Here is a 60,948-nt window from a genome sequence, read left to right as displayed (position 1 = left end):
TGGAAATCTGGTTGAATTTTTAGATGAGTACAGATACAGAGGTAAAGAAAATAAATGTACAAAACTGATTATTTCTCCATTTGAAAACTAGTTTTCCTGCTGTTCTAGACAGATGGAGAGGAAAAAGATGGTACTTAATGAGGTGGGACATATTGTACTTCTTGACAGCACTGCTGAGCCAGAATACCATTTTTTAACATGAAAACCAGTGCAGTAGATAATATGCCTTTCAAACACAGTTTTAAAGTGAAAACCAATACACAAATCAACTCATCTCACCTAATTTTCTCATAGCAATGATAGACTAGTTTGGTTTTATTGCCTACATTTGTATTTATTACTGCTCCCTCTTCATCCCACTTCCCACCCCTCTCTTTTTTTCTCAAAAGAGAAAATAAACAGATGTTAGCAGAGTAACCCTTAAGATAAAAATACGTAAGAAACCATGCATAATCTCCCATGAATTCCTGCTAAAGGAATATGGTCATGCACTGTAAGCCTCATACTGACCTCTGGTCAGTGTGGGACATTGTTTTATACTACCAGAATAGAAATGCTGTTCTAACTAAATCAAAAAGATTACAAAGTTTATAAACTTAGAAAGTTGAGAAATTCTCTGCTGGCAAGGTTAAATTATCCTTTGTTCTGAAACTAAACATTGAAGCCATCTGGGAAGAAAAAACCCCAAAGTGTCAATTATCTAAAATGAGCTTGTGCTTTACATATAGCTTATTAATAAATACATAATCAGACCACATCAATTCTACTGAGCAAATCCAGCCTGCAGGAAGCTTATTTTAGGCATGTGATTTGGGAAGCATGCAGAAGAGAAGGCTCATCCAGAGCTGGAGCAGTCATTTGGAAGAATGCTGTTAACTCGAATGGATGTCAGAGGACTCTGATGGCTGACAGTTGGATACCTTTGGCTGTCAGCATCGTAGTCAACCAAAGCTGTGGTTTTCTACACTGAACTCCCCGCTACCTAGAAGTCCAAGTTACCTTGACTATCAGTGTTCATCATCAGGTTGGAGCATTTACTATCCGAGGTCTATAATCCTTCCACTCTCAAAAATCCCAATGGCTGTAAGACTCTTTCCAATTAAGACCAAATCATACAACCCCTGCAGCAGTACTCAAAAATGTAGTTTTTGAAATTTCACAAATCCAACTCAGATTCTTCAAATGTAATTTTGGAGTCATTCTAATTTAATTGTTGCCTTTTGCCTCAGAGGTTTTTTTGTGCCTATGTGCTTGAATTGAGCATTTTCAAGCCAAAACCTAAAAGCATTTTGCTGTAAGTAACAGTAGATGTTAATGTAAAAGCTAATGGAGATTGTGCTTACCACTGAATAAGGCACAAAGGAAAATAACAGCCCCAAAGAATTTACCATCTAAGGGCTCATTAAATTCAGTGGGACTACTTCCAAGATTAAATGAACACTTCTGGGCTAAGTACTTGTGAGATCAGTTTCATTTTGCAGGCATAAGATACAAAATTGCCCCTTGAGACTGGGAGAATAATTCTGCGTAACAGGAGGCATGTACTCACTCTTACTATAATCTATAGCAAAACTTTAATGATTGTAGGAGAGCCCTCTGAATTGCTTTTACAATACACTCACTCATATACACTTCTATATACGTACATAAAAGTTTTATCTTTATATATATATATATGTGACTTCCAGTTACATTAATATTAAAATCTTTCTATATTCATACATGTATTAAAATCCAATCTATCACTGCTGAATAGCATATAATACGAGCATATATAAGCTTACAAAGCAAGACGGTTAGAAGACAGGAAGCCTTTCATAAAGGCTGCAGCTTCATTCTCATAAGACATTAGAGGTCCCAATTCCAATTTGAGAATCTCATAATCTTATTGAGTATATGAAGTAACTCCTCTGCCTAGAGGAATTCTATCTCCAACTACGGTCAATTGAAAGTTTTCCTGAGCTTCCAAGAAAAATCAGCCCAGGCCTTGCTGCATCCAAACAGAAACAATTCAGACAAGACTATGGTGTCCCTGCCGATGCAGGGGGTTGGGTCTGGTAGTTATATATTTTAAAGCACCAGATAATTCAGATTCACCAATAAAAGGAGAAAAACAAAAAAACCCACACTCAACTAAACCTATTTCTTATGTGGATTATATCAGATGTAGCAAAATTCCCTCTTTCCAACCTATGGTACAATTTTAAACAATCAGATTTTATGAAAGTGAGGAAGTAGATACTGACCACTGCTTTGGAATTAGCCAGGTTAACATTCTCGCAAGGTATCAGGAATTAAACCTAGAAATTAGAAGGGATTATGATCTGCAAGAAACCCCCTACATCTCACCATGCTGTTCAAACTAGTTTCTAGTATTAATATTGAGCTCCTACCAGGTTGTTTTTTTCGTTTGTTTTAACACTAAATTCGGATTTATGCAAACATTCCTGAAACAGGATGAACTTATTATATCTTTTTAAGTAGGAGACTGAAAACTGCCTACACGCCTACAAAATCATCATTGCTCTATCAGTTAAAATTACACCCCATATTGCTCTGATTTAATCAAAAGCCAATCTTCTCAAGTTATTAAAAAAGCCTAGCTTCTTAACATTAGCTAATACCAACATTAAACAAACAAACAAAAAAAGTAATAGCTGATCCAAGAATTAAGGAAAGTGTGAAAAGGAAAAATTATCTTAATTTAATTGGAGTAGACTCCTTTCTCCAATAAATAAAAAGAAAATATTGGCAATTTTCAACAAGCATTGGCAGAGCACACATTAAGAAAATCATGTACGATTTCATCATGGTAAAAGTAAGATAGCATCAATATTTCAGATTTTGTAACATCTGTTTACAGTCAAGACTTTTTTTCTGAAGTACTATAAATTGGCAATTGTTTATCTACAGTAAGGGACTCAATTACTGCTACCCCAGATTATGTAATAAGCATATTCAGTAACTGAGATAATTAAGCAATAAACATATACTTTGAGCTACAGCAAAGCCTTGCCAGCATTAATTCTGCCAAATCAGAAGACATGCACACACTGCAATGTCATTTATTTGCACTTCATTTCTCAGTACTTTGTCCTTCACTGTTCACTTCTGTAATGCTAATGTACTATTGCTTTGGAAATAATTAAAATTATAGTCTGACCGCATGCAGCTTGAAGAAATGAGTGCACGACCTTCAACACTACACAGAAACACATACATGCCTGATGACAAGGTTATGCAGCATTAGAGAAACCGCTACATGCAAACTTACACACATTATAAATGTCAATACTCTAACCAAAATTTTGAAAGACAGATTTTCATTGCACAAAGATGTGTACACTACAAGCTTACATTACAGAAACATAAGTTTTAAAAAGTGTCCCTCAGAATCTCAATTTAACCACCAACATTTGTCTCCAGCCTTTAAATACGTCAGGAATATTCTTTATTTCCATTAATTTTTCATGCTTTTTTTTGTAGGCCCAACACCTAAGCTGCTAATGGTTGCCTTTGAAGGCCTAAACCTCCTTAAGTTTACTAAATCCATGGGAGAGCAAAAATGCTTCACACCATCAAACTTGCATTATCTAACATCTCTTAGAACTTGCTAATTAGGAGAGACAGAACGTCACTGCAGATTAATGCACCTTCTTTCACTTTGAGCACCTGAGCTGAACCTAATCTGCACAAAAGTGACTAAAAATCAATCTAATCTGACAGTGGTGAAATTATTAGGTATAATTATATGCATTCTCAGATCCTTAGCTGGAGAAGACAGATTCCTTAGAACCTTTCAAGAGGGGAATTTAAATTATATTTGTAGGGGTTTTTAAAATCAAGATCATGCAGAAAACATTTGTTTTCAATCATAAAAGGTGATAAGACAGTATCTTTTGCTCATATCAGCCCTTAATATTTGCTACAGGAAACAACAAACCCCCATGCCAGAACTGTGTTGGAGGAAGGAAGGAATTGGGGGAAGGGAAAAAATCCTTGAAAAGTACTCAGCAGCACCATTTTTCATTACCTGAAAACATGCATTACATTTTTTAATGAAGGGCTCCTCTCTGTTAAAGGGGCAGAGAACTTAGCTTGCTCAGACAATGAAATAATTAGCAAAATTCCTTTTTTGCAAGGGGACATATATATAAATATATATATATATATATACACACACCCCTAATGCAAGCAAGTAAACTCGGCCCTTTTGCCAAACTCAGAGCAACGGACATGACCAGGAGAGCATAACCCTGACTTGAAGCTACTTTTTCCTCTCACTCAAGTTTGCTGAGCCATATTCAACTACAAATTAGGAAATAAAAAAGGCACTACAACTGGCTGACTCACCTATTTTTTGTTAATAATCTCAGCAATAACACAACACTAATCAATGCTGGAAAAATATAGTTTGTTTAAATACTAATCATGCCTATTGAAAAGATTCAAATGGGTTGCAAATTTTGTACTGTACAACATGACATACTCAACAGCACACAGTTAATGTTCTTCATCAAAATCTTTCTTCAAGTGGTAAAATGCATCCATTTATAATTCCAGTATTTCAAAAATGAAGACACAGATGAAATCATTGTATTCTGAGCATTAAAAAACACAGCAATTCTATGCATCAGAACTAGGAATGTAATACTGTATTTGTATTTGGTGAGAATAGTTTCTCATGTAAAAGAGAATCACATTGTTTGCTACTACTGTTGTATTTTTACGCCCACAAGCACATGGGCAGTGGAAATCCAGTTGATACAATCTATCTGTATTTGCAGAAGGTTTACAAAACCTAAGTACCTACCAAAAAAACAATTAAAGTTCTTGCACAGATAGAGAACTTGTCAAAAAATAGAATATAATTGCCTAAAAGAGTTAGGGAAGTAGACTCCTGTCCTGGGACTCCGTGCTGCTCATTGTATTTATAACCAGCTAGAAAAAGGGTGTAGCAAGGTGGCAAAAGCTGCTGATGCTAGTTCATTATTTAGCATAGTGAAAGTGAGGGCTCATAATGAAGAACTACATACAGACCTTACGTGACTTACTAAACAGGCAATAAACCACCACAGGAAATTCAATATAGATAAATACAAAAAGGTACACAAGAGAATAAAGCTGTCCAAATTTCAGATATACAATGAGTCAACCAGTATCACTCAGAAAGAGAGACCTTCAGGTTAGGACAGACAGATTATGGAAACATAAGCTTGGTGCGCAACCATAGTCAAGGAAAGAAAATAACTTACTCAAAAAGGAAATTAGAATAAAACAGAGAACATCCCTTTGCTACCTATAGAGTGCCTGCATCTTAAACACTGCATGCGGTTTGTTCCCTCCATCTGAAAGGATGTAGAGCTGAAAATGTTCCAAACAGGGCAACAAGGAGAATCCAGGCATCACCTTCCATATAAAAAGTAGCTAAGTAAGCTAGAACTCTTGAGTCTGGAAACAGAAATGTTTAACACTGAATAAAGGAAAGGTCTATAAAGTTTTTAGTGGCAAAGGAGAGGATGGATCTCTAATGTCTCTCCAAAAAACAAGTGCCAAAAAGGACCAAATGTGGCTAGAAGGGAGTCAGGTTCAAAGCAAGGAGGAGGTGGGTCTTCACACACATGACTCAGCTGCAAAACTTCTGGTTGTGGGACACCATGAACACTAACAGCTCAGACTTGTTCCAGAGGCATTGGATGAATTTACAGAACTGGAATCTACCAAGAGCTACTAAATACACAGAAACCATCTACAGAAAAGTATCGTCTTGCGTAGTTGCCCTGTTTGTACAGTCTTCCCCACACATCTGCTTTCAGCTCCCGCTGAGGATGATGTACTGGGTTGAACACTCTGACCCCGTACCACTAGCCTCACATTCTCACTTCTCTGTGTGAAAGCACATCCCTTTTACAAATAACGATGGAATAGACAGTCACAGAAAACTGAACTGGAAAAATCCTTGAGAGGTCATCTAATCTACACTTCTGTCTCTTGGTAGAATCAACTGTGCACAATCTTTTGTGGCAGATGTCTAACCTGTTTTTCAAAACCTTCAAAAGCAAGCTCTTCAAGTGTGAAGCTGGCCTTCTCTGAAAAAAGCTCTTTGTAATACAATCTGAATCTTCCTTGCTGCAAAGTTAATACCTTTATTTCTTCATTGTTACAGATACGGAGAGAGATGGTCCCTCCCGCCTTGCAGTGGCCTTTCATATCCTTGGTCTTATCTACCAAAACCCAGAAAGAAAACACAAGCCCTCAAAAATTGCAGTAAAACTAATCATTGAAAGAAAAAAAACCCCAAACCACCAATGCCCCCCCCCCCCTTTCCCCAATACCAAAATTCCTCTACATAGTACCCATTTGAGTGCATCACAGAAAGTAACAAAACAGATCCTTCCAGTAGGGCCATTACTAGTACAAAAAATAATAGATGTATGTGTGGAATATGGTTAAAGAATGGCCTACACTGCTCAGTGAAATGAGTTCATCTAACAGGCACAGAGAACTGTTCTTCCTTTTCCAAAGAAATCTCCTCCAGCCCCCTTCTCCTCCATATGCCACACATGTAACCCAAATTCTCTATCACTCTTCACAGATTACAATTCCTAGACCTCAGAGCATCCTCTTACTCTCTTTAAGAAAGATAGGAAAGATTTGGAGACAGTCCAGAAGTGTAATGCCCAAAGCTAGACATAGCATTCAAATTGAGCTTAACCAAAGCTTTGACAAGTGAAAGGATTACAGCATGTGCCTTGCAGGCTTCCTGCATGTGTGACGTGTGTGTTTCAAGGCACTGTGATACCGCTGATTCATATCCAGCTCATAATTCACCCAGGCTTTGCAATGCCTTCTGCTGCAAACTCATTTTTACCCCAGCCCATGATTTATGTAGTTCCAATTATTTTCAATTTTTTCTGTCTTGTAGAACACTTTTTACTCAAAAAGAGACGATGTTTTTTAGGAACATCACAGAAATTACACTGTTGCTAAGCAGTATCAATTTGCTTCTCTTGGTCACCTCACATGGACTCTAGGGATTTCCCAGGATCAACAGATGAGACTTCAAAATCACTAGCTATAGAAATAAAGTATGAATTTGTGCTTGTCTGTGCTGGTTTATTTATACATACATTTTCAAAAAAAACCCAAACAACAAAACCAAAACCGGAAAAAACTTTTCTCTAAATTCTAATCTTATGCTCCTACCATCTCCTCTTGGCTTGGTATCATGTGCAAATTTAGTCAGGTTTTTTTCTTGTCTGTCCCATCATCTGGTTTGCACAGTAGCAACTCAGCAGAGCAGAGACCTTGGCTAAGACACTGAGTGCGATTGCAGTCCGAGTGGTGCAGCACCCACCACAGTGGTTTATCTAGCATCTGAATTCCTAGTTTGTATTTGAAGAAAAGAAAAAAAAAAAAAAGGGGGAAAAAAAAAAAGAAATGAGGCTAACAAATAACCACCAAAGTCAAGATGTTATCAAGCAGACATTACATATTGGTTTCACTTTGCATCTTCATCTTTTGGGCTTTTTTTTGCATCAAGAAAACAATAGTGAGCAAAGCAGATAACATTCACAAATGGCCCACTAACACTTAGAGATACTTTTGGCAACGTTAACTTACTCAAATTTATAACCAAATTGTAATAAAAATACCACAGCCTTAATCTACAGGCAAACACAAAATCACTATAAAACTGAAAGTGCTGTAGTACTAGAAGACTTGTTCTAACAAGCAGTGATGCATGAGCTAATCCCTATGAGCAATTTATTCAGTGACTCCAACCCCTGTTCTGTTAATGAATTCAATGGGACATTTTTATTTCTGTGAATTTATTCTTTATTTAATTATAAATAAATTAATTATATGACCATGCTCAGTCTCCAGATTGCTTGCAAACTATCTGCCATCCCACCAAGATCTTATGTTCATAAATCAGATTACTTACTCAGCTAATCCACATTTTTTTCAGTCTACAAACCTACAGCATTTTCAAGGTGGTTACTGCATTAAAGATTATGCAAATGAGCATCATGACATTTTTATCTTTCTCAGCTGAGCATTTCATAAATCAAGAACTTGTTCACATGAATAACTGCAGAAAACATTAATCAGAATCTGAATGCAAACTAAATAGCGAAATTAACCCATTTTCACTTTCAAAAAGATGAAATCTAATATGATAAATTAATTCATAAATCTTTTGAGATGGTGGGTAAATATGTTAAATATTGCATAATAAATAATTATCCAGGATATACAGAATACAGGGTTCCATTAACTGCACAATGGCAAATTTCTTTCTTTATTCTGTTTGCGTACACTGTGGAAGTTTAAAATCAAAGTCAAATACTACATGTCAGTGTTTTTTCCAGTGTAGAACTCTATTTTACCATAGTGAAATCTGTATTTAATATAACTTTTGGGGTTAGATTTCCCTTGCCTACACAATATTTTGGTCAAACTTGCCAGACACAGCATTGCATACAATTTTTGGTCAGAAGGTAACAACACTGATAAATGGTAAATGTGCTGCCAACATAACTTTTCTGAGTTAGTAGCAAACAATCCAAATGAAGTAAGACTAAACTGCAAACAGAAAACCACTTTGACTCTTCTCTTACAGCTCATTCTGAGGTGTCAAATTCATCACATTTTAAAGTAAACTTCAAGAAGGCGAGGCTACTAGAAAATAGGCACAAAAGGCATTTCTAAAGACCCTGCTTCTCTTTTCGCATTACTAAGAATACAGAAATGGCTTTTTCAAAATTTCTAACAGGAAGATTGCATTGAAAGTTACATACTTGATGTGTGCAGTAAAAAGGCCTTTAATATTACAAAAGTAGTCTCCTTAATCCAAAGTTCAAATTCCTATTTTAAAGGCATTCAACATTATATTTAAACAAAGCTAGTGCAGTGCCTGCAGCTGCAAATTGCAGGGAACAAATGCAAATCACAAGAGTTCACACTGCAGGCTCTGAAAAGTCATCAAAGCCTCCAAGTACTTGTAAAGAATAATGTACAGAATGCCACCAGACCTCACAAGCTACCCTGCAGGAACCCATTGCTTTTTACCTGATAGAGCGGTGAAGCTAAGAACTTCAATCCCTTCTTTTTCCAGAGTCTCTATAAAAATGCAAATGACACCCAGTAGACACATACACAACTAAAAGAAAAGGTGTTTGTTTTATTTTTAAAGATTTTAAAGCTTAGAAATTACAGCACAAATTGCATCTGTGCAATGCTGCTAAAAATGCATAAATTAACAGAAAAGTCATCTGATACTGTTGCCAGGAAATTGTAATGGTACAAATTACTATGTAACCAACGCTAGGAGACATTTCTCAACTGCCACAACTTCCTACATTGAGCTCAACCTACCATCTAGTGAAAAGTTATCCCCACTTTCTAGATACAGAAAAAGAAAAAAAAAGAGAGAAAAAAAAAGCAGAAAGAGGTTATTTAAGCATGTAAAACCTTAATTTTAATTCAGTGGTATACAGAGGGATTATATATATTCTCTTGCACCATTTTAATTAAATTTATTTATTTAATTAATTATAATTTAAATACCTAATAATCTTACAAACTGCAATATGGCCAACGAGTGAAGCCACATACAATTTCATTTTTAACCTGCCCATTTTTCTGGTAGTATAGAAGTATGAAGAGTAGGAATGCTGAAAACTAAACAGCCAGGTGGGATGTAAATTTGGTACTCAGGGAGATTTAATTTCAAAGTTTGGAACAGAATAAATTCAGTTGCAAAGACCAGCCTTTTCCTTTTGATGGAGCAGAAGAGTACCAAAGCATTTGATCCAAAAGCATTCAAGGTATTTGCTCCCACACATCCTGAATGTGGCAGTCTGAGAGTGTCCCACTGCTACCAGCCGCTCTGCTGGGCTGGTTCACCAGTACCCCTACAAAATGAGCTGGCACAACTCTCTACTCACTAGGAAGCTGCTCCCAGGGCTGGGCCCAGCAAGGAGCAGCTCTGACACAGCTTATGCTCTCCCAACCATTTCTTGCCTACAGATCTTCTCTGTCAGCTGTCCCTGCATCTCCAAATACACATTACTAAGGTTCATAATGGTGGGCCATCCTCCTCCATTTCAGGTCAGTCCTTGCTGTCCCGGCAGCAGATGTCATGCCTCCCAGCCTACAACAGAGCCACCTGCACAACAGAGCTCTCCCATGACTGCTGTGGCTCATGGCTACAGCATGCACAGGGGCAAAGCATGGCTGCCAGGGGCCTCACTCTCTCTACTCTGCTTTATTCTAAGTAATGCTAAAGATACTTCTGCTGGTTTTCAAAACATTTTCTTCTCTCATCACTTTCTTCCTCCACTAAGATAAAAAAAAAAATTAACCTTAAATTATCCTAATCATGAGGCCCCCACCACCCTTCATAAGCCTCAACAACTTCACACTGGAATAATTCCCTCTGCATTATGAGAAAACTATCATTAGTAGTCAATTTTTATCCAGACAAAGGGGGAAAAAAGAACCCCAAATAACAAAACCAAAATGCTGCCTCACAAACCTACAATAAGAGGCTGAGATCTTCCCTAATTCAGCAGACTGCTGTATTTTTCCTCACATATTATTGAAAAAAGTAGAAGGGGCCTCTCCAGTTCACTGAGACTATTACTAACAGGCAGGTGGGTAACTGCTCACATCACAAAGTATGCAGGTCTGTTGCTGAGCTGTATTTAATTGTCTTGTTAGCAAGGCAGCATATAAAAAAAAAAAAATAGACCTTGCAGTACTAGTGAGGGAAATGGTGTTCAGCTTGAGCCAGGTTCAGAATGAAGAGCAGGAAAAGCCAGGTCACACCAAGCCAGACTAGCAATTGCCATTTGCACTTCTTCAGGCAAGCCCTCATCCATCTCACAAAGCAACTGCCCACTGGAGTGTGTAACAGGAACCTAGCAAGACATATATTGCACTTACTCACCAGAACGCCATCTCTTAATTTTCAGCAGGGCTGGGTGTGGACAACCACTCAAGAAGCGGGGAAAAGGCAGCCTTGCAACTCCATAGCCCTTCCTACATCCCTCATTCTACTACTCATCTCCTGCAGACACTCTCACCATTTACACTGCCATTATTGCTATTTTCCAATGAGTTGTAGGCCTTCTGGGATTGTAAAGCATTTGGTACCATGTAAAATTGCATTGTACTTAGTATTGCTGCAATACACACGGGCCTTGTAATTTTGTTTTTAGTAAACTGATGGATAAAAATGGGTACAGATAAGAGAATGCCTGGCTAAGTGCTATTTAAAAACTTTCACTGATGCAGCACTTTAATTCTCTGCATGATTCACATGCAACATCTACTTTGCAGCAGCCTTGAAGATGCTCCTCTCAGTAAAAATATCCCTATGATAAGGTATGCTTTCTTTTTTAATTGGGCATGCCTGGGAGCTGAGCACACAGCATGTGCATGGGAAAGAGATGGCATGTAGCTCTGGGAATGAAAAAAAGGCTGAGTAAGACAAGAACAATGCTTTGAACGCACAGAAAAGCAGATCTGGCTTTGTCAGGAGACATGACTCCCCTGCAATTCCCAGTGCCCTTGCCAATTACAAACTCAGATCACCATCTTGAGCATGTGATGGGAGGCTGTCATCTGAAGTGAGAAGAAACATACTGCATAGCACACATCAGCCTAAAACAATCACTAAGGGTAAATACAATCGCATGTACCAAGCCAGCTTGGCAATGCTGCTGCCAGCCTGTGTGCTCAGACAGAAAGACAGTGACTACAGTTGGGAAGGAGATGGAACTTGGATGTTTGTATAAGGTCTAAGGTCTTGGTTACAACCCTGGCAAGCAAATTTTGTCTTGCTTTAGTGCTATATACACAGGTGCCTGGAACATAGCCTGGAAGTCCAGGCTTTTGTCTTCAACTTTTTTTCAGGCCACCTTCAAAGCTTTTGTTTTACACAGCACTGCCGGGCACCCCTACTGTGACCAAGCTAAGTCCTCATTACAGCACCGTCTATAAACGTGACCTAATTTTTATGCCTGAGTATCAACTTCTTGGACCTCTGTCTTTCCACAAGGCATGCGCTGGGGCAGGATCTCATACAGCTGCAGCTAGAAACCCAGTAGTCAGGCACTGCATAGAAGCAGCTGAAACAGGTATAGTAGTAAGTTGACCGTATGTTGAATGCAGGTCTATACAAGCATAAAAATGCTAAAACAAGTTTTATTAGTTATCAAGCGGCTAGAGAACTGCCTGCACCCCATATTACCACCAACCAGTTCTCTGGGCTAGGGTATGAAACAGCACAGACAGCAAGAGGCCTGTGAAAACGCTTTGGAGCACAGTCTGAATCATCACTGTTTCAGTATGTTGCTCTGGTGCAAAATAACTCCAGATTCCAACAAGAGGAAAAATTGCTGGACCAGGTCATGTCAAAACAGAATGGAACCAAACAAATCTGTAACAGTATGAATTACCCAGCAATACATTCACTATCAGCTATCTGTAGTCATATTTTGAGATCTTTAGTGACAACTGTCGTTACTTGAAACTTGCATTTAAAAAGATCACAGCTGAAGTGTGGACAGTCACATAGAACACTCACCAGTAGGCTTCTCAAAGGTCATGGTCTTAGAACTGAAAGGAGCAATTAAAACCAGCTGTGTGCTCTCTCAAGGCAACTGGGAAAAGCTGGCACACTGGAGACTCAGAGAGCTTTCTTGCAGTCTGTAAGTGTTCGACATAAACTTCACCTCACTTCGGGCAGGCTTAAGACAGCCATTGCCTGCAAACATGGCACCATACCCCAGCGCTCACGCTGTGGCGGGCGAGGCGAGGTCCCCCCATCTCCCACACTGTATGTCGACTGAATGTCGAGTCTTACAGGTTTTTATTTCACACTTCCCAAATGACTGTGCACTGCACGACCCCAAGGCCTCCGTGACATACGGGACTCGGCGAGCGCTGCCCGCCCGCTGCCGCCAAGGGCTGGCACACCCGAGGCTCGCCGCGTTTCGTCACCTCCCACACACGGGGCCCGGCCGGGGCCGCGCTCCGCCGCCGCCAGCCCTCCGCCGGGGCCCGAGCTGCGGTGAGGGGGCGGGCGGCTTCCTGCGAAGTCCGCCCCAGCTGCCAGAGCACCGCGCCCGCAGCCCCAGGTGCAAACCCCTCACCGGCGGAAGCCAAACCCCCGCGCCCGCCGCCCCCCCGACCACCCTCCGCAGGCCCGGCGCGGGGGAGGGGCAGGCCCGCCGCCGCTACTGCGCATGCCCGCCCGCCCGCCGCGCCGCCAGCCAGGGCCCGGGCCCGCGCCCCGCTGCGCCTGCGTCGCGCTGCCCGGCGCCCGGCGGGGGGAGGGGCCGCGCTCCCGCCCGGTTCCGCTCCGGCGGCGCGCTCGGCCCGGGCGCGGAGGGACGGGGAGGGGGCAGCAATGGCGAGTCTGATCCCCGCGGCGGCCTCTTCTCCCGCCGGCGCCCCGCCCCGCAGCAAGAAGCGGCCGGCGAGCCCAGGCACCGGCAGCGGCCCTGCCAAGAAAAAGAAAGCGACGGCGCCGGGTGGCTCGCAGGTAACGGGAGCGGGGCGGCAGGGCGCGGGCGCGGCGGCGACATCCCTCCCCTCCCCTCCCCTCCCCTCCCCTCCCCTCCCCTCCCCTCCCCTCCCCTCCCCTCCCCTCCGCGCATGCGGGCGGGAGCGCGCGGGGCCGCGTGGCCATCCCCGCCCCCCGGGCGGCGCGTGGTCCCGGCGGGCTCCGCCCTCTGTCGCCGTGTGCCCGCTGCTGCCACCCGGCCGCCTCCTCCGCGCCAGCTCCGGGTTGGGGCTGGCCGCCGGTGCCTGCCGCGGGGCCGGGGCGCCCTGGCGGCCCTCGGGCTGGCGGTTTGTTCCCGGGCGTTCGCAGGCCGCGCTCCGCGCCTCTCCCTTCATTCCCCCCGCGGCGAGGGGGTGATGGGCCCCTCCGTGTGCGCAGCCGGTCGCATGCCTTCCTCAGCCGGGGGTGCGGCCAAGCAGCAAGGCGTAACCCCGAGGTGCAGTTAAAGCTCTGTTTGAAATACTGGTCGGTGTGCTGTGTGTGCCAGCGCTCTCGGACCAAACCCATTTGCAGCTGTTAGGTTTTTTTCCCTTTGCCTTCAGTAGCTTGCTTTGTACCGATATTACATATCCGAGCACCGCATGTACACCGGCGTGCACAACGCCCAGATTGTGCATTGTGATGGTTTTAATTTGAGGTAGTGGATCTGTCACAGAGGAGGGACTAACGCTCGGAGCACTTTTTAACAGCTGCTAGTTCTGTGGTGTGCGGCTTAAATACAGTTTTGCGTTACGGCCTTCTCTCAGTTGAGCTGAGTGGACCTAATGGTTAAATGTGAGGTGAAGATGTAACTTCAGAGCCTGAGTTTTGGGGAACAGGGTCAGGGGAGGGGGAAGGTCTATTAATATGAGTTTCTCCTAACCTCCTACTCCCAGCTGCAGCGGGTAGTGCAGCTTCAGTTTCTGCATCGTGTGGCCCTGATGTGCAGCTCCGCAGACCCATCCCCAACTGATGACATCTGCCTCTTGATCATGAGGTAGCATCTCATACCCCAAAACTAAGTCCCTGGAGAAGTTCAGAGTCAGTGTGTATATGACACCTGTATAGACTTCAGATGCAGCATGTCTTGAATTACTTCTTTTAGAAGGACTTGAGTAGCTAAAGTGGTCAAAAAAAGGCTGGAAAAAATAGTAGTCTCCCCTGCCCCACCCCCCTACCCCAAATGATTCTTCTGAGCAGTATTTCATTAACTATAGCAGTAGCACAGCTACAAAGTATGCCCTACTGCCAGTAGGTTGCTTGTTTGCATTTCACACGAGCCATCTGATCAGGGGAATGTTTCAGCGTTTTTCAGCAGATCTTCTCTCCAGACAATTAAAAGCCATTGTGCACACTTCAGAGCACAGACACAAACCCTTCCTCACTCTGAATGATGCTCTTGTAACACTTGTTTTCACCCGGTGGCAGTTACATAGTTTCTTTTCTGGTGGCCTTATCCCTGGGAGAGGGAGTATGAGCCACAGTGATTAATGTAGTTAAAGTGCACTGCAACTGTGAAAAATTACTGCCTGGCATGATCACGTTTGACAACTTTTTCAAGGTCTGCTAGAGGTAACAGTCTAGATTTTTCAGTATGGAGAGGACTGCTCTGTGCATGTGTGCACGTGTGTGTGTGTGTGTGTATACAGATATAAAACATTATATATATGATGTAAATGCAAATAAATCTTTTGTATTTTAAGAACTTCCCCAAAGCCTTCAGCCTCTAAAACTGTTTTCTGAATGTCACACCAAACTTAAACCTGTGGACGGTTTCCAGTGTTATGAGACAATCCATGGTTTCATACTCAAACTGGGTTTTCATAGTGTGTGATAAACAGTTTTTGCAATTCTTCTCACAAGTGATTTCAGTGGAGAAAGGAGTAATTTCTCTACATTATGTCTAAGTCAGCATACGCATTCACTGACTTCAGCAGTGCAGATCAATCCCGTAAGGAAAAGAAAAAAATTAGTCTCAGAAAATGTGTAACCTCAGGAATGGGAGAAGAAACAGCTCGTTGATCTTCTAGCAATCACATTCATTGTTGCTGACTAGCTCTGGAGCGAGCCAGTTGAAACAGAAAATAAATGGGGGTTTCATGTTTTTTGAGTTAGAAACATTGGTCGCTGGGCACTTTCTTCTTCAGTACCTTATTTCATCTTAATCTCCAAATGTCCTTATAAAGTACTTAGTTAATTGCTGAATAATTTAGTTTTTCTGGATAAGGAAACCTATGACAATGAAACACTCAATAACTGTAGTCCACTGAGCTATTCACAATATAGCCAGTCAACAAGCACTTATTACTCTATTTTATAACTTATCCAATCTTTAAGTAGCTCAGCCAATCAGGACCTAGATCGTCCATGAATTTTAAATACTTTTTCCAAATATATTGTATAGTGTGTATCCAGTCATTATGGGATTTTTATTTTACTTATCTAACTCCAAAGAAGTAACATTCACCTGACAGTCTGATAGGTACACACCTTTAATACACAACACTTTCAGCACAGCTTTGGAGGTAGCACTTGTTAGTCCTCTTGACTGTTCACTTTCCTAATTAACCCCTTTGATATTTTTTAACAGCCTTTTACAGCATATTTTCAGCCTTTCAGAAGTCAAATATACTATGCCATAGCTCAGCAGGGAATGGTTTCCATTTTAAGTAAACTGACATTGTGAGACAGATGGAGAAACAGTGAATTATTTCCTTGGTTAACTAGAAAACTGTAGGTAAGAGGATCCCTACTGAGAGGTTTGTAACTATTTGCAGGGGTCAGCCTGGGATCTGGGGACTCCTTATTATATTAACTGGTACTTCTGCTGAGACCTTGTGCCTGGCCTACATGAAAATATACTTCACATTGTCCTACTGTGAATTTAGCCACATCTGTGATTCCATATTCCATCACTGTGATATTAAACAAAAAGGGGATTTTATAATTTCCACAGATCACATAGTTTATTTTCCTTTCATATGGTTTATGTCACAAGTAGCTATCACAGTGCTCACCCTGAAAGACATGCTGCTCTGGTAAAAAAGTAGATTTCAAAAATGTGTTTATTTTTCTATATAACGAATTTGCTTAAGTATAGTGATGTAATTAACTAATTTGAGTAACTATGTGTATCCTACAAGAAGGCACAATTATCACACAGTATACGGATTTTTATAAACCCAATTTTGATTATGTTTCTCAAACATAGGAGTTGCTACTTTGTCTAAGATACACTTTAGGAACATTACCAAAAACCATTCTTCATCGTTTTGTATAAGCCCAAAGGTATTAAGTCATATTTGTTTTGGAAGCACATAGGGCTTGTCAGTCATGTCTACAGAAGGAGACACATGCTTTTTGGATATAATGCCAGTATTTGCCAAATGTAAAATTAAAAGTGAGTTTACAGGAAAGCATGATTGCAAATTGATTACATCACTTTTGTTAGCATTACACAAATACTCCTCCCATGCAGTTGTGCCACTGAAAAATACCTGTCTTTGCTGCAGCAGCAGATCTTTAATGTTGAAGATTATTATGTATATTAAATGTTAACATTCATGTCTCAAAACCAGTGCTGTTTAGTGGTTTACGCAGCACTGTTCAGTTAGATGTCCTTATCCAATGATCCCCAATAGCTGCTGTGCTGGTTCAGCTCCATTGCTGGCTCTTGTGCAGACTTGCCTCCAGGTCTCCAGTCTTTTTAATTGCTAACACTTAACCTGGGATACAATCTTTGTCACTGATCTTAAAATGGCACCAGTTTCCTCTACCTTAATGTTCACACCATTATTTTGTAGATCATACAGCAACAGGAAGCTTTTAAGAGTATATTCTACATGAATATGAATTGGTAAAATGAATATGTAATGAATATGTAATTGGTGAAACAAAATGTGTACCCATGACAGCTAGCAAGCTTTAAAGATAACATTTGCAGTGAGATAAGAGATGATTTGGGGGGCAAAAAAAAAATGACTCTGATTTTGTCAGAGAACAATTAAAGAGAGAAAATACGCTAAGTATTATGGTAAATGTATGTTTGCTTACGTTATTTGTGAAACAGCTTCAGACTTAAATGATGAAGTATAGGAAACGCTTTGAGAATGACATCATGTTTTGCCTTACATTCTGAGTTGATGTAAACTGCCCTGTAAACTACAGAAATGCAAAGAGAATCCTTTTTGCTTCCTTCTTCTCCATCACTGTAGCAACAGCAGGTCTCGGTACCATTTAGAAAATAAAGGCTGAACTTCTGCAATGGTATTTAAGAATTAAATTATTAAATATATTGATCTAACCTCTAATTATGAATATTGTGGCAGTACTACTGGCAATCTCCATTTTATGTAACTAGCTCTCATATGTATACCTAACACTTTCTGTATTTCTTGCTCTATGCTTAAAACCAGAAACCCTACAACAATATTAGAAGATAAAGTAAAAACGGGTTTAAAGTTATCATCCTCTTAGATAAGCTCCTCTCACGCACAAAGTGAAAATAAAAGGAGGGAATCTAAGATACACTTAGAACTCCATTTTTATTTCAAATGAAACTGAATGCTGATGTTTTATATCATAAACTAAGATAATCAGATTAGAGTTCTGATAGACAGCTGTAAGTTCATCAAGAAGACTTAAATATATACATATTAACATGTTTACTGTTATGTACTCAGAAGCTGTTCACTGAAGACAGAGTTTACCCTAGTACGTAAATAGCATGCAATTGGACTCTAAAGCATCAGTAAATTTAATCAGTTCTCCTGTTATGCTATTTTACCAAGGCTATCACTGTAAGTAGGAAATCATCAGATCAATTTTAAAATAACTTTGTTTTAAAAAGTCCATTTGATCTGGCTGTAATTTCCTGAAAAATGAGGTTGAGGAGAATGAGTTTAACTACAGAATTGGTGAGTACCACTACAAGTACTGAGCTGAACTGCTGCTCTCACCATGTTCTGGGACAAGTACCTCTTTTAGTGCATCATAGTGTAATAACTTTCTAATCTGAAATTAAAAATTACCTACTTACAAATTCAGACCTTGTTTACTCCAATCACTATAACACTATACTTATTCTAATTATTATAACACTGTTCCATATAAGACTTCCTGTAGCAGAAAAGCATGGTTTTCCTTTGTAGCTGGAAACCTAATAAACAAGCTGCATTTCTCACCAATCCACCTGACCTGAAAGAGATAGCAGGGCCCTGATACAACATGCTGGTAGGGAGATGTAAGTACGTACATATTTGCCAGTTATTAAAAAGCTATCACATCATTATGCTCTAGGCAATGCTTTTTTAAAACAAAACAAAACAAAACATCTTTCAGCCCTTAAGGTTATGACAGTAACCGAAAATATATTAATTTAATGAATGAAGCAGTACCAGTCTGAAGCTGCTGCTTGCCTGGAATGATATCTTTAAAAGATGTAATGTGCTTCCAGGGGATGGTAACTCAAACCTAATTAAAGTGATTTAAATGACACTCTCACTGGATAAAGTCTAGATACCACGATATGGTGCAGTCGATTGCTAGTTATTGGTAGTACTGCTGAGGTGAGTTCAGCTCCTTACACACTTATTCACAGCCCTACCCAAGTCTTTGCTCCTGCAAAACTAGCAGCCAGTTTAAAACAAATTGCCATGTCTTAATGAGACTTTTAGCAGGTAGTGTTTAAATTGGGATAGCTGTCCCACAGATAGGTAACATACAGCGCATGTCACCAGAGCAGAGAGCACTGAAAATCTCCGGAACTTGCAGGCTTACATCTCTTGTCCCACTTAACCACAAAGGTACTTTCTGCTACAAAGTAATTGCTGTAAATCACTGAAGTAGTAAGCATCTCTCTTCCACCAAGAGTTTTTGTACTCTTCCCAAAACCCAGCTTATTTTCAGGCAGTCCATTAGTGAAAGCCAGGATTATGCCTAGGTACCAGTTTTTGTCACTTGCACATTTGAAGTCAAATCTGTTAAAGAACCAGAATCTCTCCAGTCCCAGATGGGGAAAAATGATAATTAAAAGACAATTAGCAGATTTTGTAGGGAAATCTGGCAAAATTTCTGTGTGTTTTAAGTTTAGCTTTATTCAAAGAAGGGAATTGCTTTTATGGAATAATCTAGTTTAAAAGGGAAACTGTCAAAAGTGAGAGCTTTGCTTGAAATTTATCACATATTGAAGGCTTTAGATGATCTGTAATCATAAAAGTATGTGAATTTCCAAACCAGACTACGCCAGTCTCAGAGTTACCAACCCCCCAACCAAATGTGATTAGATTTTAGATTTAAAGTAAACACAGATGTGTTATGTTGTAGAAAGGCAAAAGCATCTGTGTATTGAGTTTTACTATGGCTGTCCATATGCTGGTGTCACAGGCTTTTTTACCCTTCAGCCCTTATCCTAGTAGACAATTTTAATTTCTCCTTTAGCTAACAGAAGATGGAGAGTCCTACTATGGTCATACTTAATTTGGGGATTCATAATAAACATATGAGAAACTTAGGAGAGCTAGTAAAGGTGGTTCACTGCTTTTATTGTAAGGAGATAAAATAGGATGAGTTATTTTTGTGAAAGAGAAAGAGCGCTCTAAAACACTGCATGCGTGTACTTCTGCATGATGTTTTTGTCTGAGAGGTAGTGCTCCTAAAAAGCAATCTGAGAATCCAGTTAGTCCATTAAAAGGTTCAGATTAACAAAAGAAAGCTTGGAGTCACTTAACTGTTTAGATACTGCAGATTCAAAGAGGTATCAGACTGTTTTTCACATTTTTGTGAAGTCATAATGCTTGTGTTAGGTAGTAACTTAAGGTTTTGCTTTAGCAAGGCATTAGTAGTTACATAAATGTATGGATTTTGGATTAGAAAATCTAATAGAAATATTAATTTGGTAGCCTGGGAGGATTTTGAACACATTTTTTAAGCATTCTAAGAAAACAGAATGGAGAAATAGGCTATTTATTTAGACCTGCAGAAAGCCATAACAGTTGGGACACTCGGTGTTGTGAAATAACCCGGCCCTCGCAACAGAATTCATGGTTGTGAACAGCAGCCTGTCTTGCCTCACTGCAGAGCACACCTGCAACTTCAAGAGGCTCAATCAGGTAATCTGTTAGCTTCTCATGATTACAAAGGAAAGAGTCCTTGCCGCCTCCTGTCTTACATACCTCCACAAGTCTCAGCTGTATGCTCCTGCTGTCTGCATCAAGCCAGCTTTATGGTACTCAGCAGACCTGCTCAGCCACTGACAGAGGTCATCACTCAGAAGACTCCGTTAGGAAACCTGTCCCCTCTCCCGGGAAGCTGCATCGTCTTCTGCTGCGTGGGTGAACTGGACTGATTCACAGGGAAGTCTAACAGGTATCAGCGAGTAGCATAAGGAGAAAACAGGACCACTTGGCGAGGAAAACCACTTTTCCACTACAAGTGAGCTATTTCACGAGCTTAGATGCTCTTAACTGCAGATTTCATTAGTTAATCGTAACAAACTAAATGAAAACTGGAGCAGTTCAAGATCTCATTCATTATAGATCCAGTTTTCATTAGTTTATCGTAACAAACTAAATGAAAACTGGAGCAGTTCAAGATCTCATTCGTTATAGATCCAGTGTCCCTGCCTGTGGGAAGACCTGAGGAGTAACAGCTTCAGCTGTCATACTGCTTGCCTGTCAGTCTCTAGGTGCCTTAGCTGATTTTACAAACTCGGGCAAACTCTGTGAGATGCCACCAAAATAAGCTAGCAGGAAATACTACAGACGACTCCTAATTCTACTTCTCCCTGAAGATTTAGGCAACTCTTTCTGCTTGGGATTCAGAACCATGAACATCTGCCTTTCTGAAAGCAGATATTAAAATCTTTCAAAAGTAGAACAGAAGTCACACTTACGGCACTGATACTTGCTTTTTATATCATGCGTCCTTAAAAGTGCTTGCTGTGTTCTGCACTTAAAGTTGATCCAGTTCCTGCCTCTGCCTGAGGGGATTCAAACCCTCTTTTTCCCCATGCACACCTTACCACCACTGGCATGGTGGGAGGGGGGCGTGGGTATGTTTTCTCCTCTCCAGCCAAGGATGGATGTTCTGTCTGTTCCAAAGAGAATGACTCCCTAGTCTGATATTGAATGCAGTTGTCAGGATGATCTGCTTGTGTGGTTTAGGTATTTATTTCTCTTCAATATTTTGTCTAATGATGATTTAAATGCAAAATATACAGTTGTGCGGACAGGGATCAGAAATCTTTTCCTTCCAAAACTCTCACCAAAAAGCTACATAGTCATGCCATCTAATAACATGCATTTATGTTGTAATAAAAATGCATCACTGTTAATTCAAGAAACAAATTTGAAATGGATAAAAGGAAACTATTTTGTGATTAATATGCAATTAAACTGTAGCAGAGTTCATCATTCTGGGAAGGGTGAATATCTGTAGTTACATGGTTTGTAATCATCCTGCCCCAGGATGTTAGTGCTGGCTGACTCAGAAAAATTGTCCTTGCTAATTATAAGACTCTGCTTTGGATAAGGAACATTTTGGGGAATTAAAAGAAAAAACCTTCTGTAAAGCATTGCAGGCCATTGCTAGGGTTTACCACATGAAGAGAGACTTGAAGTATCGTATCTGGCCCTTTATCATTTATTAAACAGAAAAAAAAAGATTTGTTTTATATAATTTGTCCTTCATTTTCATTAACAGACAAAATATCGTGCTTCTGTGTACTTCGATGCACAAACTGTCTGATATGTGAATTACATAAAATTTAACTTAATTTAAAAAGATACCTCATTTTCCAAACATCGACACAGGCCTAGAGGTGAAAACCTTGTAAACAGTTTTAAGCAAGTTAGGGTTTTTTTCACTTTTCTGCCCTTACAGTGTTGGCATGCTAGTAGCACTACCAACCCCTGTGTACATAAGGATGCAACATGCTTGTCACGACAGGACCATTTACTGCTTCCTCAGATCTGGGCTTTTCTGAGTTAGGGAAAGAACGAGAAGGGCATAAAAGGCTGAGATGCCTATGATAGTTTGCGCATTATTTAGGCAAGGTTTACACGTATGCATGGTGTCACTTAAGTGGTACAAGCTGGAAAAACCAAATAAGCTTTCAAGCATCCATGTCTTTTTTCAAATCTGAAAATACTTGAAACTTCCTAAGCTAAATACAGAACAACTGCTTAGAATTTGGTTAGGTATGTATCAAGTAGACCATCTTTGAATGAAAGGTTAGTGGCATCTCAAGAGTACACGGGATATTAATCAGGGATGGGAGAGGGTATTGTGAAAATATAATCTAGGAGAAAGGAGGAGGGAGTTAAAACCCTGTAGAAAACTCTGTGAAAGTTATGTGCCATAAAAACAGTCTTTCTGTTGAGTCCGTGGTGTATTGGTATGCAGTCCATCCAGAAGCTTGTCTTAATTTTCCAGATAAACAGGTACATTTAATAAAAGATGACCGCTCTATGACCACTCTGCCTAGCAACTTTGTTACATTTATGCCCTGAAACCATCAGGGCTACAGCAAAATACCGCTGAAATGGAACATGCAGAAATTAGGGCAGTAATTAACATGAGTTATATGACTGCTCAAGACCAGAAGAGCTTTTTGTTAATAAAACCAGTATTTCCTATTTCATAGGATATTGATTTCTAACTAGGGAGATGGAGAGTTGCCCGGAGAGCTGTGGAATCTCTGTCCTCGGAAGGTGTTCAAGACCTGCTGGGACAAAGCCCTAAGCAGCTTGGTCCAAGTCAGTTTTGACCCCGCTTTGAGCAGAAGGTGGGCTGGTGACCTCCCAAGACCCTTTCCAGCCTCTGTCTCATTTCAGATGTCTGATTTATGTGATTTGGATAGGCATGTCCTCTCCCTAGACAAGCAGTCATACACGCTTCCATAGGCAAGTCAGGGCACCTCAGCTGGGTACTTTTCCCCATAGTGCATTAATGAAGTCCAAAACTCAATGATTGCATTTATACAGTATTAATTCCCCCCACGCTGTAACAATGGTTATGTTTGAGCAGAACTGCTTTTCTCTGGGAGGAACAGCACAATGTTCTTACAGCAAAATTAACTCTTAAAATCAACAAACTGGAATATGAGGCCATTTCTCCTTAACATATGCATAGTGTGTTCAGGCTCCTCAAACCAAAGTAGTTAGCTGGAAAGTCCTTATTCCTTAAGTTGATTATCTTTGCATAGTCTAGAACTAGCAATGCTAGTTTGAATCTCACATTAGCAACCTTAAATTTTCTCAAGTCAGAAATTCCATTCTCTTCTTCATTTTTGTTAGACCTGTTTGTTGCACCCAGAACTGCCTTTTGTTGCAGCCATAGAATGGCCCTTTTTATCCTCCTCCTTTCCGTCTGTCCAAAATATATTATTTGCTAAATAATTCATTGTGGGAAGCTTCTTAAAATATCCTGCTAAACCCATCACAAAATATTAAATACTACTTTTCCCCTCTCACCTATGATCATGAGTGTAATACCAAAACTTCACTATTTCTAACGTAGTAGTAAAGTCAAGTCAGTTCATAGTTCTGTTCTGTTTCAAGTCCAGTGAAAAGACAGTCAGAATACAAGTTTATATGCAAAACACTGAACTGTCTGGCACTTTTTAGATGTGCTGCCATTCTTCAGCTTCAGTATATAGTATCAGGGTGAAGTGTATGGCCACAGAACTTACATTGTTAAGTAAACAACCACCTACTTGTACAAATGTGTCTGCAGAAATAGTTCAGAAGTTTGCATTGAAATTAGCATCACTATACAACTCTCTCCTCCCTTTTCCTCCTGAGCAGCCTCAAAGTAGTCTACAAGAGATACTTGCATTACCTTTTTTTCATCTAAATTAGAATTTGTTGTATGTTTATTTTGGTTCAGTCATCAGGTGGGTTTTTTTTCATTATCTAGTTAAACATAGGTGTCCGTAGGATAATGCACCTACAGTTCTGCTGAGTACAGGAGACCCAGTCTGCTATTCAAAGCAGGAATGATTCATGTTGAGTTTGCTAGATAAGGAACATGGGTGTAATATTCAGGGAATGTACCGCCAGATATTCTTGTCCTATAGTTTGGGACAAACAATAAAGATGACGTTTGTAGTCTGAAGATTTTTAAAAACTAAGGTATAGGTTATTTTCTTGTCTTCTTTAGAAGACCTTTGAAGCATCTAGTGAAATTACTGGTCTCTGATACGTTATGCCTTTGATAACTTTTTGAAGGTTTGTAGAAGGAATATTTTTATCCTCAATTGCTTTATAAGTGGAATGTTCCATATGTCAGCGTACCCAGCATTTGTCTTTCTGACATTGTGTTTGGGTATGACACTGAACTACCTGTACACAAATGGAAAAGCTGGCAGTATGGTTGCTAGTACTTACTAATGCGTCACGGCAGCAGTAGGTGTAGTTAGCAGAAATGTAATAGAAATAGAATTCTTATCTACGAAAAGTGACAAGGCAGAAGGAATTGCTAAAATACGCAAAAAAATTATGGAAAATGCAAAAGTTAAGTTTTGTTTTCTGTATTTGTTTACCAGTTAGTCCATAACATCTGCATGTAACATTTGACTGTTCTAATTCAGGTCTATTTTTCCTAAGAATAATAGGTAGAACAGTAGCTCTGGAAGAAAGTTACACCCTGTCTTTACTTGAAAGTAATTAATTGACTTTCCTTGAAGAAATGCTGTTTTGGTTTTGTTTGTTAGTCAAATGTTGTTTCTTGTCAAAATGGATAATGTTTTACAGAATAAACTACGATCAGGAAACTATTTTTTGCAGAATGGAATTGCTTTCTTGTCAGCTATAGGAGCCGGTATCTTTTTGCTTTCCTTGTCCCTGGTTCAGTCATATGCAGATGAATGGACTTGGATCCTTCTCCTACCATGGCTGAAGCCTGTTATTTGGTAGAGGGATTTTGATATGCTCCCTGAGCAGCATTATGATGTTAACAGCACATGAACATATTGTAATTCTCCAGTCTTTTCTCCAGAAATACTTTGACCTTAACTGTTCTATATCAAATGATGTATTTTAAACTGTGAGAAGTGGTTTAGCTGAAGTCGTTGACTGAGCTGATTTTTTCTGATGGAGAAAGGAATGTACTGGCAGTTTTTTTAAAAATTCAATTGTGATTTATTCTTTTTTTTTTTTTGGTAGTATGCTTCCATCCATTTTCAGTCTTAAGACCCATCAATTTAGAAGACTTTCTTGCTCTTGGGGAATCAAAATATTCTGTTAGCTGGGCTTGGTTATACCCTTGGTGAGAGTACAAACTAACATGTGCTTTTTCATTCCATATATCCTGAAATTTTTAGCTCCAGAGCTGCTTCAGCATGCCTTTTAGCTCATGAATTTGTCCAAGTTACAATTTTCTTAATAAACTGTCAAATGCTACAAACAAGGAATATTCCCAGTCCACCAAATGAAATCTTAAAGTGAGAGATCCTTTGCAATTATTTAAGCTGAAGGGAGCTTTGTGGCAAATGCAAATTAAACCAAGCTTTTCCAGGATAGTGGGAAGCTATTCACAGTTGTGTCCCAATTACATTTTGTTTGAGGCTTTTCCCCAGAGAAAATGGTAATATTTTTTTCCTTGAAATATCTGTAAGTTATAAAACTTTGTCTATCATAGTGGTTGAAAATTTTTAAATGGAAAAACATGTTTGGCATCTGAAATCTCTTGAGAAGAAGTCATAGCTTTTTATTGAAGCTTGTTAGTCTCTTTCTGTGTTTGAAAGTTTAATAATTTTGAAGAGAACAAAGTAAACTGAGTTTTTCTGGATTTTTTTTTTTTTTTTTTTAAGTGAGCAGTACCAGTAAGAAGGTAGTTCTTGCTAGGTCTTCTTCCCCTAGGTTTTCAAGAAACGTTTGAGAGGCGGGGAATGTAATTAAAATCTTATTCTCCTTTTGGCTGCATTTTTAATTTTGAATTCAAACCCTCACACAGCATAATAGAGCTTTGCTTTAGGGTATTTTATACCTCTATCAAAGTGACTAAACTAATTAGTATTTTATACATTTTGGTAAGCATTTTGTCACTGGAAGCACCAGTGCAGGTGAATGATAATGGTTTGAAGCTCAGGCAGTGACAGGACCCTAAATGAGAATGTCGCCTTTTAATCAAGAGCACTTGAAGTCTATGGTATTGAAATGCCCTACAGAGAACATAGAAAAGCCATCCATCACTTTGTGACAGTCCAGTCTTTTAGCGCATGAGTAAAATTTTATTCAGCCTTTCTAAGGCAGCTGGATTGTAAGACGTTTTAACTCATCTCAAAACAGCAGTGTAAAAGTTTGAAAGCATGATGTACAGATTGCATTTTGGACAGCATATGTGTCTTCATGTATTATCTTCATTTATTTAGATTTCACTTGAAATGTTTTCCATGTCCTGCTTCAAACATTTCTCCCTTCCCTCTCATACACCCAACAGGTGAGATTATTTCTAAATTTTAGTCATATGTTTGGAGTGAATTTGCGTAGTTGGTTAACTCTTGATGCTCAGCAGAAATACTCAGCAAGCTAGAAGGAAAGAACTGCTGCTTTAGGAGGGGCAGATTTTTTAAGTCTCACACAAAAAAGTAGTTTGACTTGGGACTCAGAAGTCCTCTGGGGAATGCTTAAAAGAAGGTGAAGTACATTTAGTGTGGAATTATAAACTGTTATTATACAGTTATAATCAACAATTAATTTGAAGCTTTGTGTTGTTATGTTTGTTTTTAACAACCCTCTCTCAGCTTTCTTTATGAGTGAGAGCAGCAGCAGCATCTGAGGACAATGCTGTATTTTAAACAAAAATATTTTTGGTATCAGGCATTTGGGAGATTTACTTTTGATGTCAATGGAAGCAGAAACCTGTACCAGGAACCTTGTCTTTTAAGATGAGTTGGTAATCCATTGATTTAAATGGATTTACTGTCAATTTACACTGTATGCATGACTGTCTTGGCCACCCTACTATCTGCTTGAAATCAAGAAAATCGATCTGCACTATACTTAATACCTGTTTTCACCTGGCTACTACTCAGGGTTTTTTTGTGTAGTAAATAGAGTTTTTCTGTACCCTGTGAAACAAAATCTGCTGTGAATATGCCAGATTAGGTTTTTTTCCTTTCTAGCATTTGGACATTTTCAAGCTGAAATTTTTTTTTTGTCCTACCCCAAAATAAGGTAGGACCTTCTGTGAAGAGAGAATGTTCCTAAAATGCTACCATGTATCAGAGTGCTGAGACAGAAAAGGCTGGGGAAATTGTGTTGGGCTTCATTTTAGTGAGTGGAAAGGAAGAGGGATGAAGTTTTTCCTGTTGAATCCAAGAACCAGGAAAATGCAGCCAGATGGGGAAGACATGTTTATACATGTTACTGAATAAGTCTTTCCAGCAAAGCTTTCTGTCACAGACATAGAGTTAATCTTGTTCAAGAGAGTGCTATTTCTTCAGTCTTACATTGTTAGAGTCTTCAGTGAGTTTGCCTTCAGAAATACACTGTGCTAATAACGTTGGTAATGAGAAGGTTTTTAGCCATCATTTTAACTTGAGCTTAAACACATCTGACACCTTTCTCTCTGAATTGTTCCCAGCGATGTAAAGAGCAGCATTTTTGTCTGCCAGAGTGTACGTGTTCAAGTTTTAATGGCTCCTGTCATGTCATCACGCAAAGTTAAATGAATTAAATATTCAGAATGTGCAAGAGCCTGTGCCAGGCTTGTTATACAGTGAGCTAATATATTAATCAAACAGCTTAATGTATGTTCCAGTATAAGCAGTATTAGCTGGGACTCCGTTAAATAGCTGACATTCAAAGTCTACTCCCAGTTGTGAAAAGTCTGCTTATATCATTGCTGCTGTCATCTGGTGACATTCATGCTACGTTTCCACATGGCATTCTGATTCACTGTAATTGGCTGCTAGTGAAAATACAGGTATTATCCATCGATTTTATAAATTACCATTTTCTTCTGTGGCTGCATGCCACAGCCTCATAAGGATGTTACAGAACTTAGACGCAGCTAAAAGCTGAATAAGTTGCTACAAGTTAGATATTGCTGCTTTAGAAGTAACCTACTACAGGAATAATTAGACAGATACCGTTATCGAGTCTGAGTTAAAACAACTCTGTCAATGAAATTAGGAATGTCACTGTAGTATTATTGTGATTATGAAAATCAGCTGCCAAAAGTAAGGAAAAATAATTTTAATTATTTCTTGAATTTCATATACAAAGGTTGCCTCAGTTAGCCAGACTGGGTGCTTGGGGCAAAGTTATCACCAAGTGTGATATGGTATGCAGTGACAGGATGCCAGAAATGCACAAATTGACATCTTTGACTTTCATGTTTCTTCTTGGTTTTTTATGTTTTTGTTTTTGTTTTTTTTGTTGGTGGTGGTTTGGGTTTTTTTAATGTTTGTTTTTGTGTTCTTTTATGTTTTTTATAATTGGTAAAATCCTGTTAGTCTAAAATAATGAAGAAATATTATATAATATAATCCACAAGTAAATAGGTAAGAAATGATACTTCAGCATATATCAGTTGTTCTGTTATGCAGTTCTAATCTTTGCCCGGGGTGGGGAATGATGATTCAAACTAGCACTTTCATAATAAGTTAATTCCACCTGGTATTTAGTCCCATCACAGACACCCATCCCAAGCCCCACAATGCTGATTCTACCTAGAAATAGCCAAAACAAAGAATCCAGCTTCCATGGTCTGCAAGTTTTGCTTGTCCTGTCCCTAAATAAAACCAGACAGATGGAGCGATCTATGGAAATCATGTGAAAACCAATACATCTGCGGTAGGGAATTTGGAACAGAATATTTCGAGAAAAATTAATAGATCTACCAAAACCTAAGATTGAAAGTAGTATGTGAACAGGCAGCCTCCCAGTGTGTGTTTTCTCCCACTACAGACAGCACATACAGTAGGGTCCAAACTAGGCTCATTCCTGGGGTTTGGCTTTATTCAAAAGAAACCAGTCTTAAGTTAGCAGAGCTTAACTCAGGTCTCTTCCCCAGACTTGGCTGCTCTTACAACAAACCTCTTAGGACATCCAAGTGTTTGCTGCAGGTCTTTGCACTGTCTCGCATTTTTGCTGTCTCCTAACCAAGTGAAATCCTCAGCCAGCTTCCTCCCACACTGACTGTCACCTGGTCCTAGTACGTAACAGGGAGGACACTGTCCCACCCCGCTGGGATGCACTGAATACTGTATAGATGGTCTTGTGAAAAGAAATGCAAAAAAAGAAGCAGCACCCCTCACTATAGCTCCCATCAATCCCAGGAGTGATAGAGGTTGCCAACCTGTCACACTGTGGTTGTAGTCAAAAATTCAGCTAAAGCACATATACACAACTTTATAAAGGGAATAAAATTGTAAAAGTCTTATAAGAAGCCTTTGCCCTGCTGTCTACAACTTTTAAAACATGCCATTCCAGTCAAGGTTGCTCTGTGCCTGGCTAAGGAGGGTGCTGGGAGGAGAACAGAGGTAACGTGAGAAGGGGTGGCAGCATGGACTTCAAAGGATGAATATAGTTACTGATGGCTTAGCTGCAGTCTTTGGTGTTTTTATTGTTATTTGGAAGGAAACTAGCATAAGCATGTTCAGCTGCAGTGAAATCACACCTTCCATTTGTCAGTGCAGATGTACCATGTAAATGTAAAGCCACCCCCGACTCTTTGTTGTTATAACCTTCAACAACCTATGGAGAAAAAAATATACTGCTTAGTGACTGTTGTAGCACAAATTCTCAGTAGCCCTAGTTACATAAACCACTGTTTAAAAGACACATTTTAGTTATAAAGTGCAGATTAAAAGTCGCTTCACTGACTCTCTACTTGAAGTGTATATTGAGCTCCCCATAAAGGATGTTTACAAGATCAGTTAAAAAGAAGCTTTAAAGAAGCTGTCGAGAGTTTCAGCCCATGATTACGCTTTCTAGCCCTACTGCAAAGCATTTGGGATTATCCTAGGGCACAGGGTGTGAGGGGTTTAGGGAACATGTGCTGGGGACCGGCTGTGAGGTGGTGGGATAGGGGAGGTTGCAGCACACACTGAGAAGTGTGTGTTCCCCGTGACAGGCGCTTCCTTGCTCTGCTCTTCGTGGGACTGCAAAGGGGATCTGAATTCATTCCTGTTTGTTTGCCCCAACACATGGCAGTGAGGAACAAACTACCTTCCAAACTAAACATCCAAGCTAACAAGCACATTAAGGAGAGATTTGTTCAGTTAATGTTACAAGTTAAAGATTACCTTTACTGTACAGTAATTGTTCACTGAGGAATCTTCTTTCAGGCTGTAAATAATGTTTTGTATTGCCATTGTATTACTCACTTTCAGGAAACGTGGGGTTTGCTGTACAAAGGTAGATCCATATTGGTTAAAATTCATTTGGCATCTCCCCCTGCCTTTAAAAAAGACCTTCAGAAAACAAACCTGAAACATAAAATGATGTTGCTTATGCTTTAAATCCTGGCATTTTAAAACATAGTCTGGACAGGCTTGTAGGTTGTTGAGATACTTTCAGTTTGTGGCTATAAAACTGCTGAGGGTATCAGCTGAGACTTCTGCAGGCTGCACAGAGAGCGTTCCAAAGCTCTCTGCTTGCCAGAGTTCACTCCTCTGTGCCATAGCACATTATTCTGGAAGCAGTGCTTCTACTCAACTCTTTAATGTTTTTCCAGAAAGAAAACCACATTAGCTGAACATCCTTTCCATAGCGCTCCTGCTAAAAATCAGAGTTTTCATACAAGCAATGCTGAGTGAGGAAACTGGCATGCTTCTACAGTGTCTCTTTATCTCAGTTCCCAACATTCAGCTGGGATCATAGTGCTCGGTCTTATTTGCTTCCCAGTCTATCACAGGGCTCTGAAATCATGGTATCGGTTGCATACCACTATGGTATGCATGTTGCTATACAGTCCTGCACACCAGCCTGCACCCTTTGCCTTGGAGGGGAAACCACTGCTCTCAAATTGTCCATGACAGATCCAGAAGCTACTAGTGATGTGTCTCATTGGGACTGGAGGATGACTTGGATGTCCACATGGCCCAGAAAAGCAGCAGCTGCTACTCCAGATCCTGCTGCCTCTAACGCTGTGCAAAGGATACCGGCGCAAACAAAATTAACATCTGGGCTGTAACGTGAGTTATCTCGACTCTTAGCAGCACTATTACCTGAACTCCCTTAGGGGCTGGTCCGGAAAAGAAACTACGTGTAGAATTTACATTCAGGAATTGTCCTGCCAGGAACAGTTCCTTACTTTCCTTCCCAATGCGCCAGGAAGATTAGCACTGAATCCACACAGAAAAAACCCACTGAAGACAGTGAGTGTAATATATTAAGTGTACCCAGCTGCAGAAATTAAGGACTATATGTATAAGGAAACTTCTTTCCCTTTACTGTTTAACTACTTTTATTTGCTCTGTCTCAAAATACTAGATACTGTTTTGAGATATTGTTAAAATGCTGCTCAAAACCTGTTCCATAAACAACAGAATACTTTGGAGAAGGTCACTGGAGGGGCAAAAGTGATAAAGTGATTAATAAAAAACTGCAGGACTGAATTTAAAATCAATCAAATTGTACCAAATAAAAGGCAAGGACACTTTGAAGAATAACTGAATGCTGATTCCTCCACTTAGAGAATTTACACTGATAATGAGAAGTATCAGAGATAATTTATTCATCAAAAAATAATCTTGTATCTCAAGCCTTGTCTTTCTCATGATTGACTTTAATATGTGCTGCTGAAATCTGAAGTGGTGGAAGCATGCATGTGCAAGAGTATAGTTTGAAACCTAGCAACTCATTGTATAAAGCAACTTTACTCAGGATTGCTGAAGGTATTTTCTCGGCTAACTTTAACATTATGCATGTTTCTAAACATCCATCTGCATTTCTTCTGTTTCTCTGACAGTCAATGCCTTTTAATATTGTCCTCAGCAAGGGAAGAATCAAGTTTAAGCTACAGACTTCAACGTTGCTTCCACTGATGTTATGGCAGTATTACCCTGTACTATGAGCTTACAGAGGACTGACTATTGTTTTGAAAATAGATCATCTCTATTCATACATTTTATTTTAATAAGACATTAGAAACATGACTATTTTACTTGAATGCTTCTTTATAACATACTTAAGACCTCTCTTTGCTATGTTAAGAACAGGCACTGCTGGATAACTGATACATTTCCCCAGAGTTCAACTTGCCTGGTTCCTGATCTTGTAATTACTTATGCATGTAGTTACGTATACAAACACTTCCCTTGTAATCACATGCAGAAGGATATGCTGAATCATGGCCTTAGCTATATAGTCTCAGTTTCTAGAGGTTCTCCCATAATTGACTAATAATAATGATATTTTTTTTTCTCTTACGTAAGAGGATTGTATCAACACAGAAGGTTTTGCAGTGCAGGTTTTCACAGGAAAACATTCTTTTTTCCTAAGCATTATCTGTCTGAAGATGGAGAAACATTTTAACCACCCATTCAGTAAATATTGATTTAGCTTTTAGCCAAGTTCTTTGTGCTTCAAGAAAAAAGAATCAAGGTATGAAATCTTATTGACTGAACTGCCAAACTCTGGCAAAATTCTCATTGGCTTCAGTATGGATCAGGATTTCACAAGGAACATTTGTGTATGTTGCATGGGCTTGTTCTGGTAGTGTGGAGACTTACAGGGCATTCACAAAAAACAACATAAAGGCAGTTATGCACAACTATCAGAAACTGGTTAGACTGCCACACAACTTTCTTAGCTTTCCAATCACACACACCCCTTCTCCAACAGCTCTTCCAGCTAAATAAGTAAACCATAAAGAAAAGCCTAGAAAACACCAACTAGTACCTGTGTAGATTTTGTGAGGCTTGTATATAAAAATAATATATATAATTTTTTTATCTCTCAATTCTCACTCAGGCACGATTGAACCCAAGGACAGAGAATAAACTGATTAATCAATTTTTCTTTACAACCTTGAAAAAACCCTTTCTATAAATTTTATATATTCCTGTTAATGCTCTAATATGGAACATTCTGAAATAGATCCAATGTACATTTCTGCTGTTTCAGGTTTCACACGCTGTTTTGCACTTTATAGAGATGGCTTTCATTAATACTGAAATAAACCCAATGCTGTTTTTACTCAGTAGGCTTTGGCTTTTCTGTTCCCCCTCCTCCCCTTTATGTGTTGGCTGTAAATTGCTTGAAAAATATTCTGTTTCATGCTTCCCCACTGCTGACATGCAACATCTTTAAATAGATTCAAAAGAGATAGGAAGGGTAAAAAGGCAACAGGTAAGTAATACAGCAGACAGCTCTGTCTCCAGTTAAACTTGCTTAGCATAACATTCAGTAAGACTGTCTTTTTTTCTTCAGAGTGCAGGTGGGGAGGCCATGAATGAAAACAAATTTCTGAACACAGACTCTAACACAGGATCAGTGGAAACTGCTGTCAAGCCATTGCCGTTTAAAGATCCAAACTTCATCGTAAGTATATTATTTTTAACAATCTGAAATTCTGACCTCTTCAAATAAAACATTAACTAGGTTTCTATTTAGCCATATTGCTAATGTAAATATTAAGAAAGTCAGCTTAACAGCCAAATAAAAGGTCGACAATTTTGAAGAAATTCACCTCAACTCCATGCCACACTATGGTCCAAAGCGCACACTATATTATAGCATGAAAATGGCACTGGTCCAGAGGCAGAACTATTATATTAAATTCTGGAACAGAGTCAGAAACTCTGCTAGATCAAGGTAAGTGCGGAAGCTTTATGGTGTGGTATCTCGCAAACTAACACAGCTAGAGAGGAACAATTAATACTGCTGTGAATGTAGGAAACGCATCTCCCAGTTCCTAGCCAAGGCAGGCTGCAAAGCAATAGAACTAGAAATCAGTTGGAGAGTTATTAGCAACTGTCATTTTGCTCCTCTCCCAGTCTCTGAAACTCTTTAACAGACCTGGGGTGTCCCTTCTTCCAGTAATTGCTAGATTTAGAAGTAAATGCTCCATGCTCCCCAGAAGCCTGGCCTGCTGGCATTCAGAAGTCATGTAAACTCTGACAGCTGATGAAATACAGGCTGCTAAACCACTCTGAAGTTTAAACAGGGGGGGAGGGTGAAGGAAGACTACAGCTAGTAATGCTGTCGCTGCTGGGTTTGGGTTTAATATCTTTTTATCTTGTTGTGCCAGGGCCAACTCATTGGCACACTGTACAAATGCTTTCTAGAAGCAAACTTCTCAGACTGCTGGTCCTAAGCCAGTACTTACAAAGAAGGATTTCATCCCAGATTTTATTCTGTATGAATAAGATACAATATCCCACAGCATAAAACCTGAGTAATCGGGCATCGCACAGCTCACTAAGCACAGGTTTGGCAGAGGATATAAAATTAATCTCTGACTTGCAAGCTGCTCTATGTCTGCTTTGCAGGTGACTTCTGTCACAAGAGGGCCGTTCAAACAACTGTATACTTTGCTCACTGTAATCCTCCAGTGAGCACCAGCCTCTTCGAGAAATGGGGCTTATTGGAAAAGCTCCATCTGCTCCCAGAGGCATTCCATGTAGCTTCCATATAGTATTTAAATAGCCATGAGGCCTTGTGCTGATATTTCATTTCTTAGAGGGACATCACCTTTTCCAAAAAGGAAAATACTAATGTCTACATGCTTGAAATAATAATGAATGTACAGGGCCTTTGGCAACAGCTGAAGAAATAATAGGGAGTTATAATAAAAACATTAAATTATCCTCCCCAATACAGTAACTAATTTAAGAAATGTATTGAGTTTTAACTAGCTTTTCATCGGTATGAACTGCTAGTAACAATCTGGATCACTTCTTGCATCCTTCCAGCCTAATTTCCCTTAAAAGCAAGAAAATAAATCAAATAATGCCTATCTCTCATAAATACACCCACGTTTGAACCATTAGCTCACAGCAGAGGATAGACTTAAAAGCAAAGAAGGAAGAATTTACCTTTTTCTAAACTTCCTGAATGGAATTTGCATCCCTTGGCAACGGGGACGGGGAAGAAGACCTTCTGACAGTTGTACAGAGCAATGAATAGCTCCACCTGTCCTAGCTCCAGCTTTCCCTGAACTTCACTAGCGCAGAGGTAGCTTGGTTCATTCATGCTTGGCAGTCATTGCCTTTTGCTTGTAGGTATGTGAGGTGATACCCAGCCCCATTCCTAGGAGGCCTGACTCCATATAAATCCAGTAGTTGCTTTTAAGAAACCAGATTACTGGGGGAAAAAAATCATTATGGAATGACCTGGGGAAAATTCACGTAAAGAATTTGAATTAGTAGTGTGGTAGTACATCTGTTTTCATCTCGTATTCCAGCCGTTTCTATTTTACGATGATCTCTAGGTTACTAAGGTGTTACCCTCAGAGCAAACGTTTGCATATACCTTCTGTATTGGATATCCATTGCCAAACCTCCACCTGTCATTAGCTCATGAGCATCTTTTTTGAATACAACTTACATTTACAGAAAAAAGCTTTCTAATTGAATCTTTCCTCCTATAATTCTCAGCAATTTAACAGGCTAATTTATAAACCAATCACAGCAGAAGTGTGTTTGCAGAACTTTGCTGAGTTTTGATGAGACCGATGTCGCAGGTAGTAATTATTAACAGAAATAACAACAACTCCCCAATTGTAAGAACATTTTCTTTCCTGAAGTAGAGCTGTAAATATGTGTCCTTTGATCATGTAGAAGTAGTACAGTATGTTGTGCAGCTTCTATCTCTGGAGGGACATAAGTAAATTACTCTGTAGCTATCACATTTGATAACTGAAACTACCATTGTAGTACCTGTGGCAAGCCTTCTATTAATGTACCTTTCAAAATGCGAAATTGTCTTGACAGCCAACATTCTATTTATTACTTCTATTCTTCTGTCTTCTGTCCTTTGAAAGGAAAATAAAATTTCCAGAAAGTTTCTCATAGCATTTATTACATTTTGCAAGATCAGTTGTGTTTTCTACAGTCATGGGTAATTTGTCAAAGGAGCTAGAGCTGCACCTGTAACATGCCATAAAAAGGAGAGAGAAAATTTAGCCATGTAATCACAATTTTAGACACAGCTTCATAATAATAAGTTCTGATATGATGGTAAGTACATACAGAATCCTCTAATCTCAGGCTAAACCTAAACACATTGATTTTCTATTTCCATGTAAAAAGCAGATTTTCATTTCCTTCAGTTAATGGTAAACACAGTAGCTTTGACACAGTTCAAAAAGCTTTGTTTTTCTTGCAGCCAAGATTAAAGTGTACAGTATATTAGCCTACTGATGAAATAAGTGAGGATAACAAATGGCTTATGACAAGATGAGACGTATCAGAAAGACTATGAAATACAAGTGTCATGCTTTGAAGTAGTATTCTTTATTTATTTTTTTCTCTAAACACCGTATTTTTAATTCTAGCACTCTGGCATTGGTGGAGCAGCAGCTGGCAAGAAGAACAGAACTTGGAAGAACCTAAAACAAATTCTTGCTTCTGAAAGGGCATTGCCATGGCAACTAAATGATCCTAGCTGTAAGCTGCTTAGACGCTTTGCATGTATTTATAAATAATAAAATCCACACAAGTAACTTTCTTTAAAACAAACCTAAATTATTTCATCAGTGCATGCAGTTTCCTGCTTTTCAACAGGGTCCAGTAGTACATTTAAGACTACTCCAATCACACTTGGCAGCCTAAGTGGAAAGTAGGGGGAAGCAAATAATTTGGAGTATTGTGACAAACTTCAAATACATTTGAGGAGAGAATTTCATAATGGAAATGTATTTATGCAAACCAGGTCAGAAACGCCTTGTTCCCATCAGTTTTTTCTCACCTTTTCACTACTGAGTAGCCTCCTCCTCTGCGTACAGCCTGAAATGTCTTCTGATGGGTGGCTGCTACTTGGCTAGCTATCTTTGAACTATTTTCAAATAGATTCTGCTAAGTCACCTACCTGCAGTAGCTTAGACCTCAGCCCCAGCTTCCTATCCAGTTCCTTATCCTAGATTCTTGGGAGATTTAAATTCTACATCCCCTATTTATTTCAGCACAGCTGAAACTACACTATTAGTAGTCCTGATTAGCAGTTCTAACTGGTGTACATCTACAGGAGCAGAGTTACAGCAGTGCTCTTAATCTACATATGCTTCAAGTCTGCTGGTAAAGTAGGATACTTTTGAACATAGCGGGAGGCAGAATGTGATCCTTAGGTTTTACTTAAGCAAGTGGAGGCATTTCAGAATTGAATATATGCATATACTTCTTGTCAGACTCAGTGTTTTATGCAAAAAAAGCTTGCCATTTTTTTGAAGCGATTTAGACACAACTGTTACAGAAAAATGCAGATTACGATGTGTACCTGGCTACTGTAACTGACAATCTGCTGATGTTGCTATTTCTATTACGTTCTGTTTGTAAGAAGGTAAGGCAAAAAATTCAGTTGCATATTTAAAACCAGCTGTGACATTAGTGTCTTTTGAATTATGAGATGATGAGTTAGAAATTTGATATGGATGGAGCATTTGACTCGATCGTAGTAGCATCTGAATGAGGTACAAGGGAGATTAGGAAGGAGGAAAGAAATTAGTCAGGTACAAGATATTTTTGTAAACAACCAAAATTGGGGATTTAACTACTTAAATGTACCAATTGTATCTTAAAAATGTTTATGAATGAGAGTTGCTATCTAAAGGGCACCAAAGAACAGCAATTTCCATCATTTAATTTAAACATTCAGACAATTTTCTAGGTCATTGACTGGGCTTGAAGTGGTACATGCTTAAAGATTTAACTGATTTAAAAGATTACTTTGCTTTTCTGGATTATAGTATTTCAGAGCTGCAATCTTGAGCCGTGTTTTGTGGTCTTAGCATAAAGCATGTGTATGATAATGGCTATTCTTTGCAAATAACTGACTGTGAGGGAATCCATTAAGGCTTGGAAGAAATCGACACGTTCCAGGTAGCTCTCACATTTTTCCTTTTCGGGAGGGCAGTTCTGCTTACTGAACTGGTATCGGAGAGGTGAGCAGAATCAGGCTGCTGTTCACAGTGCGAACAGGCTAAATGTTTTCCAAGGTAATTCTGCTTCATATTTCTGGCCCTTAGTGTTGCTAGTTAATAGAGACCTCAGAAAGTAAAGGCAGCATTCTAAAGAAGTATTGTTACCTATTTACATTTTGAGTTTATGTTTTAAGATATATATAGCACTCTGAATTTATCCCTTTTTTTCTCTCTAGATTTTAATATTGATGCTCCTCCTTCCTTTAAGCCTGCCAAGAAATATTCGGACATTTCAGGACTTCCGGTAAGTATTTTATTTTTCCCTTCAAAATTGGCATCTCAGTTTCCATAATGAAATAAAGCTGGTGCATGCTTTTGTAAAAGATGTACTTGATGAGGTTCCTATTCAGCCTTGTGCTTAGTAAGTTGTCCGGTGATTTAGGGCCAAACCCCAAATACTGTTGCTACATTGCAAAATCCCTAGGTTGTTAATAGATGTCAGGAGAGATTAAATACCTTGTCCTGCCATCATGCTATCGCACCACTTTCCCAGCTGTGGAGTCTGCACTGTCCCCACCATTTCTGATTCTCTAAATTGTTACATTGAAAGCTGGTAGCCCACGGTTTCCAGGACTGCTAACTTTGCCAAGCTTTAACTACAAAGACTCAAACTTGCCACGCTGAGTGTTTGCCTGAGGCTGATTTATTTTGTTATACCTTTTAGAGAAAGTTGTAAAAAGATGGCTCAGCGATTTCCAAGAAGGAGATTAGTAAAAATTACATTGATTGGCCCAGATTAAAAAAACCACCAACTTATTATCATTGCTCTCAAACTTTCCCTCAAACAAACCAGCTGGAGACAGACACTTGGCATGCACTTTGGAGAATTTCAGATACCCCCATGTTTCAGTGCTGGGAGTTTGGCAGATGTATAGCCTGTGTGTCACAGATGGGCTCTTTTACATGGTTCTGTTAAAGAAAAAAGAAAAAGAAAAGCGAAAAAAACCAACCCACATTTGAGTTAGATACGGTTTGCACGTGCTCCAGAAGTGTTGGTAGTTACAATTTGGCACCTGAATTCCCCAGAGATTCTGTTGGCACAAAACAGGAGTAAAATCATTGAATTCTGCCCAAGAAAAAATTTGTATCTGCTGCTATCACTGTTCTTATGTGACATGAATAATTTTACTTAAAACAAAACAGGTGTTAGTAACAGCATATCTTTTCACTTTTCACCTTCAGTTTCCAGTGTTTTGTGGTTTTTTTGCAGAAGCCTAGGCATTTATTACAATTGAAATGAATGAGAATGTTCTTTTTCAGACTATCAAAAGGGTTAATTAATGGTTACACTCAATAACTACAATAATGAAACCTTTGTAATGTCAAAGAGCCTTAGACAGAATTTCTGGGTCCCTTCCCCCCGTTCAATCTGTTTCTCATCCATAGGGCGCTAGCCCACCTCACAGGCTTGATATCACCTCATAGAGATGTCTGTAAATACGCAATATACACATTTGTTATGTTGATGCAGGTTAACACAACACTTTGCATTCTGTAGACTGAATCAGGTCAAAGTCCCTGTTGGGGGGGGGGGAAAAGAGTGAGCACTTATTTAAGGATTGCCTTATAGTGGATACACAGCGCAAGGTATCAAAGAATAGCTATAGCATCAGCTTTAATCCTGCACATCTTAACATTTGAGTTCTTGATTTTATAGCATATGTTTTCTTTGACTTTCATTTTTTAAGTAACACATTTAAATAAGGCACCTTGGAGGTGGAATGTTAGCAGCCTGGGAAATGGAGTGGGTTGCTTGGATTGAGGCTGATAACTCTTGGTGTTCAAGAAGGAATGGGAAAGCAACATCTCCCTCAGGTGAACTGGCAGACAGCAAGTGGAAGAGACTGCTCACAAACCCAGGGAAAATAATTCCCTCCAGCCAGGCAGACTTACAGTCTTTTACTCATAAGGGTATTGCTTTGATGTAATAGCAACTTATTTTCAGAGAAGGAGCAGGGGTCAGTTGAATAAGGAACTTTGCATAAGTATCCCTATTCAATATAAAGATGTAGTAGATGGAGGAAGGGTAGATAGGGGGACATGTGGAATAATAATGAGTAGATTTCACCAAAATAGCAAAAATTCCATACTGGGTCATTTAATGGTATTCATCTGTTCCCATCCTGTATCCTCTCCCCTCAGAGCTGCTTTGCAAGTGTTAGTGGCATTCACACCATGTTTTATTAGAGTTGCTGCAACATCTCTGACCTGTGAGGGGTTTATGTGGGGCTGAAGGCATAAGGGTATAAGTCTTCTTCACTGCCCTATCTCCAAGAAACCAAATAATGCTTTCCAGCATGGCTTTGATGCATTTCAGAATTAGTCAGTCGTTGCACCTATAGTGAGATGATGATGCAGGTTATAGATGCGAGTGTCCCTACCAGCTAAAGGGGCAGTTTAGCCATAGGAAATAAGAGTCTTCCTCTCAGTTCCTCAGTTTTAATTTGTCAGCTCCTCCTTTCCATCAGTGATTTATATATTCTATTCTAGCTCAGTATAAATACTCTGCTTTCTGTATGAATCCATTCAGTGTTGCTTTTGTATTCTTTTTTTGTCTTTCCAGTTTTTTTTTTTTTTGTTCTTAATTTCCATCCTCTAATTGCATCGTGAGTCAAGTTTCCTATTTTACCTGGCCTGCAAGGTTTCTCCAGACTATGATAAAAATGCTGTTTAAAAAAATCTTTTTTATTAAGGTAACTGAGACAGCGTGTCCTTTACATTGCAATGCTAGAAATGTTTCATAAGAAGTACTAAATATATTTTCAAAATAATTTCCTAGTTAGTAGGAAGGTATCTGGGCTAATAGAATATTTTAGAAATCTAGTGCAAGAAGCATGTCCCTGTATTTTCTATGTAAAATCTGAAAGCATTTGTGTAAGAATATATTTTCTGTGGGAATGCTGGATTCCCTGGGGACGGGGGCGGGGGGGGGGGGGGGAAGTAAAATAAATTCCTTAGCATTACCCATTTGGGGAAGAATTAAATGGTCTAGCAGGTACAAAAATAAAGAGAAGTGTATTAAACCACTCTCATCAGTACTCTCATCAGTATACCTGCAGTTATATGAAATGCCACAATTATATTCTACTGATCCTCTTCTCTTTCTGTATGTAAAACAAATGGAATTAATTTCACCAATGGTCTAAGCAGAGCAGCCAATTTAAATTTGTAAGGCAGCCTAGAATTCAAAAGCTATTATCTACTGTATTGACACTGCAAAATAAAATTATTCTTTCTAAACTTGCAAGATGACTATTCCGATACTCTAATATGCAAACCAGTAATTCATTGTAAAGCAGATTTAAAAAAAAAAACAAACCTTCAAATGTTTATATTTCACTTCATTTTCTGAAAATGCATCAGCCTTGTTACTATAGAAACAGATTGAGATAACTAATTCATTGTATTTGAAGAGGATGTATCTGTGGCCTTTGACTTAGTTTCTAAACATGACAGAGTTTTTTCTTTGCAAAATCACTTTACTTCACTTTTCTAATCTGTTTTAATTATTGCTGAAGTAGCAGTGAAGTTTGTTTTCACACTGAAGTCATGGCATAAATGAGTAGCTACCATACATTAGTGACTGCAAATAGTACAGCCCAATACAAAGTATCAGAATGGTGAAGAACTGCCATAATGTTTTTAACCTAGACTGGTGTGCGATACAAATTGCAGATGTTGCTTGCCTAGCTTATTACAGAATCATGTACATTGAAAAGCAGTCTACTTGATTAGCTTTTTCTTACACGAGGCCAGATTTTTGAAATAGAAGTAGAAATACATTTATAGCTGCTGCAACCATGAAGTTAGCACCAAGGATAAATTTACTCCTAATGTCCTAACTTTGCAATTTGTTTGAAAATTAATTGAAAATTAGCTGACTACATTTAATTAACCTTCTGGCATTTCTTTGTAAAAAGAGAAGCTACAAATAACACTTAATTTTCTGCTAAGTCTTATCAAGCCAGGTGATTAACTGGATTGTTACCATGGTCAACAGATCCTTTCCAACATAAAAATGGTAGAGGGCTCTGCACTTCAACAGTGTGGATGGGAGGAATGCTCCGGCTTTTCCTGGCCTTTTCTTTCTTAGTTGCAATGTCTTGAGGGATCTCAACTGCCTGGTCCTTGCCAGCCACCATCTCCTGTTAAAGAAAGGTACATAAGACACTTTCAGAGCCTTGGCAGACATTTGGTAATCCAATGCTGAACAGGCAGTGATTGTCCTGGAGGCTGAAAGTGGAGATGCGATACCCTGAAGCCTGTCTTCTTCCAGCCCAGCCTCCTGCACTGCCCACAAGCTCATCTGAGCTCAAGGTTTCTGTAGCAACGGGGAAGGGGAGAGGACAGAAGGAAACTGGCACTGCTCCCAGGCACCCAGGGTCCAAATATAGCAGAGGACACAAGCGTAGCCCAGGGTTAGCTGGCCAGGCTGCTAGCCTGAAAACAGGCATCTGTAGCAAAGCACAATGCTGAGTTCAAATTTCTTATCAGTTCAGTCACAGAACCATAAGCTGAAACTCCCTTGCTTTAACAACCACTTAAAAGTAAATTAAAAGCTAAGTTGTACGCAGGAAGAGAAAATCGGTCCAAAGCTATCAGAGCACCCATAATTCAGCCTCTTTGTGGGTAATTTATTGGCAGCAGCCTGACTCTTTGGAGAGCTGCCTTGAGAGAGACTGCACAAGACACAGAGTTGCTAGGGTGAGTTTAGAGAGTTGAGGAATTTCTTTTGCACTGTGTTTTTTATGAAACTATTTCAGCCCTCTGTTATGTTTAATGCATTTCTAATGTGATTTTATAGGGGTCTGTTAACTTCTCCTAAGTTCTGACACAAGGAGAAAGAAAAAATACACACTCTTGGTCCCGTGGTAGAACAGTAGTGCTGTTACTGGAAAGTCACTATTTTGTCATCATGTAATCAGACACTTTTTTTAGTACTCTGTTTTAAGATTTTATTTGAAGAGTGTCTCTGCTATTGTTTCATTTTCAGGCAAATTACACAGATCCCCAGAGCAAGCTAAGATTTAGCACTATTGAAGAATTTGCCTATATTCGGATGCTCCCTTCAGATGTGGTGACAGGATACCTGGCTCTAAGGAAAGCAACGAGTATTGTCTCCTGAAGAGACGAAATATTGCTGTATATCGCTTGTGAACAGTGCTGATTTTGAGACTCATGGTGGAAACTCACTGCAGGACTGAAGTTCCTTAAAGCTATCCATGGATTTTTACATCTGGAAGTAGTTGATGATACATGGATTTGGAGAACATATGGATTTAATTTTGATAAATGCTGATATTTGTTAGTTTGCCAATTTGTAAGCAATTTGGTTTGGTGAACAGAATAACTTAGACCTTAAGGATATGTATCTGCACTATAATGTCTGAGTTATATTTATTTCTGTAGAGACAGGACTTCATCTCTACCCTGTATATTTTATGTAGTGCTCTAGCTCAGAAGAAACAGTCATTGAATTAAAGAAAAGGTATGAAGATATCCCAGCTTCTAAACCTGCCTTGCCAGATGCATTGGCCACTTCTCTATGAAGAAGTTTGTCCCGTCTGTAAAATGAAGCTAAAATACCTAGCAAGCACTGCTATTGTGATGACCATTATGGTACTGAGCCCTGTGAAAACAAAGCTTCACACAAATATTGCATTGAGGAACCATCAGCATAAATAAAGTTGGACTCAAACTTGTTTTTAAAATATCCTAATGAGTATGCATAACAGGATCAAATCAAATCACCAGCTAACTCTTAATCATGACACTTTGTAGTTTTTGAATGCTTCATTTCACAACCTGACTATTCTTCTGCCTTTCCTAGTTAGTACAATATTAGTACTAATTAGTACGAAAAAGTACTAATTTCCCAGACTTTTTAAGATTTATGCTAAAAAAAGTAGGAATTCCGCTGTCCATATGGTCTATCCACACCCAGATGGTCTTCAGCAAGGAAGACCTCCTACATCAGGACACTGACCTTTGCATCATGAGGTACCAGAATAACCAACAGCAACAGAAAGTTGTCACATTTTAGAGGAAGGAGACTGAAGTTTGGAGTCTTGTGGGGGGGCTGACAAGTAGCATGCCGACATCAGAATGATTTCCTGAAACTGAGTCTAGGGGCAAGGGTGCAGAGGGTTTTCTGCCCATTCTTTTGTTTTGTCCTCTTTCTTACAACAAGCTGCTGATTTGTTGTCTTCTCACTTCTGCATATTTGGCCCAGCCTTAGACTCTTGTCAAGTGTTAATCTGGACTCCAAGTTCAGGCTCAGCCATTCCTAGCCTCCAACCACACGGCCTTCATGCCCATACTCCACCAACTGCCCTGTAGCTGTGAACTTACCTCCCTTACCTGTCTGAGCCAGAGGGTGTTAGCCAGAAAGGCTGCTAGGCGAGTTACCACTTGCTGTGGGAATGCTGTCTGCCCATGTGCAAAACTACCAAGTGGAAGACTTGTCCCACAGCTTGTTAGTCCTGGACTGCCTGGGTCACTAAGGAGGTGAGACGCTGATCACAGCACAGCAGTCCTGGCTGACCCAAGCTCCGTCATGGACATCGGGATCTTGTGCAAGGCGCCTCTTTTCTCTGACTGCACAAGTAGCACACAGTGGTGACTAGTTAGTGTCTAAGCTGCACCTTGAACGCACATTTCTGGAGACATGGTAATATTGGAACATGGGGTTTTTTCTTATTGAAAGAATAAATATGCAGAGTCTTACTAGTGCTAGTTTAATTCCACCTCCAAAACAGGAAAAACAATAATGGACACATTGTTTAATGAAAGTCTGTGGCACTCATTCCTCCATTTTTGTGATCTAATATTTACAAAACCAAAGTAATTTAAAAAGTCTTTGACGTGCTTACAATAGATCCTTCAAAGCCCTGGATACCAGATAATGCTACAACTGTATTACAGAACAAAAAAGAATAAGACAGGATATCTCTCTTCATGCCAGTAAGCATCCAAGCCACATTCTCTTTGCATCCAAGTTTTAGAATGGATGTTTTTAACTTACTTTACATACTGAAGATGTGTTTACAAGATAAGCTTAACATTTATATGAAAACAAACCACATAGAACTGCCGTAAGATCATTTATGCTTTAAATAAGCAGATAGCAGCTCAGAAAATTGTATTTCACCAGCTTGTTCTGTCCCACAAATATTTTTAACGTTCTTTGGGAATGGCTGTTTAGGAGCCCAGGCTCCCTCACCATCAGAAGTGCTCCATGCACTCCTGCACTGTATGTTAGGTGTTGCTTCTCAGGTAATTTCTACCACACAGTGTTTATGCATTCCATTTTCAAAATCTAAGTGTCTTACTGAATAAATTGGCATCAGAAAAATAAATACAGCTTAGGTTTGGCAAAAACACTAGTGACTCTTCTCAGTGCTCTCTGTCCATATGATGGCTGCTAGATTCCCTTTTCTTTCCTTCCTTGTTTCTTCCTTTGTTAGCTACTGGCCCTTTTTTCTTAGTCAGTAGTGCCTCACTTTTACTCATTAGACTGTGCAGTCGTCAAGCCAAGACTGATGAGTCAGCCACCAGCACCATTCAGCATTGCATTGATCGACAAGAGTTCGCTAGGTGGAACAATCAGAAAGAATTTGTTTTAGCAGGAAGCTGAGGACTGAAAAGATCTAGCAGCCATCGCGATGCCGACATCATTCATGAATGGCATCATTCAGTCTGACTAGGTTCTTTTTGGGAACAGTATGTGGACCTGCTGCTCTCATCAATGCCTTCTATAAGAGAACTGAGCAATACTTCCCTTGTTGTATGTAAGAGAAAATATGGATAAAGTGAAGAGCTCATCTGTGCCATGGAGTAGTTTTAAAGTATGTTTTATTGATGGCTTTAGAAGTCAAAATTGAGAACTACATTTATATGTAAAAGTACTTACGGGACATTATCTAGATAAACATGTAAAAGTTGAATTTCAATTGAAAAGAGGACGAAAGAAAGGCATTCAGAAAAAGAAGCAGCAATGAATACCATTTCAGACTTGGGGAGAATGTATTTTGACTAATGGTACTGCCACATCTGTAAAGCAGAAAGCCAGCACTCACTGTGAGGACTAATTTGTTCAAGTATAACCATTCCTTTCTGTGAAGTATCACCTGAATTCACTACTTAATACAGACCACGGATGGCTTCAGCCTCACATGCATTTGCATTAATATGTTTCCTTGTCATCCCACTCTGTTATCCCTGTAATGGCTTGCAGCACACCAGTTGCTGAGCTCCCACAGAAATCCCACTGACATTAATGGGGAGTGAGCTTGTCCAACAGCTTGCAAGGTATGGTCTAACTGGCAAAGATTTAGTCTTTTTGGCAGGTGGAAAGCATATTTTCCTTTCATCTATCCTATCCCTAGGAAGGAATGAGGATGTTCACCAGAGGCCAGGCTCTTGTTTTCCTGTGCAGCTACCAGCCCCACACACTGCTGGTCCAGCGTACACTGGGGATGGGGATCACCTCCAGCGTGCTGTGGGGTTTTCAGGGTTTTTCTTTAAGACTTCAGTAGCTTGTATTTACCCCATGCTTTGGGTGGATCTGTTTGCTTTTGAAGGCCTGGACAAAGCAGGCAACTGCCTCTGCAGCTGTCAGCCCCAGGGCTGCAAGTAGCTGAACTGCCTGGGATGTCCAGAGCCCCAGGGCTGCAAGGACACAGTGCTGCGGCTGGGGCAGGGGCTGGCTCGCGGGGGGGCTGTAGGGCTGCGGGGCCAGCTGCCTCTGAGGGGGGTGTGTGCTGGGGGCCCTGAGAGCAGTGAAGCTCTCCACAGCTGCAGCTGCTGCCTCCATCCTCTCCAGTGGATGGGAAAGCAGGATGTCAGAGCTCCAGGGCTCCTGCCTTGATTATTCGCTCACTGCTAGTTCGTACAGCAGGTCTGTACCCATGGAAAATTCCTGCCCCAGCCCTTCCTTCTGCTGCATCTGTACCAGGAATGACCTTGGCCCCATATCCTGGAAAGCAGCAAAATTTAGTTCAGAGAGGCCTGGGGCCAGCTCAATTCAGAGCCCCTGCGTTTCACACCGTTCTCCCATCAGCGTTCTGGATCCCTGTGGAGTTGCTATATATGGGCTTCCACGGAGGGCAGGAGTGGCAGGCACATGCAGGCACAGGCCCTCACTCCTTTACAGAGGCCTCTTCAGTGTCAAACCCCACCAAAGCACACGGGAATGAAGCTAGGCAAAGGGGAGGGCTTTTTACTGATGAAGAATATCAAAGTAAAAATTAACGAGTGTAAGGTTAAAAAGGTTTTGTAAGTCCACTCTGTTAAGAAGAAAGCTCAAGCTCTCTGCATGATTACAATATTTTTCCTGAAGGGCTAAATAATTTAATAAATTAACATAACAATAATTTGTTACTGGAAAATTTACCGATGGGTCTTAAGGCCTCTTACAATCTCTAACAATGTACATGGTCTACATACTCGAGACAAAACAGCACTTGGTTTTGCTTTCTGAATCACTCCAGGGAGGAAGACTTTCACAGACCTGATGTCAGGTTCTGGGAGAAAAACCCTGACTTAGTGCTCTTTTAAGCAAGAAGAATCAAGCGTTATCTGTGTTGTTACTGAACACTTCAGTCACACTAAGATGATGATGTCACTAATACTAGAATTCACAGAAATCCTTTCATATTTTTCCCATTTTAATGTGTCCCCTGATGAAAAACCACTTTACCTGTTGGGCAGTGGGTGGGAGGGACATATTAATATATCTTCAGGTAAGAAAAACATTTTAAGTCCATTTGTTATCTGTAAGCATTGCTTGACTTGGTTTTGTATTATCTGAGCAGCTTAACAAATCCAGTCTTTTCAGATGATTACACTACTGTAAATCACAGCCTACAGACAGCAATAGCAGTAATCTCTTGGGAGAGATAATAACAGCAACAACTAACAAACACTGTTTAAACCACTGGTAAGTAGTGCTTCTGTAATTGCACATAGTTTATGACCTATGAGATCACGTGCGTTAAGTACAGAACATCACTTTCTCTGACACCATCACCTAAAATCAATAATCTCTACATAAAAACCATAGTACTAGTGGACTAGACACGAAGTTGCTTTTGGGGTTGCTGTGGTTGCTGTTTGCTGGCATGTTCTCCTTTGGGCGAGAACTCCCATCAGTTGCGTGCATGCTGACTGCTGTGGCTCTGTTACTTGACCTCGGTACACCCAGCACAGCACCCCAGAAAACCACATCCTGGTTCATGGACTATCTGAAGTCTTCTCCAATGTCCCAAATATGGAATGTAAAAATTACTTTTCTCTCATAGTTTAGTTTAAAAAAGAAATAGTTTACAAGCTGCCAACTGCACACGGCACATGTGAACAGCGTCCCTTTTCTCTGCCAGTCTTTAATCCAGAGCATAGTTTGTGTGAAAGGAGGACAGGTGCCCCTGGTGTGGGTACTTCTGTTTCAGCATGGGTTACACACAGGCAAGTTTTCAGCATTGGGTGTTGGAATTTCTGAAAACAGCTGCCTACCCATGCATGGGGAGGAAGCGTTTCCTGCTCATCCTATCAAACTGGTACCCATGCATGTTCAGTGCCTCTGTATAGATCTGATAAAGCTACAGCATTAAACCCTCACGAGCAGAGATGGTCTGCTTGGGCAATATTTGGTGGGCATTGGGAAGCAGTTAAGCAAAGGTGATAGGGGATGTCTGAATTTTGGCTGTGTATCCCATTTATATCCTGAGGGACAGCAGATTTACAGACAGCTTCTCTTGATTCTCTCCTCACAGGGAAAGGAGATGCCTCTAGAAGGACACCCCAAAGACACACACATATTGGCTACATACTGTGCATCAGGTCATTAGTTTCATGACTAATGCATCAAGACAACATAGAGGGGACAGAAATAAGGATCTTTTAATATAGTTGTCTGTTGGCCCAAATCCTCTCTCATTTTCCAGCTTAGATAACTTGGATGCTGGTAACCCCTCCATGCTCACAGAAGGGCGTGAAGGAGTGACCCCACCACGTGGAGGACTGTTCCTTTGGTCTGAAATCTACCCAAACAATTAGAGCCATTAATTGCAGAAAACCTTCAGGCCGTGCCTGCTTACCGAGGTGGTGAAGGGCTGGCTGGGCAGCGTGTGCCTCCCCTGTCCTGTGTCTACAGCTGCATCCTTCACCAGATGGCTATGCAAACATGGTGGGGATGAATACATGCAGGCAATCTCACGGTGAGTCTGCCTTCCAGCTCAGGACCAAAATGCAAGCACCCACGTTCAAACAACTGGAAAAAGTGAGCAGCCTCTAGGGGTGTGCCTGAATAGCAGTTCTTGCATAGGGAACAACAGGCAGTGTGGGGTCTGATAATAACCTTAATAAAGAGGAAATCTCAGGAATTTCAACAAGAGCGGGACTTAGACTAAGGTGAGAAGACTGGAAGTGGGACTGCAGAAGCAATTGCCCTGACAATATAAGGCTATGCTGAAGAGAAATCATTTATATAACACGATGGGTGATTCTTAATCCTCTGCAATAACACATAGCATTACAGTGCCTTTATATTTGGAATAAAGAACATAAATAGAGCATAACTCACTACAAATTGTGCCTTTCTGGAAGGTATGTCATAGCTGGTGATGTGAAGTCAATGGCTGCCATCAGTCTTGTGTGCACAAGTGACACCAGCTAATAGGCACATGCCTTGTTCTCCTCATATTAAACGGGCTTTTGTTACTGAAGCTGATGGCAAAGCACAATCAACCAAATATTTTGGCCTCTAACAACCAAGAATTTGTTTGTCATGCTTCATCTCTTGTACCAGGCTGTACGAAATCAGAAAGCTAAGCAATAAGTACTAGCAACTCCTTTCCAGTGTTACGTGAGCTCTTCCCACGAGCTTTGTACGCTGAGAATTATTACTGCCATTTCAGTGAAGGACAAGATTTTCCATGTCAGTACCCTGGTTTGGCCCCATGCTTCCAGAACCCTTGGGAAACGGCACATAGAACTCCCCTGTGAAACCCTCCCCTGCAAATGGTTTATTTCAGCAGCTGCCTCCCCATTCTTATAATTTACCTAATAATGAACTGGAAGCCAAAATATGCAGACCTTGAGTTGTCCTTCTGAAGGATCACACTGGGACAGAAAGTGCAAAAACAATTCTTCCTATATATTTCCTGCATACAATGCCACTGGGACACCCAGACCTCTCCAGAGCCTTGGGGCAGTGACTCTCACTCCAAAGGTCTGTTTATGTCTTTCATAAACAATACACATAAGCCACATGGATATTTTTTGGAACAAGCAGCGGAATCCTGCTCTTCCACCTTTCAACACGTGTTCTGCTCACTGTGCTTAACAGTCTCTCGATTAAACACTCCAACTTTACAAATCACGGGATTGCACCCACTGCAAAGCAGCGGTAGTGCCCTGGTAGTTTGAACACTCTTCAGAGAATGTGAGAGGTGCTTTGAATCTGTTAGGTGAAAGAGGAGACTGAGCCTATATCAAAGGGCTGGGGGGAAGCATCCTCACCCTGTGTGGCTGGATAAGGAGAGCAGGAACTGCAGCAGCATGCCTGCACTGGCTACGTTTCAAATGAAGGCAACAGTCTACAATAGCCTTTTTGCAGCGGCTGATCTGGAAGAGTGCTGCATCTGCTGCTGCAGGACAGGACGTGGGCAGGAGGCTGGCACCAAGCTGCTCAGCTCTGTTGAGGCTGACATGTCTCTGGGCACGCTCAAAGGCAGATCTTCAGATGTCTGGGTAACCATCCAGGATCCGGTCAGCAACTGTGTGAGGATGCAGAGGACTGCAGGTTTGGGCACAGACTGCCTAAATTCAGTCCAGAGCCCTTTTGGGGGTCTGTTCCTCTCTGAAGACTTGGGAATGAGTCTTACCAACACTGGATTTTGACTCAATACCTGTATCATCTGACCAGCTCACGTGACACGCACTTCTTGTCACCAGAAGGTACCTGGTATTTCTCCCAGTACGGGATCTTAAGTGGTGAAAGCATGAGCATTAGAGGAGGAAAAAAACCCCAAACAATGGCAGACAGGGGCCCTCTTGTCATTCTCCCAGAACCTTATGCTTTCCAGACCATGTCTCTATTACCTTCATGACCTATTCAGCACTACCTTCTACCTCCAGCTTTTCCAAACTTGGAAAAAACACTAGGCAAGGTTAAAAATCCTGTCCTACCTACAACATACATTTCTAAGCATATGTCAAAAGACATAACCAGAATCCAGCAGTAACAGGTATCCTAAAAGTTCTCCTTTGCACCTCTGTATTGCTATAGGTGGCAAAGTTTTGGTAAGAGGAGGGCTGCAGGGGTGGCCTTTGTGGGAAGAGGTTCAGGGACTGTAGGATGTATAAGAATTACAGATGCACTTTCCTGACCCCCTAAAAATGAATATTGAAGTAACAGCTTGTTTTTGGGGTTGTACAGAAGGAGAGGCTTTATTTTGTCCTAAATAACGCAAACAAGTTTGATCATAGAGTGATTATATCTGAGCCACTAAGAAATAATCTCCAAGGCATAATTAGTAACAGCACCTTCCCTGGGAGATGTGATTCCATCCACCTCCCATTTCCCCTCCCTGCTCCAAAAACCCAGCAAGCAACCAACCAAACCCCCTCAAACCACCAAAGCCCTGTGATACTCATCTTAAAAAGGAAGACTGAAAAATAAATGACCAGGTTAATCAAAGGAAGGTAGAATCAGGAATCAGTAGAATTCACCTACAGATCTGCAGAAACTGTTTACTGAGAACAGAAAAGAAGCACTAGAGGAGGAAAAATCCTAAGTGGAAAAGCAAGAAGAAAAGCTGAAACCACAGGAGGAAAACTAACAGCCCACGTTGCCAAAAAGACAGCCTTCTGCAAAGGGTGATCGAAAGGCCAGGGTGGGCCAAAGCCAGAAGCATCCTCTACAGCAGTCCTCTGTCAAAAGGGCCATTGAAGCAAAACTTAAAATGGAGCCAGCCAGCCATCCTAACGTACAAAGCGTTTTCCATCAGCAAGCGTGTTTCAGTTTCTCAAACTGTGTGGCTACCCAAGGCTTGCACTTACCACTTGAGAAACTTAAAACAACTTTAGTAAATGAAAAAGACATGCACACACTGAGACCTTCCAGATTTCACTCAGGCACATGGGCACTTCCGTTCTTAATACTGTCTCCTTTCTGCCAACTTGTCTCAGGGATATTTGTCACACTGTAACTCAATCTACAAACCCCGAGTGTAAATATATGTACAAAACCTTAATGTAAATATACACATTGGAACGACTTTGCCAGGGAGTTAAGAGCATGCAAGCGCTTCAGGCTTATCTCTGAGTAATGAATTCGCTCTGACGCAGCTAATACAAGTTCTCACCTAGGTGAGCCCACACCCAGGGCTGCACAGTGGGCAGGGCCCGACCCCCCATGCCTTGGCCTCAGGCTGCTGCAGGAGGCAGTGCTGGGGATGGCACGGTGACCACCCTCTCAGGAGTGCCAGGGCTTACTGGGAGACTTCTTTATTTTCCTTGGCTCAGATTTCATACACATCTCTCCACAGAACAACCTGACGTGCATTTTAAATGGCATACTGCTATAAAAGCAGCACAGCCGGGAAAACTATTGCACCTGCATACACATGGGGATGCACCTTATAAATATTGCAGTTAAGCAAAAGCTAAGGGATAACCTTTGATTTTGTTTGCTAAAATATAAACCTTAAAACTGCTAATAAGCCACTAAGAGCTATTCAAGAGATCGTCTATTACAGGAAATCCTGCCAGGACACTTAGGTAGTTTATGGCCATCTCGGATATCTGGGGAAGAGTGAAATGGGTCTAACGTTTCTGAAGTTTTGTGGGGTTATAAGAAATCCAGACATCTGCATTTTAATCTTTGGAAAATCCTGAGATCAGCAAGACTATCGTCTGCAGGATTTAACCACAAGTTGGACCCACCTCTTAGCAAGTTTAAAAGTCTTATGATTGCTGTAAAAAAAAAAACTTTTTTTTTTTCTTCGTACGTACACATAATGAAGGGGTTTGTGCTGTAAAATGTTTGTCTTTAAATGACAGGGTAAGAATATAATCATGCTTTCTGCATAACCAAGTTAACTGGATGTGTCTCAGTGACTGATTCAAATAACCAGCTTTTCACCTGCTTCTTTGTCTGCAATATCTTTATTGCATCTGAGGGGTAAGAGCAGCTCTGAGGCAAGACTCAGAGGCTTGCAAAGCACTCCTCCTGCCTTTTAGATGGTCCTGTTACCCAGCTACCATCACCTTTTACCTTTCACCTGGGGGACTTTTTGTACACACGGGATATGTGGTTTGACCAAGAGGTGCTGCGTGTGCGCACCAGCACTTTTTCCTGGCAGGCACACTTTAAAATTTCACTTTTCCTCTCTTGTTACTTGCCCTTCCATATTTGCAGGCTGGGAAAGACTTGAGTGCAGGCCCAACTCTTCATGATACTTGAGATTCTGAGTTGAGTGGGACACTGAAATAGCTCCAACGTCATCAGCAACCACCTCCAACTAAAAATGTAAACAATGACTTCCCTTTTGATGTAAAATGAATCATGTCAAGCGCTCAGATTTACACATACCTTCATATGTACCTTTATACATTTCTAGTACTTGCTTTGGCTTCCTAAATCCTCTGTTAGCGAAGCCTTATTTTTCCATGACACAGGCAGCTATCCTGAACTTTTCTAGAAGCTGATATGACACACTCCCCTTTGGAAAATGCAATAAAGCATGGGTACACACCCAATGCAATAGCTACAGCTATTAGAATCACTGCACATTAAAAAGTGAAAATTGGACAGTGCTGTGGCAATACTGCATTGCTCCATAAACAAGAGAAAAAGAAAAAATTAAAGCCATTATGGCACTTGTCTCCAACAAGGACACTAATTTTAGGTATTTGGAGCAAAGAACACAGTGTATTTAAGTCTTTTTTCATCTTACTGCTTCTAGATTGGGCAAATTAACATTGTTTTCTTAACACAAACCTCAGGAGACGCCATGGTTTAAGAACATTTTTCTGAACACTCACGCTAAAAAGCAATCAGCCAGTTGAGCTTTGGAGGAAGGAGGTGGCATCTCCATTCATACACCCATCTCGAAAACAAGTTATCTGGCAGGGAACCAGGCTAGGTGAACAGGGGGTAGGCAGAAGTACTGCAAAACCTTCTCCCTTCCATCCAGAGACAGCATAGCTCGTTAAAGCTGCTATTTTGCACATGCCAAGGTGGTAATCTTGGATTAAAAGGCTTTCACACTTCTTCAGCATGCCTTATAATTATCTATCACCACCTATATGCTGTTTTAGACAAGTAGAAAGGCATGTCATCCCTTTTCTCTCCCCCTCCATACAAGGGTACACAAAGGCCAGCTCCTGGCCCAGCCCAGCCCCAGCACAGTGCTGCATGACAGAGGTTGCCTAACACTGCAGTGGTGGAAGCCCCACCACAGCAGAAATCTGCGTGTGCTGCTAAGAGGGAGAAATACAGAAAAGGGAAAGAAACATGACTGTCATCCAACCTGCAATGTATTTCTACAGAGAACATCCATTTTATTGTATTAACCATTATATTTTTATACTTTTTTTTTTCTATGGTGGCCAAGTTTTAGTGGAGCAAAGGTTTAGTTAGTTTCTGAGAAAGGAACCAGAGGTTTGGCACCTTAGCAGAGGGTGGGGAAGGGGGAAGAGCTGAGAAAATAGCTAACTTTTGCAACAGGCTCACGCCGGACCGTCTGCCAAACTCACCCCAAGCCAAGCAGCTGGGGAGCCCAGGGGCTGAATCAGCGGTGTAACACGTCTATCTGAACTTCTCAGAACACACAGATGCTGGGCTTGGTATCTGCCAGACAGATAGGTTTCCGGGGAAAAACTGTGCGTGCGTGTGTGTCCCCACACTTCCGTGCCCCTCTCCTGCCGTCAAGCACAGGAACAAGCCATCTGCTGCCATTAGCTCACAGGAGCAATACCTACATCCCAGCCGGTCACAGCGTGTGCTCTCCACAGCACTATCCGCTTTCCGCTCCAAGCTGTGACGCACCGTGACATTCCCCTCCGGCCGGGGACTCCAGGAAGCGAGCTGTTTGGCTTGGACGCGGGCACAGTGACACAGACACAGGTGGCTCCATCTATTGCGACACAGGGTCAAGCCTGCTGCAGAGGGTCCTGCTTTCCCCGGTTGTTTCTTTAGGGACCAGGAAACAGTGAAGAGCACACCCCTCGCTGGAATTAAATTATATTAAAGTTCACTTTGCGAGTACCTGTGCACCTCCCTGGCATTTCTTGATAAATCAGCCCAGGCCCCAACAACAGGGAGAGGCAAAAAGCTCACTTTTGTATCACGTTTGGGAAAAATCACAACCCAGGCTTGGAAGCCACTTTTTGGCTGATGTGTTTTCACTGCACGCTTGACCAAAACCCCATCCACCCAACTGCAGTTGCAGCACATTTGGGTCTGGTGCAGAGCTGGATGGGTACCTGTCCTCTGCAGTGGGAAGCTGCTTCCATAGTAGCTGGCTGAAAGATCTGCTCAGTAGGATGAGGCACATCTCCAGGTGCATGCTGTTTTCGTTTGGAATGCCTCTTCCTCAGCTGTTTTCTTCACCTCTTGTTGATTTTTGGTGTAACATCCATTTTAATGTGTTTGCTGCCATCTTTCACCTGGTGCTATTTTGCTCCAGTGGGAGAAAGAGTCAACAGTTGAAATGTGTTTGAGGGGAAAAAAACCGCCAAGAGTCAAGCTCTCTGTCAGTGATAGGGGCTCCTTCCTTTTCTGGACAGTCTGCACTTGTTTCATTGACAGCAATAATTTTATCCTGAATAAAATTAGATGAAGACCTCTACCTGCCAGGCCCGAGGCAAGCAGTCCACTGGCTGACTTGGCCAGCATGTCAGATGTCACTCTTAACACTGACTCTGCAGTGACAGCACTGTTTGGTTAGGATGCAGGAGGGAGATGCTCCAATTAATGATGGTGAATGCTGTGTGAGAAGGCATATCTCAGAAAGGAAAACAAAAAGTGCGGTTATTCCTAGCAGGAGCAGGGGAGGGGAGGCTGCAGAACTCAGCTTCAGGGGTCACTTCCCTCCCCTTTCTGACAGCACGAGTGGTGATTCACAACTTGGAGCTTGTGTCCACCTCACCCCCTCTCTCTTTTTCATCACTGGTCTGGCAGCAGAAAGGCTTCCCACATGATCTCCAAGCCAAATCCTGCTGGAACTGCAGTTGTCTCATGGTGCTTTCATCCCAAATAGCTCAGCTGCTATGCTGGCTTCTGCAGTTAGGAGCTGTTTAAATTTTCTGCTGCCTCAATTGAATATATTTCTTGTTAGGCATAGCGAATCTGGGACTAGGAGCAGAACTATGGAGTGAGGAATGGAAAGCCCAGTATTGCACAACTGGTTCACATCTCTGCTAAAGATTTCATTTGCAGCGCTCTTCTGGAGTTAAAGCAAATTCACTGCCAAGTACAGTAACTGAAGTATTCAGTAAGAGTAATTTGTTGTACTTGATACTTCTGACCACAAAAGGATATTTTTTACAGTTTTTCCTTATAACTGTGCAGTGAAGAGGTTTGATAAAAGCAATTTTTGCCTATGGGTTGTTGAATGGTACCAGTGTCTCCAAGCATTTTTGTTCAGGATTCAAATATGCTGTGTGACTGGTCACCCATGTTAAGCAATATGGTTTCTATTCCCTAACCAGATTCTTACAGAGGCCAGGAATATCTGGAAAAAATCAAAAAGGCATTGAAAGGGGATATAGGGAGAAGGACAAATTTAGAAAATTCAGCAAACTTCTCTTGTCTTGGAAAAGAAAGTACCTCATATAAGGCCATACATGTGCAGTTCAGGCTTTAAAATACCCATGTTCTTTCTCCACTTGCAGAAAGACCTCTCTACTAGATAGTGTTTTACTCAGCGCATCTACTCCAAGTCCTGCCTTGTGCACGTACGCTTTGAGTTTTTTATTGCAAAAGGTGCAGACGTCTCAGTTTGGCTCAGTTTACTGCATTCAAACCTAAATGCCAACTTGAAGTTCACCGAGATGCTGATTTTCATATGGCACATACCTCATATTATTTCACATATTTACTGGTTCTATGACTGGGTCATGCCTGCTTTGTATTGTGGCGTGGCTGGCTAAGTACAGCACTCCAGGTGTGTAAAGGGCACAAGATGGTCCAGGAGCCTGTGGATCTTCTAGGATCTTGGGAACTTCAGACCTCACCTAGCTAAAAGTCCCTCTCTGTCACCCACTTTCTGCCACCACAAAGAACCAGGATGAGATGGAAGCAATGGGGTCTCTTTGACGTTGCGCCCAGAGACAAGCCTGTAAACTGGTGAGAAAGCCAAACAGGGGGCCTGCGCCAGGCATGCTGCTGTCTCCTGGGGTTTCCGTTTTTGGTGTTTTGCTACTGAGGGACATGTGTTTAATGCTTGAGGGAGAGGAGATATACTGTGTGCTTTTTAAGCAGAGGACCTCTCTTTCTCCTTCACCACCACGAGTCCTCATCCTGCTTTTGTACACCCTGGTACTCAGGCTAACAAGCTTTAAAACACATTTTAAGATGTATACACTAGATAGCAAGATTAATGCCCAAATTCAAGCAATAGCAATGTCAATGAACTAAACCGTCAGCCTGTCCCAAAAACCTTATCAAAACAAACTGCTTGCTGTCTGTGGCTCGAGGCAACTTTGTATTTCATTTTGTAATACGAGTTCTGTGACTTCTCATGCTAGAGACTGCCTACGATATTTAAACTCACGCCTTCCATTAGTGTGTTATGTCTAAATCCCTCAGTCAAATCTAAAAAAAAAAAAAAATGTGGGGAGGGGAGGAGCAATGACACAAGAAAAAAAGGCACCTATATTTTGAATGTTAAGACCTGCACTCTGCATTTATGACTGGTGAATGTGTTGTTTCTTAGCCTTGATGTAATATAACTACTTGGCTTTCATGCAGATATAACACAGGTTTCAAAATATTTGAAAGGTTCTGCAAGCACGTACATAAAAAGCTAGCACTGCTATATGGGGTAAAGTTTTCTTTAATGTCATGGAACAGATAAGGAGCCAATCACTATAATATAACCCCTAGAAACATGGTGCTGTTGTTAATGGTCTTTAGATCGTAGTTGGCTCTGAGTGCTGACCATCTATAGTTGTACTGTGTCAAGCTCAGTGAGTTACAGATATTTAAAAGTCTACGTTTCATTTATCTAAACTTGCATAAGCATACTTAAAAAAAACATGTATTGGGCTCTTATTTTAGCCACACTTAGCTTTATATTTTTTATAGTGAAAACATATTTACACTTCTAATATATATTTTCCTCAAATATACATGTTGCTGCAGAACTTCAGCAATAAGGATGATACATGCAATCCCTCAGAAAGCAAGGCAAATAAAAAACAAATGAGAAAATATGCTGTGAAGAGAGTCAACTCTGAAAAATAAAACCTTGCCAGACCTCAACTTATGTAACCAGTTGTTGAGAGCACTTCATATGTTGAAAAGAGATTGAATAACAAAAGCTGAATCCTGGCTGCCTCTGCTACTTATACAGGTAATCTTCTAGGGGGGCTCAGTTGACTTAAATACTGTGTTACATAAATGCAACTGGAAGTTTAAACACCCTATGTGCGTTTCAAAGCCCTCATCACAACCTCTAAAATGTTCTAAGTTCATCTCAGATAAATGATATGGTCATCCTAGAATATTATACCACAAAATATTACACTTTTTAAATGAGGATTTTGTTAAAAACCCAAACAAGATCTCTTCTGCCTACCAGGTAATAGACTACAAAAATTAAACTCTTCAAAAACTGTGAAATAAGATGGAACTAGTAAGAGTGCACCGTATCTGTGCAACAAATTAAATGACAATACAAAATGTAATACGAATGGAAACTATTAGCAAAATACATATACTGGGCACCAAAACAGAAAATATGTTATCATTTGCTGGCACCAGCCTAAAAAAATCTGCCAAACAATAAAACAATTTCCAAGGAGACTTCCCTGTGTCTAACGGGGCTATGTGTTTAACACTTTTTTCTTCATATTGGTATTTGAACTCAGTCACATACATTCCTCTTAAGATGACATTTTAGAATCTATTTATAGAAACTCATCCTGTCTGCCACATCTTTTTTCAATTAAAATCTGATCTCGAAATGAGACAGAAGGGTGGAAGTGGGGGCACCCTGCAGTACTGGCTACTGATGATCTATAAAAAGTTTATGCTGCGCTTAGAATGGAAGTGAAGGCTTGCAGGAAAACACCACCACAGAAGCACTGCCCCAGAAACCTGCAAAGCCTCCTTCCGTGGCAGAAGAACAGTCCCAGACATGTCCTCCTGTGCCACCAGCACAGTGTGCTCCCTGCTGTTCACATGCCTTTTGCCCGTTTATGCAATGCTTCTTGCCCCGTTTCTCTGGGTTTTTCAGAATGCAAGACCACTGCCTATTTTAGAAAAAACTGTTGCATTTCAGACTTTTGTTTAAGCAAAGGTCTTTGCGGATTTCTGTTTCAAACATGTTTCTGGGACGCAGGTAGATTCTTCTGATTGATCTTGGGAATCTTGGCTGGCTTGTGGTATTTAATGGACTTCTGCATCCCTGCCTTCCACCCCAGTGACTTCAGTTCATCTCTCCCGTCCTCAGTGATCACGGCCTTCACGGCATGTACTGCCACTTCACGTTTCTACGGGTCTTCTGCCTGCAACATTACCTCTAGCTGCCTCCCAAGTGCCCTAGGTTCCCCTGGAGGAGGGCTGAGCTCTCTTCCTCATTTCTGGCTGGCTGAGCACAACATGTGTGGACATGAGCAGGGTGAGAGATGAGGGAAAATCAGGGGAGACAGAAATCAGATGGACAGAAAGGTTGAAAGGCCTAAAGAGATAATCTATAAATTCATAGCTGTTGCACGCTCCTTGCAAAAGAAAGCGCCTTACATTGGGCTGCATATGGTGCAGTTCAGACTTTAAAATATTGTGCTCTTTTGAGAAAGGCAGAGAGACCTGTCTCGGGGCACAGGAAAACTCCCTCTGGTCAACCTTCATTTCCACACAACTAGACAGGAGTTTAATATCTAGCAACTCTGTGCACTCTCAAGTGAGAGTGAAAGCAGCCAGCTGGTTCAAAACCCACTGGAGAAATGGTGGAGAAAACTTACACCATACCTACATAAAATAACACCACCAACACTGTAGCTGCTGGTGCCTTTACCCAGCACTGACAGTAGGAAGCAAGATGATTCAGGAGCATTGCTCCGGGCTG

General features: G+C 40.6%; 1 protein-coding gene across 2 annotated transcripts; it reads left to right on the top strand.

Moving 5' to 3' along the window:
- Positions 1-12,920: 12,920 nt before the first annotated feature.
- On the top strand, positions 12,921-44,363 carry INO80C (INO80 complex subunit C). Of its 2 annotated transcripts, none has more exons than XM_056333159.1 (5): positions 12,921-13,558; positions 33,943-34,053; positions 37,010-37,121; positions 38,827-38,894; positions 41,214-43,548. In XM_056333159.1, exons 1-5 carry the CDS (start codon positions 13,424-13,426, stop codon positions 41,247-41,249), a joined length of 462 nt encoding a protein of 153 aa, XP_056189134.1. In that variant the 5' UTR covers positions 12,921-13,423; the 3' UTR covers positions 41,250-43,548. The 2 variants fall into 2 exon arrangements, with proteins under 2 accessions (XP_056189134.1, XP_056189133.1); XM_056333158.1 differs by lacking the exon at positions 41,214-43,548 and adding an exon at positions 43,644-44,363 and having other exon boundaries at positions 12,959-13,558.
- The last annotated feature ends 16,585 nt before the right edge of the window (positions 44,364-60,948 follow it).

This window comes from Falco biarmicus, chromosome 3 (assembly GCF_023638135.1).
Source record: "Falco biarmicus isolate bFalBia1 chromosome 3, bFalBia1.pri, whole genome shotgun sequence".
Taxonomy (NCBI): domain Eukaryota; kingdom Metazoa; phylum Chordata; class Aves; order Falconiformes; family Falconidae; genus Falco; species Falco biarmicus.
The sequence above is the reverse complement of the archived record's forward strand: the minus strand, read 5'-3'. Positions and strand labels throughout refer to the sequence as shown.

What these genes read in the sequence shown, in the direction of transcription:
- INO80C (XM_056333158.1), top strand. Translation starts at nt 13,424, where the DNA reads ATGGCGAGTCTGATCCCCGCGGCGGCCTCTTCTCCCGCCGGCGCCCCG. An exon ending in CGGCGCCGGGTGGCTCGCAG is followed by an intron (nt 13,559 to 33,942) that starts GTAACGGGAGCG and finishes TTTTTTCTTCAG; the next exon opens with AGTGCAGGTGGGGAGGCCAT. An exon ending in TTAAAGATCCAAACTTCATC is followed by an intron (nt 34,054 to 37,009) that starts GTAAGTATATTA and finishes TTTTAATTCTAG; the next exon opens with CACTCTGGCATTGGTGGAGC.